We start from the raw sequence: 72,089 nt of genomic DNA, 5'->3' as shown, positions 1-72,089 counted from the left end.
GGATTTCTTCAGACCTTCCACTGGCAATCTGTTTTAAGTAGCACAAAGATCTATGTATATGACGAAAATATAAATCCCAAAACAATTCAGAATAGGGGCATTTTTAGGATATTTAGGATTTTTAGTTTATTTTAAGTCTCAAACCTATTCCAGTGATTTCTTTCCTAACTGAACCTTTTTTTTGTTGTTGTTGTTCTTGTTTAACCTCCTGCTCCAAAAAGGAAGAGAGAGAGAAGAAAATACCAAAAGGAAACTGTATCCCCAGTTTAATTTACAGTACCTATACAACTTGCAAGTTAAAATGCTAGATATAGATGACACATTAGCAAACATATACCAGCTCTGTATATTTCCCCAGTTTAAGCAAATGACACCTCCTTTTCATATGAATATATTGCAGGTTCCAGACTCCTGGTGTCTTTTCTTCTTAGGAACAATGGACAAATTTTCAGCTGGTTAAAATCTGTGTAGATCTGTTTATGGAAATGGAGCTACAGCAATTTATCCTAGCTGAGTATCTGGTCCCATATTTCCAAACACCAGTCACTCTTTAAATTAAGAGAAAAACAGACCTCACTTGGCTCCCTGTAACAAATTCTTGTATTTACCAGTCTGTTGCAGTCAGCCTGGAGTCTCTTAGGTGTTTTGTGGCTCCGATAATAGTACTGACCTCCCTGAAAGTTCAGAATAACTCCCTTAATGGTTAAACCATTTAATTCTGTTGCCTAACAAAATTAGTTAGAATCTTCCTGAAAAGTTAGATATACTTTGGGCCAGAAAGTCAATCATGCTAACTAACTCAATTTACATCACCTGGCCCATTAGCCCTTCTGATCCAGAGATTCAGTGACACTCTGTAGCCTTTAGCTTCTGTTCCATGGTGGATGTCCATTCCAAAAGTGTCCCTAAATTGCTCATAATCAATACTCAGTAATCTTGAACAAGTTTAAGTTCGACTCACCAATTATTTAATCAGGATTAAATAAAGATTAAATTTTCAGCCTTTCTGTACACTGGGCTCACATAGACAATGACACAAATTCATGCCACTTTCCAGCAAAAGTGGGGGGAAATAAATTTTTATTTTAAATAGAGTTCTCAGTGTTTAGTGCTTTTTACTTTTATGAGCTTTGAGGCAGCTGGGCAGAGCAAAATGATGTAGGGTTTAATTTTAACTCTTATAAAAACATAAGGAGTGGCCACACTGGGTCAGAACAATGGTCCATCTAGCCTAGTATCCTGTCTTCCAACATTGGCCAGTGTCAAATGCTTCAGAGGGAATGAACAGAACATTTATCAGGTGATCCATACTGTCTTCCAGTCCCAGCTGGAAGCAGAGCTAAATTTCCACACAGAAAGCTGAAATAACTTTCAGAGTCTGGTTTCAATCAACAAAAGCCAGTAAAACCAAACTGAAAATAAAACTCCGTTCTTTGAGATATCCTTTGGGTTTGTTAGTGGAATATATATATATATAATGCCTTATTTCCTGTCAGTGTACAATGGATGTTCTATTGGAACTTCTATTAGTATTTATGATATGATCTGTGCATTTCTCTTCTACATCAAAGGTAAACCGACCACATGGATTTAAATCTTGGTGATAATTGAGTGAGCCCTGATATACACATAGTGATTATACTGGAATATCAACCATAACTCAGAATTTCCTGGGATTTTTTTAAAATTTAAAGTAATGTTTAAAGTTAATATTACTTACTTATCTTTGGTTTTGATGTAATATATTTTCAAGGATTAAGGAAACATGAAATAAGGCAGCACAATCAATAGTATTAATTTAGCATAATTAAAAATAACTCAAAAATAAGCTAAGAAAACGCTTACAAATCAGCAATGAAATTATATGGTATGTATCCAACCAATTGAATTGGGGAATAGATATCACTGCTCAAAAAGTGAATTTCTATATTCGTTTTTCAAAAATCAGAATTGACTTTTTAATATGGAAGAAGTGACGATCTTAAAAGGGACAAACAATAAGGGGTCCGTATTTTTATTATTTTTAAGAAAACTTGTGTAAAGATTTTTCCCCCCTATCAAAAGGACACATTTATTTTAGTGTGTCCATTCCCTTGCCCCTTTTTGGGTATAAACCAAGGACTGGGGATCGAATTTACCGTACAGAAACGGATTCAGAACTTATGCAGGCTGAAGTGAAGTTAATTGGGGTTTTCCTTCCATCATTTTATTTTATCTTTCTCCCTGTAACTTAGTCATCCTCCTATATATGCTCCTGTGGAATTTTACACCACCACGTGGGCGCAGAATTCATATCCCTCTGCAGAATTTCTTTGCTTCCCCACAGAAAATTATGGGAAAGCAAAGAGAAGCCGTGCAGGGGTGGGGGCGGGGCTAGGGATGCCCATGAGCATAGTCTGGGGGGCATTGCGCCCCCAAACAGAGGCGAGGTGTGGGGAGGAATGCAGTGTCACATGCCACTGCCCCCCATTTTTGCGAGCACAGAGCTGCCTGGCTGAAGGCGGGTGCTGCTCCGCATCGCTGACTCTGCAGCTGGAGGCTGTCTCTGGGTGTTCTAGTGCTGGTCCTGATCCCCTTCTGTGTGCTGCGAGCCATCCTGTTTTCTGTATAACAGTGAGTGCCTGCGGTGGGACAGGGTAAGGATAAGGCAATAGGGGAAGGGGGGGTGAGCAGTGGAGAAGAGGCAGTGGGAAATGAAGGGGGTGTGATAGGGCAGGGTGAGGGGGATGTGGGAATGAGGGGAGGGGCAGGAGACAGGGAAAGAAGGGGCAGGGGATGGGGAAGAGAAGTGAATAGGGGAATTATGGGGGGAAGCGGGAGCTCAGCACATGGTGTACCCTCAGCAGCAACTGGAGCTCCCCCATTAAGCAGGCCCATCAAACTCCCACCTCCCTGCACCTGAACCATCTTGGCAAGCCCACCCGAGCCCCCACCCCACTGAGCCTCAATCAGTTGCAACCATACCGCCACCCCACCAAGCCCCACTCCCCCAGCACCCCGCTCCAGCTAAGCCCCCCATACACAGACCCCCTCCCCGCTGATCCTGCTGGGCCATGCCTGCCTTCCCACACCTGGTGGGCTTAGCACAGAGCAGCACGGCCCTGGGGTGTTTCTAGGGCAGGCCTGGCCCTTGTGCTGTGTCAGGGTCAGGTGCAGCTTCACTGCTCAGTCTCTGTCCCAGGAGAATGGGGGCTGCAGGGTGATCTCCCACCTCCATGCAGCCAGTGGCCTGTGCTCCCCACTGCCATGCTGGAGCCTCCACATTTATTTATTAACCAATATAATTTGCAGAATTTTAAAATATTGCGTGCAGAATTTTTAATTTTTTGGTGCAGAATTCCCTCAGGAGTATAAGACCTGCACTCACTTTACAGCAGGGAGGACAGGCAACTTCTTTTACACCATGTTCAAGCCACTAGGAGGTTGAGAGAATTATGGCAGCTGCAACCTTACCCAAACCCACCCCTTGTGACTGCAAGTGTACTAGTTTCCTGCCTGGAGTGTTTCACTACCAGTCAATTCATTGGCCCAGCTGCAGATTATTGTAATAGGAATCTGTTAAAGGAGCACTTATATATGTATTATTCAGATTGAAGGCTACATTTGATAAACTCATTAGCATTATCAAAAAACTAATTTCAAGATGCTTTCAAAGGTTTAGAAATTCACAGCAGCTTCCTGAGTTAAATGTATGTCCCAACAGCAAAAAGCAGCATGAAATTCTCTGGTTTATTTGGTTTAACGGAGTTTTGAAGAGCTGTAGAGATCTCATCTCATGGAACATTTTATTCACACATTTCAGTTTCTGGTGAAATATTTTTAGCTAATTTAAGTTTTAGTCCAAATTAAAAAATCTCTGTTCTTAGGTATAATTAAATTTGTCACCTCTTATCTTGGCTTACCATGCAGACTATTGCCCATCCATGTCACAGCCTTTACTTCATTGCTAGAACAGCTCTGTTATTTAGGAATAAATCTTTTTTTTTTCTCCCTATCATTTGCTATGAAATAAATGTATACCACCTGTGAGAAAATTAGCATATTTGGAAGGACTTCTTGCATTTGGCTGTCTGGCTGTATTCCAGATATTTTATGGCTATATAAAAGGAAGGAGTAATACAGGTATTTCAAATGTTTCTAGTTACTAAAGTAATCATAGACATACTGCGAGTTAGAAAAATTAAGAAACCAGCTCTTATTAATTAAACTGGGAAATAAAGGGAAAGATCTAAAATGCCAGCAAGATAGGGTATTAGCTTGAACTGTGGCTATTATATTTGGTACTGCTTGTTATGTCGTATACTAGCCTCAGCCAAAGCCCTATGTCGTCTGGGCAACTCCAGTTGCCATAGCAATGAAATTCTGTTGCAGGAGCAGGGCGAATGCTAATTGTAGCCATTTGTTGTTCCTTCTGTCGTTCCCTTAACTAGCACAGTTGTAGAGCAGCCAGAGTCTCTGGGCGAACAGCACAGAGTGCCCCCAAAAGCATTGCTGCTGAAGGCAACCGGCTGCTCTGTTTAAAAAATTGTTTGAGCAGTTGACAGTGCTGACAGTGCCACTGTGTGGGCAGAAGCACTGCTTGACTCAAACAGCAACATGTGTTGATCAGAGACTTAAGAGGTGGTGGGGAAAAGATGACTTTAAAACCTGTTGAGATATATCAACGACTTGGAGATTAATTTGACATCAACCCTTCAGAGATAGGTCTTGGGCAAATCTCAGCAACAGTTTATATAGGCCTAAGCATAGCAATGAGATGCCCAAAAGCCTAAGAATAGGCAGCAAGGGTATTGCTTTTATTTTTATTTTGAAACTGTGTTAGGTATGGCCTTAGGCAAAAGGATTCAATAGGTCAGTACCACTGTTTATTCCGTTATCAACTCTTATTTTAGCAGGTTTATAAATTGACTGTCAAAATATGCTTCAGATTGAAATTTATTTCAACCAAGGCTTCACGTTATCGATTTTGAAAAATATTGTAAATAAGAGTTAGCTATTTTAGGTTACTTGTTTGTGCTGCTTTAACTAAAGAAACAGTAGTCATGATTTAAAAATTGAAATAAGGTGTACATAGCAAAGCCTAACTAATTTCAATATTTTGGTTAAAATAAAAAGATAGTTGAAAAAATTAGGCTTAAAATTTAGCTAGTACGTAAGTAAAATAAGGAGTTTTAGTGTGCGAATGTGAAGTATGTGTAACCAATCAGACTGACATGATGATATGTAATTGCTGAGATGGACAAATTATCCTTTTTTGAAGAATAGTTAATATGGAATTGTGTGATTCTGAGTTTCTAATATCTATCAGATAAATAATGCATACCAAAACATGTTTAATACTAGTAGAAAAATCTATAATTACCTGCACAAAAATATATAATCATTTGGGTGAATACACATTTTTAAAATGGTCTTAAATATGTATTATATTTTTACTCTAGCTTAAATAAGTATTTACTAGAAAAACCTCTACATTTTAATATACTCTTTGACCTTCTATAAAAGAATAGGCTTATTTAGCAAAGGAAAATACATACATAAAATATATTTTAAAGCTCTGTGTCTGGCATAAACCATATAGAACCAAAACATTCACGTTTCATGCAGCATTGAACAATTTAATCAAGAAAGGAGGTTTTTTCCAGGAAAGTAGGATCATGTGAAATAGGGTTTTCCATAGAGAACTGTGTCTGTAGATTCTTATGTTTGTGATGTGCATGACCTTAGGGTGGAAGTTTGGAAGCATCTAAAAGTAAGTGCTGTTAGGGCTGTGTGCGCACTTTTTTTATAACTCTAAATGTCCAAACCAAGAATATGTATAGATATATAAAAAGAAACAGACAGCAGCACCAACTGCCCTAATTTATTTTCCTATAGCCATAAAAAATAGATTGGAATTTCATGCACAGTGAGTAATTTTTTTCTGTTTTAATGTATGGGTTATCTATTTAAATAAAAAATGCATCTGTTCACTCGTCTTGGTTACACCTCCATCATTTGGGGAGCAGGGTGTCCTTTTGAGGATCCAGTCATGTTGGAGCCATGGGTGCCATTTAGATTAATCTTTGTCTCACTTCATTGGTGCCACCTGGAGTCAGGCTGGATCTGGAAAGGAAATGTATGTATGCTGGATTAGTATATGCCTGTGTATGTGTACATCTATCTGCAAATCCCGTTCTATTTTGTGAATGCCATTTTGATGGTAACGTTGTACTGTACAGTACCCATCACTTTTGCACTGTAGCTTCTATCATGAGCTAGGACATACAGCAGGTGTTAGGAGAAATCTTTACCTCTAATAGAGGGTCTAAAAATGAGAAAGCTATCAGAGTCCGCAAGCTTGATGGTCCTCCATTCAGATGTGTCCACCCTAGAATAATAGTCTGGATGCAGTTCCAGGGGAGCCACTTTTCACCGTGTAGTCTCGGGGCAAAGGTTGAGGAAGGGAAAATGTGGGCAGGAGTTGGAGCTAAGCATCTGGTCACCTGACAGAGGATTTGAAATTGATCAGGGGGTTAGGAGGACCCAATTTAAGTGCTGGACCTTCCTGAGGCACCTTCTGGACTTTCTGGGCACACTCTTTCCTGGCCATCCATTTGCTGACAACAGGAAGACTGAGCAGGATGGTCCTGGGACCCTGAAAGGCACTCTGATCAAAACCCAGAATGGTGAGGATACTAGGGGGAGGGAGGTTGCATATATGTGTTACTTATTTTTCCCTAGATCTGTATCTCTTGTGCTTTGTCTACGAGTAATGTGTGTCTAGTATAGACATTCCTTGCAAAGTCTGTGTGTTCCCTTGTTTTAACTGTCTCAAAATCCCTGAAGGGTCACACAGCAAATCATAGTACTAACTAGGGCGGACTTGTGAGGAGTACATGTTTGGAGCATCAGTACTGGTCTTGAGGCCTCGGGCAGCTGGATGTCAAAGCTCCACATTCCAAGAAGGGGCTACTAAACAAGGGGTCTATAATCTAGAAGTGTGCCAGAGAGCTGGATTTAGAAATGTTGTCTGAATGCTGCTCAGACCCAGTAGGCTTAAATGCCTGTGGAGTCCAAGAGTTGGGTCCAGAACAGCAACCTGGTGTCTGACCATAATGGGGAGTGCAACCAGTGAGTTTATAACCCCCTTATTGTCATAAAATGTCTGCAAAGGATGTGCGTGATGAAGGTCTGTGATTCTTAGGTAGTATTCCGTGTGCGCATAGTTCACCTCCCAGATCTTCCATGAGTGGGAGAGGAGACTTCAGCTCCTTTTAATGGAAAAAACACTTTTGCCTCAGTCCTGAGTGTAACCGTTCCCTCCTTGTACTGGGCATCATGAAATGCAGGTCTCTGTATCAGATGGTATCTTGGATCTGAGGGCTTCTGAGAAGCCTAGTTCAGTCTGAGATCCACATATACCTTTCAGTCATCTTAGGGCAATGGGGTTCAAAGGCGGCAGGTGAGTCAGAGCCACAGCACAGCTGCTTTCTTCTGCTCTGTAGAAAAGAAGGGACAGGCCCAAACAGTACTTAATCGGATTCTGACAGCACCAGAGGCACTGAGAGTCATCAGTCTAAGGAATTTTTGATGTTAAGTTCTTTGGATCTGAATGTTCAGGAAGAGTTTCTGATGAAATCTCGTCCTTCTTTTAAAGAGCCATGTGCAACATTGTCACCTTTGCCTTAGATGGTGAGAAAGAACTCTGACTAGAACTGTAGCTGTTGGTTCTTGAAAAATTAGACCATGCTGGTGTCAGACACCATATGAATGTTCTCCCTCCTTGTGGGGGTCTGAACCCAGCCCATAGATCCAAGTTTAAAATTCAGACCCACTCTGGGTAGAGTTGTGCTAAGTCTGTGATGGGACATGGCATTCATGGAGAAGAAGCTTTCATCTGATGTAGCCCTTTGTAAATAGGAACTCCTTCAGGCTAATGAGTCTTTTGGAGAGTCCACCGTAGACATTGACTGCACTATGGAGTTGATCATCTATGTTCTCTCTGGCCTTATATCTACATGTGCTGTATTCTTCTTGGTCTTTGCGGCCTCAGACTTTGACCCTCCTCCTAGGGAACAGTCTCAAATGAGGTCTTCTCATAGGCACCAGATATCTCACTTCCCAGAGCACCTCTCTTCCGCAGAGATCACTTGTTGAGCATCTGCAGACCCTGGGACACTCTTGATGGTGCTTCTCCTGTCATTCTGAGAGTTCCCAAAAGGTGGTATTAGGAAATTTCTCATCTGTCCCAAGATTGTCAGAATCTTGCAGCATTCTATAGGGTTACATTTCGTCAACCCGCTTGTTCAATATGTACATGGACCCGCTGAGAGGTAAGTAAGGAAGTATTGTATTGGCTACAGTGTTTTCAGAGGATATGACACCACATTGCTATAGCCCATGGTGGATACACATACCTGGAGTGGCATTCACGATACAGCAATTTTCATAGGAAACAGTTTATAGTAACTTGATACTATCAACCAGAATTCATATAGACAGTTCCCCCAAATTGTCACAATTATATATGGGCCTACCCCTTGTTTTACAACCTGCTTCAGTATTTGATTAATAATTGTTAACCAGGACTTCACCTGACGTAAATCCTGACTTACACAAACTGAGGCTCTTTGATTATGTACATTTGTAATGCACCAGTAGTACAAAACATACATTGTTAATAAGTTTGAATAAATATTAATGAAGGCCTTTCAGAAGTACTAAGTGAATTGTGTGGTGGTTCTTCGAGTAGTGTATCTATGAGTAGATACACTGTAGGTGTGTTTCATCTCTGTGCTGCGGATTGGAGAACATTGGTAGCAGTGTTTGTTAAGCCCACAGCTGGGCTGTCTCTCCTCATGCCCCACCATGAGGTTAGTCAGCATCCACGGGATAACCGCCCTCAGTTCCTTCTCAACTGCCCTTGGCTACAGACAGAGCTATTTGCAGTCATTAGGATCATTATTCTCTATTTGTATTTCTATGGTTAGTTAATCTTTTAGTTAGTATAGTTGTAGTTTTTCTTTACTCCCTTTTTTCTCTTTAAAAAAAAAAAATCTTTGCTTTTGTTTTCCTGCCTTTTTCTTCCTTGTTGGTGACCTTTTCTCCCCAGGTTATGCCTGGTTCACTGGGCTTCAAGAAGTGCCTTACTTGCAAGGAGGCAATCCCGATTACAAACAAGCACTCCCAGTACATTCACTATCTTGGGGAAGGCCACATCTAGCAAAAGTGTGGTCTCTGCCAGCAATTCAGGCCATGGTCACATAAAAACAGAGAGCTCCGACAGATTATCTTTATGGAGGCAACTCGCAGATCCCCTCAGAGCCCATGCCACAAGTCATCTGGCCGATGTGAGTCTTCCCCACAGTCCTCTACATCTGAAGGCTGTAGGTCGAAGAAGCAAGCTGCTGACCATTCTCACAAGTCATTGAAGAAGGGAGCAGGAAGCCCCGATAGTGAGCACCAAGATAGCTGTAAGCAATCTCCATCACGCTCGGTATCTTCAGTACTGTCGGTACCAAGACCATCCCAGTCCGATGCTCATGGAAACCAACAGCAGCAGTTACTGTTGACATGCCCACGGACCTGATGGGCACAGGCACTGAGTCATCAGCCCCAAGGAACAGGAGAGAGCACTCCACTAAAAAGGTGCTCTTGGTATGCAAGTTTGTATTAGTACCGGCATCAATGCCTCATCTGGCATAGGAGCGACCGATACGGGCAAGATTCCTGTCCTTCCCCCAGCACCACCATTGGTTCTGAGCCACTCAGAATCGGCAGAATTCCGCCAACCCAGGGACCTCGGCATATCGAACATACCAGAATCTCCATTTCTCGGTACTGGGGCCTCCGCACCGAGCCTCGGCCTAGCACAAGAATCATCCCCGCTTTAGTGAAAGTTCAGACAGTGAACCAGAGGTGGCGGCATCACATTACTCCTCACAGGCTCCGTATGATGCCCAATATCAACAGGGCCCTAAGAGTATATCTTCAGATGGCCACATCTGAGCACCACTGCAGGGCTCTAAGCCACCACTACCCAGAGGCCATATTGGGACCCTTGGGCAGTATTTCGCCAGCATGCCGCTCGAGCTTTGAACCTCACCCAAGAACCCTCGAGGCACAACCCTTCAGCTGCCGCATCCAGAACTTCGGAGCCTCCAGAAAACATTATGGAGGAACATGAAGGTGGTGCTGAGGAAGAAGTGACCCCAAAGATCATCTCCTCCTCCTCCTCCCCAGACAAAGCCATCATGCCTTCCACCCAAAGATAGTTGCAGACACTCTCCAAATACCCTTGGAAGCCCGGCGTCGGTAAGTAGGCGGACCAAAAAAATACTATGTCCTCGCCAAGGCATCTCAATTCCTCTTTTTGCATTTGCCACCCAACTCCATTGTGGTGGACGCAGTCAATCCCCATGGCTGCCAAGATAGTGACTAGGTCCATCTCCATGGTGGTGATGATACAATGAGCATCATGGCTCCATCTGTTGGGCTTCCCAAGGGAGGTACGGTCAACTGTTGAAGACCTTCCTTTTGAGGGCATAAAGCTCTTTGCAGAAAAGACTGATGCCTCCCTTCACACCCTGAAGGACTTTAGGGTCACATCTACACACCAGGACAAAAAAGGAGGTACAGTACCCAATCTCTGCATAGGCCATGCACATCCCAATATCCGGCTCAACTCCACTATGAGCAACAGAGAAAGAAAAGTAAATTTTTTAGGCATAAACCATCTGGCCCACAATCTTCCTCATCCCAGTCATCTACATCCAAATACCAATTTTGACGGGTTGGTCGAGGTGTTAATAGTCCTCACTCTCTAACTGCTGCAGCCGACCAATGCTATACATCCATTTGGCCACCTGTTGGCAGTGGTTCAGCTCAATTTACAGCCTAAACGGGGATAGGTTAGAGAAACCCGTCACTACCTTCCAGTATCAAAAACTCTTTAGACTGCTGGAAAGACCCAGCCACCATTTGCAGAGGGATTCCCTTCTCGTAAGCTCACCCCTCACTGCTTCTCACCACTGATGCATCGCTCGTAGAATGGGGTGCACATCTAAACGACCTCACCACACAAGGCAAGTGGTCACCCACGGAGATATCTCTTCATATCAATCTTAGGAATGCCTGCACCCACTTCCTGCCGCTGATCAAAGGATCACACACAATAGTCCTTATGTACAACGTTCCCTGCATGTTCTATATAAATTGCCAAGAGGGAGCTCAGTCACCCTTCCTCTGTGTGGAAGCAATGAGACTGTGGAACTGTTGTATCTCCTCCAACATCACACTGTCAGCAGCCTACCACCCGGGCACACAGAACGCAATAGCAGACAGTCTCAGTCGCAAATTCCCACACAACCATGAGTGGGAACTAGCCCCAGTAGTACTTCACAATCTATTCAGGTGTTGGAGGACGCCAATCACAGACTTGTTTGCCTCTTACCTGAACAAGAAATGTCCATGCTACTACTGTTCCAGAGCGGGGATAGGACAACACTTCCTAGGTGATGCTCTTCTCCTCCCCTGGGACAGAGATCTTCTTTACGCTGTTCCTCCTTTTCCCCTACTCTTGAAGGTCCCGCTGAAGATAAAAAGAGATGGAGCACATGTCATTCTGATCACTCCTACTTGGCCGGAACAGACCTGTTACCCTTACTTGTCACAGCTCGTGATGCACCTGCCGATCTCTCTTCCAGTCACTCCATACCTCCTCTCTTAGAATAGAGGATGTGCCCTACATCCCAACCTGGTGATTCTCTGCCTCAAGGCATGGCTCCTTCTTGGTTCAAACACCTTGAAAGTTCCTGTTCAACGGAGGTGCCAGAGGTATTATTACACAGTGAAAGTCCTCGATATGACATACTTACCTGCAAAAATAGTCCAAGTTTCAGATTTGATGTATTCCCCAACAAAACTCCCTGACATCCGCAACTCTTCCACACATCTTAGACTATGCACTGGCTTTAAAAAGATCGGGTCTATCTTTAAATTCTTCCAGAGTCCACTTAGTAGCTATAACAGCCTTCCACCATCCTAGAGGGATGGTGCTGTCGCATCCAACCACCAAAAGATTCCTCAAGGGTATAGTTAGCCTCTAGTCTACACGCAATAAATCGATCCCGGACGTGCTCGCCGTCGATGCCGGTAATCCTGTTCCGCGAGAGGAGTAAGCGGAGTCGACAGGGGAGCCTGCCTGCCGCATGTGGACCCACGGTAAGTACCTTTAAGTTCGAACTAAGATACTTCGACTTCAGCTACGTTATTCACGTAGCTGAAGTTGCGTATCTTAGTTCGAACTGGGGGCTTAGTGTGGACCAGCCCTAAGAGTTGCCTAACTGATTCCACTGAAGGGTTATTAAAAGACTGCCAGCATGAATAACCTTAAGGGCCCTGGCCTCCTCTCCTTGGGGGAGCATCAAAACTGATTTGAATAGGGGTGAGTTCAAGGGGGAGCCAGACCAACAGAGACACACACAGGATCTGGGCTTGCTAAGGGAATGTAAGTTTGGTTCTCTTTTGTTCTTCTTGTCACAGTTTCTAGCTTAACAGCACCTCTGACCTCTGTATGGTCTGCCCAAAGGATGCTCCCATAAATCTCAGCCTTCTAGCTGTTACCTCTCTCTGGGAAGAGTCCTATTCCTCCAGACCGGAGATTTAGGCTGCAATTCATACTGCCCTTCACTGTGTTTATCTCAGCATGTGTGACCTTAGTCCAAACCCAATGGACTCTCTGTCTCTCTCTCCTCTCTAGGACTATGAATACCAGTCACCATCCAGCCTTTGCAGAGCAAGGCATATTTATGTTTAGGACAAAAGGATTACAGAGAAAACATATCATATAAAAAAGGTCTAAATGCATGGTAAGCTTAGCAGAAGTCACATATCTTCCACCTAGGTAATCTGGTAGGTTTCAAATGTCCTTCAGATCCTCCCAGTAGGGGTTTACAATTTCATATCAGTTTTTGGAACAAAATGAGGCTTCCCTGAGTCAGTTCCAGCTGAGGCTTTATACAGTTTTGGGGCCCTTGTTTTCCCCAGGTTTCCTGAAAAAGGTAAAACTAATCAATGTCCTTCCACCCCAGGGGGCAAAGCTTCAAATTATGGGTTCTGCATAATTGGTTTTTTGAACTTTATCTAAATCACTGCCCAGTGAGTCTAGATTCCACAGCATACCCACCCGGCAAGCCAGAAACACAAAAATACATATAACGTTTGTTGCTACCAAAGGCCATGAATATTTGAGATGCCTTAGGTGTCTGGTATATCTCAAGTTAATAGTGTTTTTAAATTTCCATGCTTCCAAGGCCTGGCATCTGTCACACCTGTAACTTAAGAACAAAGCTTATGTAACTTGTCTTGTAGTACCCTAAATATCTGTGAAGGCTGTGTTTTAAAATCCCCCTCCCGCCCCCCCCCCCCCCCCCGTACACACATTTTTAATACTTTGTTCCAACTGCTAATCAAAATAGTTTGTTTCAAGAAAGCTGTTGGTCGATATGCCTAGTCACAGGTTTCCAAAGGGAGGAAAGGCAGGTGCCTAAAATGCAATCAAACCTACAGAGTGATAAATAATTGTTATACATGTGGTAGTGTATATGGTATGTGATCTGAGTTATATACCATTACTCTACCCAGTGTCATCTTCTAGGCCAAGTAGGACCATGCGCACCTCATACTAATAGCACCAGCATGGCCTCAGCAACATAGGTTTTTGACCCTATTAGCATTGTGAGACCTCCTCTGCCTATCCCATTGGATCCTCATGTGATTTCTCTGAACCATAGCCATCTGCCCCATCTCAGTTCCACTCAACAGTATGGATGCTTCATGGCAAACACCACTGGAAATGGCTTGCTCAAAAAAATGTTCAGGAAATTCTTGAGAGTATCAAAAAGCCTTCATCTTGGCCAGGGTTGGGCAAACTACAGCCCGCGGGATTGCCTCCTGTGGCGCCACAGGCCCCACACCGCTCTCGGAAGCGGCCGGCACCGATTCCCTGCAGCCCCCGAAAGGGGGGGGGGGGGCGAGGGCTCCGTGCGTTGCCCTTGCCTCCAGGCGCCATCCCCCCCCAGCTCCCATTGGCTGGGAACCACAGCCAATGGGAGCTTCGGGGGAGGTGCCTGGAGGCGCAGCAAGGGCAGCACGCGCGGAGCCCTCTGCCCCCTTCCCCCAGGGGCCGCAGCGCTTCCTGGAGCGGCGCGGCGTGGGGCCAGGACAGGCATGCAGGAAGCCTGCTCTGGCCCCAGTGCATGCTGCTGCCACCCCGGAGCCACTTTATGTAAGCAGCGCTGGGCCGGTGCCCGAACCCCTCCTGCACCCCGCCCCCCAACTCCCTGCTCTAAGCCCCTTGCCTGCACCTCACACCCCAACCCCCTGCCCTGAGCCCCCTTGTACAGCCCACACCCCTCCTGCACCCAACCCCCTGCCTTGAGCCCCCTGTTGCACCCCTGTGCACCCCAACCCCCTGCCCTGAGCCCCCTGCCACACCCCACACCCCAACCCCCTTTCCTGAGCCCCCTCATACACCCTGCACCCCTCCTTTGCCCTGAGCACCTTCCTGCACACCGCACCCCCTCCCACACCCCACACTCCCTCCCGCACCCCAACCCCCTGCCCCGGCCCTGCATACAATTTCCCCACCCAGATGTGGCCCTCGGCCCAAAAAGTTTGCCCACCTCAATCTAGGCATATTTACCTGGCCAAATGTCTGGTCTTAACAAACATATCTTTCCAGTGCTTCTGTTAACCATGTTCTGGATGATCTGTTGCACCTAAAACATCAGGGTCTGGCAGTTATTTCTCTTACATTACATTTAACAGCTATTTCACCTTTCCACCCTGTAGCGGGTGACTGATTGCCTTTTTCCAACCCCATAACTATCAAATTTCTAAAAGGGTTAGACAGGTTATACCCATAGGTGCAAGATCCTGTTCCCCCATGACATCTCAACATAGTGCTAACAAAATTAATGGGGCCAGCTATTGAACCTCTCGCAACTTGGGCCCTACTCTACCTCTCTATGAACGCAGTGTTTCTGATAAACTCAGCAAGGAGAGTGGATGAATCAACACCCTTGGTTTCAGAGTCTCCTTCTATAGTTTTCCGTAAGGATAAAGTTTACCCTGCCCTCACCTAAAATCCCTAACAAAAGTGGATTCCAATTTCCATATTAACGAGGCAGTTTGTTTGCCAACTTTTTTCCCGAAGCCTCATATCCATACGGATTAACAGAATTTCATTCATTTGCTATGAGGAGATCATTAGTCTTCTACTTGGACCACACCAGGTCCTTTAGATCAGTGGTTCTCAACCTTTTTTGGACAGGGACCCATTTGTAAACATTGATGGCCAGTCACAACCTAGTAAATAGCTTAAGTAGAAAACACATAAGTATTTTGCCCCCAAAATACTTATTAGCCATTATATGTAATAATAATAATAATGTTAAAGCAGGTCAACAGTCAGAAAGCTAAAGGCAGAAATCAACATTAACAAGAACACATTAATAACAGTATAATAAATCTTAATGAGAAACAAGAGCTTGCTTATCTTTGACAAATATATCAAAGTTTGGTGTAATTGTAGTCAGTGCAATCTGAAGGTCATGTTCAACATCCAGTCTGTTCTGGCTTTTATTCTTCTGTTGAGTCAAGGCAGCAAATCCAATTTTGCACGAGTATGTTGTATTGAAAGGCAAAATTACTCTAATAGCATGGCAAGCAAGAGCAGGATATTCTCCACCAGCAGCACTGTACCAAAACTGGGGAAGGCTCATTTCAGTGTATTTTCTCAGTAGATTGTGATCGCAAGATAACTTGACCAGCTGAGATTTTTCCTCCAGCGGTAGACTCCCATTTTCCAACACATTTCCAAATGGATCCCATATCCATTTTTCACCCTGGAGTTGCTCATCTGGAAAGAATCATATGTGCAATTTAGTTAAATAATTACTGATTGTTTTCTTCAGTGCTTCCTGGTTAGTGGAATATTTCCAATTGTTGTTTCTAGAAACACATTATGAAACATGTCCATCCTATCATTTGAAACATGTTTGTTCCACAGAGAGGATTGTTTTTTATTAATGCAGCAATTTTTTCATTTTTTTTCAAAGTGATTGTGCCTTCTGCCTTGGAAAGACAGATTCAAATCATTCAGATGATTGAATATATCTGCCAGATATTTTTTTTTTTTAAATGGAGATATCCTATCGCTGCCCCGGGGGCTGTCTATCTCCTAGAACTGAAAGGTCATAGAGTCCAGCCCCCTACCTTCACTAGCAGAACCAAGTACTGATTTTGCCCCAGATCCCTAAGTGGCCCCCTCAAGGATTGAACTCACAACCCTGGGTTTAGCAGGCCAATGCTCAAACCACTGAGCTATTCCCCCCTCTACCCCACACACACAAACAAGCCATGTGTCATTACTGAAGTGTTCTGCCAGGTGAGACTTTTTTCTTCAAGAAAAGCTGCCATCTCACTTATAAGTTCATATATACAAGACAACAAATTGTCATGGGACAGCCAGAAACCTCAGCATGATAAAGCAGATTTACATGCGCATAGCCCATTTCCTGAAAGAAAACTTGAAAGCATCATGAATTCTTAGCATTTTGTTTGATATAATTCACAGTTTTGACAGCATCTTTAAGAATTTCATGAAGCTCAGGTACCATGTCTTCAGCTGTTAATGCCTCCCTCTTCAGTAAACAGTGATTCCACATTGCATTGGGTGCTTTTGAAAGGATTCTTTGAACATCTCCTGAATGTTTCCCTGTCATTGAAGCGGCTCCATCAGTTGTAACACCAATGCATTCAATCAGCTCAATCCCACCAACTCCAAGTAATTATCCAGTGCAACAAATATATCAGCAGCAGAAGTAGAAATAGGCAAATCTACCCTAAACAAGTACTATTCTTGAAAATCATTTTCCAATACATGCCTCGCATAAACCAACACAATAGAACGGTAGATACACTAGAGGGTAGGGATCGGATACAGAGGGACCTAGACAAATTAGAGGATTGGGCAGAAAAAAACCTGATGAGGTTCAACAAGGACAAGTGCAGAGTCCTGCACTTAGGACGGAAGAATCCCATGCACTGCTACAGACTAGGGACCGAATGGCTAGGTAGCAGTTCTGCTGAAAAGGACCTAGGGGTCACAGTGGACGAGAAGCTGGATATGAGTCAACAGTGTGCTCTTGTTGCCAAGAAGGCTAACGGCATTTTGGGCTGTATAAGTAGGGGCATTGCCAGCAGATCGAGGAACGTGATCGTTCCCCTTTGTTCGACATTGGTGAGGCCTCATCTGGAATACTGTGTCCAGTTTTGGGCCCCACACTACAAGAAGGATGTGGAAAAATTGGAAAGAGTCCAGCGGAGGGCAACAAAAATGATTAGGGGTCTGGAGCACATGACTTATGAGGAGAGGCTGAGAGAACTGGGATTGTTTAGTCTCCAGAAGAGAAGAATGAGGGGGGATTTGATAGCAGCCTTCAACTACCTGAAGGGGGGTTCCAAAGAGGATGGAGCTCGGCTGTTCTCAGTGGTGGCAGATGACAGAACAAGGAGCAATGGTCTCAAGTTGCAGTGGGGGGAGGTCCAGGTTGGATATCAGGAAAAACTATTTCACTAGGAGGGTGGTGAAACACTGGAATGCGTTACCTAGGGAGGTGGTGGAGTCTCCTTCCTTGGAGGTTTTTAAGGCCCGGCTTGACAAAGCCCTGGCTGGGATGATTTAGCTGGGAATTGGTCCTGCTTTGAGCAGGGGGTTGGACTAGATGACCTCTTGAGGTCCCTTCCAACTCTGATATTCTATGATTCTATGATTCTATGAGAAACTACATGCACAACTGGGTGAATCAGATTAGTCACTCTTTACACAGTGAAAAATTACATTTTTATTATTTGGATAAATGAATTATGGATAACTACCCCTACTAATACCAATTCTATATTTGATGGTGCCCCATGCATCAATAATTCCTACACATCATCTTATAGCAAACCTTAATAGGCAGGAAACATGAGTGTGAATATTGGTCATCTCTCATTGTTTGTTAATGCAATGAAACCCATTCAGCCAGTTACTCAAAAGCAGTATAGAACTCAGTTGAAAGGGGAAAATTTCAAGGAATACAAATACGAAGTTAAAAAAATTGATAAAGGATGTTAAAGACAGGAGGGAAAAGTCCATGCTTGGAAAGGCTAAGGCTCAAAAAAGGAAGTTATTAAGTAAAAAAAATCCTAGAAAAGGTTAAGGTGAATTCCTACCCCAGAAATGAAAGTTGTTATTGTTGCATAAACGGTAGATGTGTTCAAGAAATAGTTTTGTTCTGCATTTGGAAAGAAGGACTATGAGATAATCATATCAAAGTGATGCTACATTAGCAGTCAAGGAGGATGTTAAACAGCAACCACCGTAGAACCTTAGCGTTGTGAACATCAGAGTAATGAACTGACTGATCCACCACACATCTCATTTATAACCAGAAGTACAGAATCAGGCAGCAGCAGAGCCAGTATGGGATTAGTTAAAAAAAGTCTAGGAATATAATTGCCGGTCAACCATATGATTTACAAAAAAAAAAAAAAAAAAAAAAAAAAGGGCTTTTCAAATACATCCAATTTCATTGCAGATTTAGATGAAATCTCAGGAAAAACTTCCTAACTGTAAAGATAGGAAGATAATGGAAAAGACACCTTGGGAAGTAGTGGAAGTTCCTTCGCTAGAGGTTTTCCAAAGAAGGCTTAATCTGTCTTGGGTGGTTTAGATGCAACATATCCTAAATCTTGACCCTTGCAATCCCTTCTCATGCTGTGGTTCTATGATTCAATGATGTATATTCCTACTGTAGACAAGATCTTAGTCAAACACAAGTCACTGGGCTCAATATCACAGTAACTGCTTGAAATTTAATGCCCTGTGTTATACAGGAGTCAGACTGGATGATTTAATGATCCCTGCTGACCTTGAACCCTATTTATTCAATTTCACAACACAGAAACAAAGGACCATTCAATTACATTGAAAGTCTGAACATATAACATCAAGAAAAGCAAACACCTTGTATAATCAAGCTGGCCTGTGGAACTCTTGCTACAGACATTATTGTAGCAAAGATCTTAGTTGAATGGGATTCTGAAATGGACTGGCCATTGTAAATGGCACTGGTGGCATCTCCTTCTGTTTGGGCTGACAACTTCATAAGAAGACCTCATTTTTAAAAGTTTGCCAAACTTTATAAGAAAATAAGAACATAAGAACGGCCATCTTGAGTCAGACCAAAGGTCCATCTAGCCCAGTATCCTCTCTTCCAACAGTGGCCAATGCCAGGTGCCCCAGAGAGAATGAAAAGAACAGGTAATCATCAAGTCATCCATCCCCTGTCGCTCATTCCCAGCTTCTGGCAAACGGAGGCTAGGGACACCATCCCTGCCCATTCTGGCTAATAGTCATTGATACACCTATCCTCCATGAATGTATCTAGTTCTCTTTGGAACCCTGCTATTATCTTAGCCTTCACAACATCCTCTGGCAAGGACTTCCCCAGGTTGACTGTATGTTGTGTGAAGAAATACTTGCTTTTATTTGTTTTAAACCTGCTGCCTATTAATTTCATTTGGTGACCCCTAGTTCTTGTGTTATGAGAAATAGTAAACAACACTTTGTTATCTACTTTCTCTACACCAGTCATGATTTTATAAACCTCAATCATATCTCACCTTAACTGTCTCTTTTCCAAGCTGACAAGTCCCAGTCTTATTAATGTCTCCTCATACAGAAGCCATTCCATACCTCTTATCATCTTTGTTGCCCTTTTCTGAACGTTTTCCAATTACAATATATCTTTTTTGAGATGGCACAACCACATCTGCATGCACTCTTCAAGATGTGGGCTTACCGTGGATTTATATAGAGGAAATATGATATTTTCTGTCCTATTATCTAGCCCTTTCTTAATTATTCCCAACATTCTGTTTGCTTTTTTGACTGCCGCTGCGCATTGAGTGAATGTTTTCCGAGAACTATCCACAATGACTCTGAGATCTCTTTCTTGAGTGGTGACAGCTAATTTAGACCCCATCATTTTATATGTAGACTTGGTATTATGTTTTCCAATGTGCATTACTTTGCATTCATCAACATTAAATTTCATCTGCCACTTTGTTCCCCAGCCAGCCAGTTTTGTGAGATCCTTTTGTAGCTCTTCACAGTCTGCCTGGATCTTAACTATCTTTAGTAATTTTGTATCATCTTCACATTTTGCCATCTCACTGTTTACCCCTTTTTCCAGATTATTTATGAATATGTTGAATAGGACTGATCCCAGAACAAACTCTGGGAGACACAACAATTTACATATCTCCATTCTGAAAACTGACCATCTATACCTAACCTTGGTTTCCTATCTTTTAACCAGTAAACAATCCATGAGAGAACCTTCCCTCTTTTCCATGGCAGCTTACTTTGCTTAAGAGCCTTTGGTGAGGGACCTTGTCAAAGGCTTTCTGAAAATCTAAGTACACTATATCCACTGGATCCCCTTGAGCCACATGCTTGTTGACCCCCTCAAAGAACTGTAGTAGATTGGTGAGGCATGGTTTCCCTTTACTAAAATCATGTTGACTCTTCCCCAACAAATTATGTTCATCTATATGCCTGACAATATTATTCTTAATTATAGTTTCAAACAGTTTGCCCAGTACTGAAGTCAGGCTTACAGGCCTGTAATTGCCGCGGTCACCTCTGAAGCCCTTTTTAAAAATTGGCATCACATTAGCTATCCCGCAGTTATCTGGTCCAGAAGCTGATATAAATGATAGGTTACCGACTACAGTTAATAGTTCTGCAATTTCATATTTGAGTTCCTTCAGAACAATTGTGTGGATACCATGTGGTCCTGGTGACTTATTGCTGTTTAATTTATCAATTTGTTCTAAAACCTTCTCTAACGATACCACAATCAAGGACAGTTCCGCATATCTGTCGCCTAAAAAGAATGGCTCAGGTTTGGGAAGCTGTGAAGACCAATGCAAAGAATTCATTTAGTTTCTCCAGAATGGCCTGATTGTCCTTCAGTGCTCCTTTAGCACCTCGATCGCCCAGTGGCCCCACTGGTTGTTTAGCAGGCTTCCTGCTTCTGATGTACTTAAAATTTATTTTGCTATTACTATTTGAGTCTTCGGCTAACTGTTCCTCAAATTCTTTTTGGCCTTCCTAATTGTGTTTTTCCACTTCATTTGCCAGTGTTTATTCTCCTTTCTATTTTCCTCACTAGGATTTAACTTCCACTGTTTAAAGGATGCCTTTTGCCTCTCACTGCTTCTTTTACTTTGTTGTTCAGCCACGGTGGCTCTTTTTTGGGTCTCATATTTTTTTTAATTTGGGGTATACATTCAAGTTGAACCTCTATTATGGTGTCTTTAAAAAGTTTCCATGCAGCTTGCAGAGATTTCACATTTGGCGCTGTACCCTTTAATTTCTGTTAACTAACCTCCTCATTTATGTGTAGTTCCCCTTTCTGAAATTAAATGCTACAGTGTTGGGCTGCTGTGGTGTTTTTCCTGCCACGGGGATATTAAATTTAATTATATTATGGTCACTATTACCAGTTGTCCAACTAAATTCATATCTTGGACCAGATCCTGTGCTCCACTTAGGACTAAATCAAGAATTCCCTCTCCTCTGGTGGGTTCCAGGGCCAGCAGCTCTGAGAAGCAGTCGTTTAAAGTGTCAAGAAACTTTATCTCTGCATCCCGTGCTGAGGTGACATGTACCCAGTCAATATGGGGATAGTTGAAATCCCCCATTATTATTGAATTTTTCTTTAATTTTAATAGCCTCTCTCATCTTCCTGAGCATTTCACAGTCACCATCACCATCCTGGTCAGGTGGTCGGTAATATGTCCCTACTGCTATATTCTTATTATTAGAACATGGAATTACTACTGATAGAGATTCTATGGTACAGTTTGATTAATTTACAATTTTTACTTCATTTGTTTCTACTCTTTCTTTCACATATAGCGCCACTCCCGCACCAGCACGACCTGTTCTGTCCTTCCGATATATTTTTCACCCTGGTATCACTGTGTCCCATTGATTATCCTCATTCCACCAAGTTTCCATGATTACTATGATATCAATATTGTCATTTAATATGAGGCACTCTAGGTCACTCAGTTTATTATTTAGACTTCTAGCATTGGTATATAAGCACTTTAAAAACTTGTCTCCTTTTAGCTGTCTGCCATAGAATCATAGAATCATAGAATATCAGAGTTGGAAGGGACCTCAAGCGGTCATCTAGTCCAACCCCCTGCTCAAAGCAGGACCAAACCCAGCTAAATCATCCCAGCCAGGGCTTTGTCAAGCCGGGCCTTAAAAACCTCCAAGGAAGGAGACTCCACCACCTCCCTAGGTAACGCATTCCAGTGTTTCACCACCCTCTTAGTGAAATAGTTTTTCCTGATATCCAACCTGGACCTCCCCCACTGCAACTTGAGAATTACACAATGTAATTAAATGGGACTCTTTTTTTATTTTACTGTTTCTCATCAGATCCTGCCTGTATTTTATTATTTTCCATTCTCTCATTCTAACTAGAAGATAAAGATTCTCTATTAATAGTTCCTCCCCTAAGGGATATCTGAACCACGTGCTTCTCTGCACCGGTCGGCTTTCCCCCAGCCCTTAGTTTAGAAACTGTAGGCTCCCCCTTTCCCAAAAGTTTCCCCAGTTCCTAATAAATCTAAACCCCTCCTCCCTACACCATCATCTCATCCACACATTGAGACCCTGAAGCTCTGCCTGTCTGACTGGCCCTGCGCGTGGAACTGGGAGCATCTCAGAGAATGCTACCATGGAGGTCCTGAACTTCAGTCTCTTACCTAGAAGCCTAAATTTGGCCTCCAGTACCTCTCTCCTATCCTTCCCTGTGTCATTGGTACTGACTTGTACCATACCCACTGGCTCCTCCCCAGCACTACACGTAAGTCTATCTAGATCAGTGGTTCCCAAACTTTAACAACCCACGAACCCTTTTCACTAAAATGTCAAGTCTTGCGAACCCTCTCCTAAAAACGAATATTTCTAGGGATTTTCTCCCTTACCTGAGTATAAATTATAAAAGCAGTGATCTTGGAAATATAAAATTTGTTTTTATGACATGCTTATTACACTTTATTTATTATTAATTATTGTTTATCATTATAGTAATTTTATGAGATTAGGAAAACGGCAAGAGTATTGCAAGATCTCACTTTCGTAGCTTGTATCACTTGGATTAAGCCTGTTATAAGACAAGGCTCCTATGTTTCATCAAGGAGTAGCAGATGTGAAACAGCATGAAGTTATTTAAGAAGCCAACTCAAAGAGTTCCTCCTACACAAACATTCAGGTCTTGAGCAATCCAGGCAAAGAACGGATGTTACATCAAAGCTTAAACTTGTTCTTCATAATAATTTTAAAAACAATCCTAGCTGCCTATTTAATTTTAAAAACAGCAAAAAATATCCACCTCCCTTTCCTATAAGGAGTCTTGAAGTTTAAATCTCCTCAGTGTGATAGATATGCTTGCTTTGATCTGCTTAGTTCTTGGAAGTCCCCAGGGCTCCAGGCTGCTGGCCCCGTGCTGCCCAGGATCCCTAGGGACAGTTCTGTCTGCCATTAGGGAATTTTTGCCTGAGAACCCCCTGTAAGATTTTGCGAACCCCCAAGGGTTCACTAGCCCCAGTTTGGGAACCACTGATCTAGATGTCTCGAGAAATCTGCAACCTTCGCACCAGGCAGACTAGTCACCGTGTGGTTCTCCTGGTCATTGTAAACCCAGCTATCTATGTCTCTAATGATCAAATCACCCATTAGTAATACCTGTCTCTTCCTAATAGTTGGAATTCCCTCCCCTGGAGAGGTATCCTCCGTGCAAGAGAATACCACAACATCACCTGGAAGGAGGGTCCCAACTATGGGGTAATTTCCCTCTGCTCCAGTTGGATGTTCTCCTTCCCTGGGACTTTCATCCTCCTCAACAGCACAGAGGCTGTCAGACCGGGGGTGGGACGTTCTACTGTGTCCTGGAAAGTCTTATCTATGTACCTCTCTGTCTCCCTCAGCTCCGCCAGCTCAGCACCTCTGGTCCCCAAAGCCCGTACATTGAGGGCCAGGAGCAAATTGCACTGAATGCACCCATATACCACCCACCCATAGGGCAGGTAATCATACATGGTGCGTTGGGTGCAATAAACTGGGTGGCTCCTACTCTGTTGCTGGACTTCTGTGTTTTAAATCTTTTTATTACTCTGTAAAGTTACCTTCCATCCTGATTTTGCAGGTGTAATTCTTTACTTTTTTCTTTATAATAAAGTCTTTCTTTTAAGAACCTGATTGATTTCAGTGTCCTGAAGACAAAGGGTCTGGCCTGTGCTCACATTGCTAAAGCAATTGGTTGGTATATTATTCTCAAGCCTCCCCAGGAAAGGGAGTGAAGAGGCTTGTTGGGGATAGTTTGGAGAGGATAGAGATTCAAAGTGACCCTTCCCTGAATTTTTGTGTAAATCACTTGGTGGTGGCAGCAATACCGTCCAAGGGCAAGGAAAGAAATTTGTGCCTTGGGGAAGTTTTAGCCTAAGCTGGTAGAATATAAGCTTAGGGCGTCTTTCATTGTCAATGTCCCCCCCCCCCGACTCTGAACTTTGGGGTACAGATGTGGGGACCTGCATGAAAGATTTAAAACACAGAGGATTCCCCTCTGGGCTCAGCTTCACACTTACAAAAACAGAAATAAAACTACCTCTGTAGCACAGGAAAATTGACAAGCCAAAACAAAAGATAACCTAATGCATTTCCTTGCCCTTCTTACAATGTCTGTGGTTTTAGATGGATTATTCCAGGTATATTTTCAGGAGATGTTGTACCTGCTTGGCTTCTCCCTCCGTCCGGAGAGGGAACAACAAAAGAGAACAACAAACAAATCCTCCCCCACAGATTTGAAAGTATCTTCTTTTCTCATTGGTCCTTCTGGTCATGTTCCAGCTAGGTTATTTGAACTACTTAACCCTTTAGAGGGAAGGCAATCCAGTACAGCTGCCAAGGATACATAATGGTTGCTATTCTCCCCCCTATTCATGACACATGGTCTATTTCATTCAAGCAGCAAACACACCACGAACACAGATACCCACACTACGGACAACAAACTTACCCGAAGGGTCACGTAATCGCTCCCACTTCACCTGGAGAACTCCCTTGCAAAACTCCCCTGTTAGCCACTCCTGTTCGCTAGCTCCCAAACTTTAATAGTTTGGACTGAAATGTCCCATACTGGGTGTCTTCTTCCAGCTGAATTGTTTTTTTTTTTTTTTTTTTGGAAATTTCAGACATAACAGTTTAGCCAACTTCTTGAGTGAAGCTAGGAGAGAAGATGTCTTCCCCATAGGAGGAGGTGACAGTGTTTGTGCATTAACTCATAGTTGGCTGCTGTGGTCTCTTACTCCAAGGGGAGTTTTGCCTGAGCAAACGATGGGCCACAGACTCACAATTTTGCCTTGTATGTCTACTAAAACCTTTCATGCTGAAGGATCCCCTGTGACACTTAAATGCAGCCACCTCAGGACTGGAGGCCAACAGCTGGGGAGGGCAGGAATGCACAAAAGAGTGACATTTTGGCCAGTGACACTGAGGCAAACTCATGACCTCTGGCAAGGCCCTGGGATATTTAATGGCTGTGAAGAGCAGAAAGGAAGCAGAGACTCTAACCCATCACCTGCACATTGCACTGAGTTTGTCGAGCAGGTTAGCTCCTCCGCAAGAGATGGGTACCTGTTAATTCTGAGACTGAAGTGTCTTCCCTGGGAATCCCTCTCAGCTCCCTATGTCCCACACTTGTCACACTCCAGCATCTGCAGCAACATCCCACGCCGAGAGCCAACACAGGAGATGTGCACCATTTATAATATAGTTCTGTGCAGTCCCAGTGGGGTTTGCTCAGCCTCTATTGGACAATCGGACATCTGAATGTAAACAGGCTGGAGACAAACCTGTCTGTGCTTCTGTGCTAATTATCCATTAGGAGTAAACAGTAATTAAGGGACCTTCCCAAAGGGAGATAAGAACACTCGGCCTCTGTGCTCAGTCATAGAGGAATTGGATGCTCTACGTATATTTAAAAATTATAGTTGATTAATAAGAAAACTAGGGATAATGCCAAGGTCTCTGTAGGGTCTGATACCCTTTAAATGCCCAGGAGTAGACAGACCAATCTGTAGAAAGAAGCCTGAGAGGAGAAACAAACACTATTTGCAGATACATAGGGTTGTTTCTAAGAGATCAGTTATCTAATCAATAGCTATGAATATACAGTGTAGCACCTTTAATTGAAGGATCTTCAAAAAAACCTAGCAAAGGAAAGTCATTATGGATATGTCCCCATCATATTGATAGGTAAATAGAGGCACAGGGAGAGATGACTTGGCTGAGGACTCAAAGAGAATGACAGACAGAACTGAGAAGTCCTCTCTTTCCTGCTATAACCACAGTCTCTCCATTAGTAGCTGAGAGCATGATGAGAGGGAAATGGACACACCGTATAGCAGGACCTGTTCATTGCATGATTTTGACGGACTTCACTGGGATGCAACATGAAACTGGGGTTCTACTAAGCATACCAGTCTGGGACCCTGTCACACTGTGAGACTGTGACAAGCTGGAATCCTCTTCAGGTCTTGCAGTTACAGAGCCATACACAGACAGGGACACACCCAGCTGCAGTTACATGAATGCTCTGTTTCAGAGTAGCAGCCGTGTTAGTCTGTATCCGCAAAAAGAACAGGAGTACTTGTGGCACCTTAGAGACTAACAAATTTATTAGAGCATAAGCTTTCGTGGACTGGACTACAGTCCACGAAAGCTTATGCTCTAATAAATTTGTTAGTCTCTAAGGTGCCACAAGTACTCCTGTTCTTTTTATGAATGCTCTGGGCTCAGCTTCACAGTTACAAAAACAGGAATAAAACTACCTTTGTAGCATAGGAAAATTCACAAGCCAAAAACATTTCCTTGCCCTATTTACAATTTCTGTTGTTTTAGATGGATTTTCCAGGTATATTTTCAGGAGATGTTGTTGTACCTGGTTGGTTTCTCCCTCCGTCCGGAGAGGCAACAACAAAAGAGAACAACAAACAAATCCTTCCTCCCTCCAGATTTAAAAGTATCTTCTTTTCTCATTGGTCCTTCTGGTCAGGTGCCAACTAGGCTATTTGAACTACATAACCCGTTACAGATAAGGCAGTGACTACCCTTCCCTCTATATTCATGACAAGGAAGGACTAGACCCAAACTGGAAAGGCTGTTCTAGATGGTGCTGGTTCCACCATGAGTGCAGGGGACTGGACTTAATGACCTCTCAAGGTCCCTTCCAGTTTTATGATTCTATGATTCTGTGCAGAGATTATTAGAACAGTGGTTCCCAAACTGGGGCTAGTGAACTCCTGGGGGTTCGCAAAATCTTACAGGGGGTTCTCGGGCAAAAATTCCCTAATGGCAGACAGAACTGTCCCTAGGGACCCCGGCACGGGGCCAGCAGCCTGGAGCCCTGGGGACTTCCAAGAACTAAGCAGATCAAAGCAAGCATATCTATCACACTGAGGAGATTTAAACTTCAAGACTCCTTATAAGAAATGGAAAGGGAGGCGGATATTTTTTGCTGTTTTTAAAATTAAATAGGCAGCTAGGATTGTTTTTTAAAATTATTATGAAGAACAAGTTTAAGCTTTGGTGTAACGTGCGTTCTTTGCCTGGACTGCTCAAGACCTGAATGCTTGTGTAGGAGGAACTCTTTGAGTTGGCTTCTTAAATACCTTCATGCTGTTTCACATCTGATACTCCTTGATGAAACATAGGAGCCTTGTCTTATAACAGGCTTAATCCAAGTGATACAAGCTACGAAAGTGAGATCTTGGAAGAGTATTGCCGTTTTCTTAATCTCATAAAATTACTGTAATGATAAATAATAATTAATAATAAATAATGTGTAATAAGCATGTCATAAAAACAAATTTTATATTTCCAAGATCATTGCTTTTATAATTTATACTCAGGTAAAGGAGAAAATCCCTGGAAATATTCGTTTTTAGGAGGGGGTTCGCGAGACTTGACATTTTAGTGAAAGAGGTTCACGGGTTGTTAAAGTTTGGAACCACTGACCTAGACTCTTTGTTCCAGAATGTCTGTGACAAGGAGTTCCACTGGCCAAATACGGATTATCTGTAAACAATTTTCTTTTCTCGGTGTTTTGTATACAGACTGCCAATGTAATTGAATTTTCCCTTTTTGTGTGTGTTGTGAGACACAGTAAATATAAATGCCTGATCTACTTTCATAGCGTTTAAGGTCAGAAGGGTCAATTAGATCATCAATTCCATCCTCCCGTATAACACAGGCCATTAAATTTTACCCAGTTATCACTGCATTGAGCTCCATGGCTTGTGTGTGACTAAGGCCGGGTCTACACTAGGATTTTATATCATGGAATCGTAGAGCAACAGGGTTAGAAGTGACTGCAAGGGTCATCTAGTCTGACCACCTGCCAGGATGCAGGATTTGTTGTGTCTAAACCATCCATGAAACTTTGTTCCAAAGGCTAATCACCCTCAGTGCTAAAAATTTGGCCTTATTTCCACCTGTAATTTGTCTGGCTTCACCCTCCAGACATTGAGTCTTGCTCTGTCTTTCTCTGCTAGATTAGAGAGCCCATTATTACCCACAGTTTTCTCCCCTGAAAGTCTCACTTGATCATCTTTTTGACAAGATAAATAGATGAAGCTCTTTAAATCTCTGACTGTCAAGCATTTTCTCCAGCCTCAAATCAGTTGTGTGGCTCTTTTCAACACCCTCTCCAAGTTTTAAACTTCCTTTTTGAAATGTGGACCCTGGGACTGGAGAGAGTTGGTTTCTCCAATGCCATGTGCAGAGATAAAATCCTTCCCCTGCTCCAACTCACCACTCCCCTGTTTATGCATCCAAGGATCACATTAGCCCTTTTGGCCCCATCATCGCACTGGGAGCTCACAATGAGTTGGTTGCCCACAGTGACCCCTAAATCCTTTTCAGGGTCCCTGCATTCCATAATACAGGCTCTAGTCTGTGGGTCGGGCCTGGATTTCCTGTTCCAAGAGAATAACTTTGCATTTTGTTTTCATGGGCCCAGCTCACCAAACGCTCAAGACCAATTGGTATGCCTGCCCTCGCCTCCTCATTGTAACCACTCTGCCAATCTTTGGGCCATCCACATATTTTATCTGAAGTGATTTTCTATTTCCTTCCAGATAATTGATGAAAATATTGAAAAGCATCAGACCTAGAACTGATCCCTGCAGAATCCAACTAGGAACAGCCCCGTTTACTGACAATGGCCCATTGACAATGGCTTTCTTAGATATGTCAGTCAGTTTTTAGTCCATTTTATGTGTGCTCTACTGATATTTTATAGTGTTCCTTTTTTATCTGAATGTTTTCCCCTACTAAATCAAATGCCTCCGAGAAATCAAAATCTATTACATCTCCATCGTTCCCTTGTTCAGCCAAACGTGTACTCTCATTAAAGGCTGTAATCAATTTTATTTGACAAGACCTGTTTTCCATAAACCATGTTGTTGATTGGCATTAATTATGTTCCTAGACTTTTTTTTAAACTAATCCCATTCCAGCTTTTCCATTGTTTCCTAATTTGTACAATCTATTTTTAAATTTTCCCTTTTAAAAAAATACTTTATGTTTAACACAGAACTGTTCTGTATTCACTTTTTTTTTTTGGTTCGGCTGCTGCTGCTGCCTGATTGTGTAGTTCTGGTTCCAATGAGATGTGGTCAGTTCGTAACTCTGGTGTTCGTAACTCTAAGGTTCTCCTGTTGATGCTGTTTAATATCCTCCTTGACTGCTAATGGGCTAGAAAGTATTTCATCATCACATGTGACATGAGTACCTGATATTGCTTCTTTTGGAATGCAGAACAAAACTATTTCTTGAATGTTTTCTTTCCAAATGCAGTACAAAAATGTTTCTAGAACACGTCTACCTTTTCTGTGACATTAGCAAGTTCCCTTTCTCCCTCTAGGCGGGGCCGGCTCCAGGCACCAGCTTGCCAAGCAAGTGCTTGGGGCAGCCACTCAGGAGAGGGGCGGCACGTCCAGCTATTCGGCAGCAATTCGGTGGACGGTCCCTCACTCCCGCTCGGAGCGAAGGATCTCCCGCCGAATTGCCACCGCAGATCGCGATCGCGGCTTTTTTTTTTTTTTGCGTCACTTGGGGCGGCAAAAACCCTGGAGCCGGCCCTGCCTCTAGGAATTGGCCTACACTTTTTCAAGGATTTTCTTCTTAATGTATGTCTGAGTGTGTGTGTGGTATGATTGAATGCATATGCTAATTGTTGTATCTTCAGTAAACGTGGCATATTGCCTTTTACTCTGAAAACAATCCCATTTGCTTCTTATAAGCATAACAACTCCTCCTGGCAACATTTTCGCTGTTACTTTTTGAGTCTTTGGCTAGCTGTTCTTCAAATTCTATTTTTTGGCCTGTGTAATTATATTTTTACACTTCACTTGCTAGAGTTTATGCTCCTTTCTATTTTCCTCACTAGGATTTAACTTCCACTGTTTAAAGGATGCCTTTTGCCTCTCACTGCTTCTCTTACTTTGTTGTTTAGCCACGGTGGCACTTTTTTGGTTCTCTTACTGTGTTTTTTTAATTTGGGGGATACATTTAGTTTGAGTCTCTATTATGGTGTCTTTAAAAACTTCCCATGCAGCTTGCAGGGATTTCACTTTTGGCGCTGTACCTTTTAATTTCTGTTTAACTAACCTCCTCATTTGTAGTCCCCCTTTTTGGAAATTAAATGCTACTGCGTTGAGCTGCTGTGGTGTTTTACCAGCCACAGGGATGTTAAATTTCATTATATTATGGTCACTATTACCACGTGCTCCAGCTATATTCAACTCTTGGACCAGATCCTGTGCTTCACTTAGGACTAAATCAAAAACTGCCTCTCCTCTGGTGGGCTCCAGGACTAGCTGCTCCAAGATGCCATCATTTAAAGTGTCAAGAAACTTTATCTCTGCATTCTGTGCTGAGGTGACATGTACCCAGTCAATATGGGCATAGTTCCCTGGTCAGGTGGTCAGTAGTATATCCCTACTGCAATATTATTATTAGAGCATGGAATTACTATCCATAGAGATGCTATGGTACAGTTTGGTTCATTTAAGATTTTTACTTCATTTGAATCTACACTTCCTTTCACATATAGTGCCATTTCCGCTCCAGCACAACTTGTTCTGCCCTTCCGATATATTTTATATGCTGGTATTACTGTGTCCCATTGATTATCCACATTCCACCAAGTTTCTGTGATGCCTTTTATATCAATATCCTCATTTCATATGAGGCACTCTAGTTCACTCATCTTATGATTTAGACTTCTGGCATTTAGCTATAATCACTTTAAAATATTACTTTTTAACTGTCTGCCATTTCATAATGTAACTGAATGGGACTCTTTTTCATTTGACTGTTTCTCATCAGCTCCTACCCATATTTTATCACCTTCCATCCTCTCCTCCTTACCAGGACATAGAAAATCTCCATTAATAGATCCTCTCCTAGGGATGTCTCAGTCTGAACCACATGCTCCTCCGCACCCGTCAGTTTTCCCCCAGCCCTTCATTTATCAACTACCCTATGACCTTGTTTATATTAAACAGGAATCTGGTTCCATTTTGGTTTAGGTGGAGCCCATTCTTCCCACAGAGGTATCCTCAGTGCAAGAGGAGAACACAACTTCATCTTGAAGAAGAGTCTGAACTATGGGATCGTTTCCCTCTGCTCCAGTTGGATGTTCTCATTCCCTTAGACTTTCATCCTCCTCAACAGCACAGAGGCTGTCAGACTGGACGTGGGACCATTCTACTGTGTCCTGGGAAGTCTCATCAATGTATCTCTCTGTCTCCCTTAGCTCCTCCAGTGAAGCCATTTTGGTCTCCAAACCCCATACTGGCTCCTTAAGCAGCTAAGTCCCACTGATTTAGGTCCCTAGGAGCTTGGCTGAGGGGCTGGAGAGAGGTGGCTATTTCCATGTGGGATTGTCAGCTGTGCACCCTCTCCTGGAGTGAGGTGCCTAGGACAGGTCAGAGCTTTCAGGTGAGAGACCCGAGAGACACGTGGGAGACCCAGATCCAAAATCTCTGCTCTACCTGATTTGGAGCAGGGTGTTATACACAGGTCTCCCACGTCCCACATGAGTGCCCTGAGTACCCAGCAAATGGCTATTCTGGGTGGGGCGCTCAGACTGTCAAGCTGGAGCTGTTCCACTTTGTACAAATAAATCTTCAGTGGAGCAGGGATTTGAATCTGGGTCTCCCACATTCCAGGTGAGGATGCTAAACCACTGGGCTATAGGATATTCTGGAGGTGCACACACATGGCTGCATGTGCAAACACACAGAGTCCCATGGGCACGCAGACAAACACGCATTCAGCTGCACATACCCCTATGTGCACATAGGATGACCAGATAGCAAGTGTGAAAAATCGGGATGGGGGTGGGGGGTAATAGGTACCTATATAAGAAAAAGCCCCCAAATCAGGACTGTCCCTATAAAATCGGGACATATGGTCACCCTATGTACACACCACACACAGATCCATGTGCACAAAAAGACACATGGATGCACATGCACACATTCACGTGCACACACACATTCCCGACCTGCAAGGCTCCATCCAGGAGGCAGGGTCTGAGGCCGATCAGGCCTGCTGGGGAGATGGGGTGGGGGACACCTCGTTGGAGAATCCCACCAGAATTGAAGGCTAAGTAAAGGCTCTGAGCAGCTCATTAGTTGAGTTCCTCTCTATCCGGGGGGTGCTTGATCCCAACTCCATGCCAAGCCCTGCCCCCACTCCAACTTTAACTCCAAGCCCCCAACCTTGCCCCGCCTCTTCCCACCCCTGCTCCACCCCAGGCCCTGCCCCCACTCCACCCCTTCTCTTGCCCTGGATTTGAGGGGTGTGTATACCTCAGAATGTGCTCAAGCTAATTGTAAGCATATTATGTGCATTCAGCCACCCTGAATTAATGAAACAGAACACCACATAGTTAAGGGTTAATTTGGAGACAGGCTTTCAGAAGCAAGGTCATCTCTAGCTGGCAGTTTCAGCTAATCAGAATGGGAGGAAGAGACAAACAATTAAACAACTGAGATTGAAAACCTTGGTGCTTGGAAAACCTTGAGTCTAAACCCCTCTGATATTAAAAGTTTACTGAAAGTTAGAAAAGTGACCCAACAGGGTCATTATGACCTATGTGTTTTGTAGAAGTTAGTTATAAAAGATTGGCTAATAGAGTGCACTTCGGAGCAGTTCTATGAAGCCATCTTGAGAGACCTTTTTCCTGACATCCTTTCTCCTCGGTGAATGAGCAACTGGCCACTGCAAACCTGCTTTTAGTTACTCAATATGGTTCCAGGTGTTAGGGCAATATCTGGGATGCTCTATACCTGTTGCTTATGCTTGTGTGTGCTTAAATCTAATAAACTGCAGTGTGAGACAAGAGCACGCTTACTTGCACTACTCCTTGATCAGACAGAATCGCTGAGTTCCTGTTGATTTATTCCTTACACCTCCTGGAGTGAAATAATTAAGTTGCCCCTGTTGGGGGTTCTGACAACACCAGGTAACATTTCTCCCAGACCGCACCCCTGCCCCATCTCTTGCCTGCATCTTTCTGCCCCCTCCATCAAGCATGCCCCGTCTCTGCTCCTCCCAGCACCTCCTGCGTGCTGCAGAATAGCTGATCTGTGGTGAGTGGAAGGCACAGGGAGAGAGTGGGAGGATTTGATCCCCAGGGCCACCGGTGAGAGAGAGGTGCTGAAGGGAGGGAGGGGAGCTTGGCTGCCAATAGGGGCTAAGCAACGGCTCATTTTTTCCATGGGTGCTCCTCTATGTAGTGATCAAAAGTGTTATGCAGAGCGTATGTCAGACTCAGCGGTGAAAGGCAGGGGGAATGCCTTTTTAATTGTTATATTCACCTGGCATGTCCGGGTCTTCGGCGGCATTTTGGCGGTGGGTCCTTCAGTCACTGACAGTCTTCTGTGGCGTTTTGGTGGCGGGTACTTCTTTGTTTGGCGGGAAGATTTATTACCCACTGCCAAAATGCTGCTGAAGACCATCAGTGACTGAAGGACCTGCGGCCAGAATGCCGCCAAAGACCCGGATGTGGTGAGTGTAACAATTGAAAAGGCGTCTCCCCCTCACCCCCACCCCCCACGGCGGTCCCGATATTTTGAACTTATCATCTGGTCACCTAGGATACGGTGCCTTGTATGTGTGTAAATAGCCGGCTAATGGAAGTGGTGCCATTTATATCCCTCCCTGTGAGCTACCGAAGCCATCCTACCCTCTGCCCAGCATCCCGCCTTTCCAGCTAACACAGGGGCTTATCCTTCTGTCTCTATCAGCTATCCTCCTAGCTCCAAAGCTGATCCCTTGCCCTGTCCCCAAGGCCTGGTGCAAGACAAAGGGCTCCCAGCCCATCCCCATTCCAGGGACCCTGCCTGCTACAGACTCCCAGCCCAGAGGAGAAAAAGGGAGCTGAAAGCTAAAGAAATAAACCACGCAATGGTCTCTGCCCTCAGGACTTTGTAGATGAGCTTTAGAGACCACAAGTTGTATGATGCACAATCTCACCCGCCTGCCACAGAACCTGATCCCAAGCTTCAGCTGCTTTTATACGGCTTCCGTGTGCACTCCTGGTTTGCCTGTCTGCCCCAGTGCTGTGTCCTCACGGCACTCACTGCAGGCTGCTTGTCAGGCCACAGGAGCTGCGGTCTCAGCCCTGGAGCAGAGGGAATCCAGTTGGTGGGGGTGGAAGATGGAGATGATCCAGCGAGTGATGGTGGGAGGGGATGAGTGATCAACAGGGGTGGGGTGTTGGGGGAAATGGCACAGAAGGGGGAAAGGCCTTGAGGGAAGAGGCAGGGCAAGGGGGTGTCAGGTGTCCAGTTATCAGTAATTAGAACTGTGGCAACTCTATGAGTTAATGAGTTGTGCATAGTCCGATTCCCCAGTTTATCACTATTACACAGCACAGTAAGGCTAAGAAAGGGTTGAATGTCTCTTTGACTGTTCAGTCCGTGATTCAGGGAAGAGGGCCCTGCACCATGTCACCAGCCAGCTCTGGAGCAGCCTGTCCCGGATCTGTTTGGTCCTCACCCCGTAGATGATGGGGTTTAGCATGGGGGGCACCAGGAGGTACATGTTGGCAATGAGAACGTGGAAATACAGGGGCACGTTGTGGCCAAACCGGTGCGAGATGAAGGAGAAGAGACCTGGGATGTAAAAGGTTAAGATGACACAGAGATGGGAGCTGCAGGTCCCAAAAGTTTTGAGCCGGGCGTTCTTTGTGGGGAGGCAGAAGATGGCACTGAGGATCTGGGTATAGGACATGGCAATAAAAAACACATCTACACCAGTCACCAAGAATGCCACAGAGAGGCTGTAGTAACTACTGATACGGATGTCTGCGCAGGCCAGTTTCACCACAGCTATGTGCTCACAGTATGTGTGTGGGATGATGTTGGTTCTGCAATATGGCCATTGCCTCGCCAGGAAGGGATGGGGAAGTACAAGCATGCCGCCACGCAGCACCACAGCTAGGCCGATCTTGGCTACCACAGGGTTTGTCAGGATGGTGGAATGTCTCAGGGGATCACAGATGGCCACATAACGATCAAAAGCCATGGCCAGAAAGATTCCAGACTCCATCGTTGAGAAGCAGTGAATGAAGTACATCTGGATGAGGCAGGCACTAAAATCAATCTCCCTGGAATTGAACCAGAAGATGCTCAAAGTCTTGGGCATGATGGACGTACACAGGACCAGGTCGGTGATGGCCAGCATACAGAGGAAATAGTACATGGGCCCATGGAGGCTCGGGTCCATTTTCACAATGAAAAGGATGGTGAAGTTCCCCAAAATGGCTATGGTGTACATGGTGAAGAAGGGGATGGAGATCCAGACATGAGCTCCCTCCAGGCCAGGAATGCCCAGCAGGATGAAGGTGGAGGGGTTGGTGAAGTCGGTTGTGTTGGAATCTGACATGGAGTAGGGGAGATGGTGTCCAAAGCTGAGGCACAATGTTGTCTCCTGCATATACCGTACTTTCCCCTGACTTCCTGTATGTGCCTAGGGTGATGGTCACAGTACAAATGCCTGGTGGAGAGACAAAGTTAATATGAGACACTACATGCACTACTGGAGGCTGTTTTCATGGGTGAAGCAGAGTGTTTGCTCTTCACACACTGAAAATGACATTTTCACTACTCAGATAAATGAATTATGAAGAACCCACCCTACTAATGTCAATTCCATATTTTATGGTGCTCCTTTCCTCAATAATTCCTACACATTGTGCTGTGGAAAACCTTAATAGGAACCAGCAAGAAATTGATCCATCATTGTTCCTTATGCCTTGTCTACACTGCAAAGTTTTTTAGCCAAAAGACAGCTTTTAAAGACAGTTAAACAGTGGAGGTGTATACTCTGCAAAGCAACTTCCGATGACGGAACTCCTCAGTTTCAGTGAGATTATAAAACCACCTTGACAAAAGTTGTAAGGCTTTTTAATCAAAAATTTTGTCGCCCAAGTGCCAATATAGACATTTGTACTTGATTTTATCACAGTAATAGGCCTCCGGAAGGCATCCCACAATTCCCAACCTGACCATTCTGGTTAGTAGTTTCAATTCTGCTACCCTGTATCCAGGCAAACACCTTCCACCCATGCCCCCTTGTAAAGTCCCGTGAATATTGAAATTCCTCTTCTTGTTTGCTTGGCGTAGAGAGCTCACATCACATGTTCCCAGATAACCACGGTGAATCCATGCAGCAATTGCCCTCCCACTTGGACCACTTCAGAGCTGCTGGATCTACTCATTATTTGGGAAGAGGAGGTGGTGCAGTCCCAGCTGTGCTCCAGTTGTTGGAATTTCGATACGCACAGGCAGATTTCATGCAGCTTGTGGGAAAAGGGCTATGATAGGAACACACTGCATTGCAGAGCAAAGGTGAAGGAGCTGAGGCATGTGTACCGGAAGGCAAGGGAGGCAAATGGTTCCTCTGTTGCCCCAGACCTGCTGTTTTTATAAGGAGTCGGATGCTATCCTTGATGCAATGAAAACCAGGCTAGAGAATCCATGCTGTAGGGAGTTTCCTATTCACCTAGTTACTGAAAATCTGAGAGTGGAAAATACCCAAACCTTTGCCAAGACGTGCCCTTTTAAAGTCCCGGGAATTTTGAAATTCCTCTTCCTTTTTGCTTGGCGTCGAGAGTTCACATCATAGAATCATAGAATGATAGAATATCAGGGTTAGAAGGGACCTCAGGAGGTCATCTAGTCCAACTCCCTGCTCAAAGCAGGACCAATTCCCAACTAAATCATCCCAGCCAGGGCTTTGTCAAGCCGGGCCTTAAAAACCTCTAAGGAAGGAGATTCCACCACCTCTCTAGGTAACCCATTCCAGTGCTTCACCACCGTTCTAGTGAAAACGTTTTTCCTAATATCCAACCTAAACCTCCCCTACTGCAACTTGAGATCACTACTCCTTGTTCTGTCATCTGGTACTACTGAGAACAGTTTAGGGCCATCCTTTTTGGAACCCCCTTTCAGGCAGCTATCAAATCCCCCCTCATTCTTCTCTTCTGCATACTAAACAATCCCAGTTCCCTCAACCTCTCCTCATAAGTCATGTGCTCCAGCCCCCTAATCATTTTTGTTGCCCTCTGTTGGACTCTTTCCAGTGAGGAGGTGTTCTCCATTCCAGAGGTGTCCAGCCAGTCTCAGCAGTCACAAAATCAGGTGAACAAGAAGCAGGAGAGGAGACCCCTGGTAAGTGATTTTGCTTTGTGAAGTATGGAGATGGGTTGAGGGCAGAGAAATTACAAGTCTGGCTGTATTTCTGTGCACTTGGTATATTCCCGTGCAGCTAGGCAGTATGGTGGAAGAGGGTGTTGATGCTCACCGAGATGTCACAGGAATCCTTCAGAGAGATCTCCAGGAAACTTTCCTGCAGGTACTCCACAATCCTGTGCCGGAGGTTTCTTGGCAGAGCTGCTTTGTTCCTTCCCCCATTGAGGGACACTTTCCTGTGCCATTCTGCAATTACTTGGGCAAGGACCAAAGTGGCACACAGGCGAGCAGCATAGGGATGGGGGAGGAAGCCACAAGTGTGTAGTAGATGCACACTTGCTTCCTTGCTTACCCTCGTGAGAGAAATATCTGCTACAATGACCCCCATCTGAGGAACAAGGTAGGGAACTTTAGAATATTGCCCCCTGAGAAGTGCCCCATGACCCCTTAAACATTGCTTTTCTCCCATGCACAATGTCCCCTACTCCTGGGTACACTCACGATGCTTGTGGTGTTCGCTGGCATGTGTGCTTGACAAGGGTCAGCCAGAAAGTGATTGGTGTGTTACCAGCAGTGTATTTTAATGTAGCGTTTCAATGCTGTACGTGTACTTAACAATGATGCTTCTGTTTATTCTTACTTGTGCTTCACCAGATATTTCTTTGAAAGGAGGCACCCCGTTCACCCCAGCTGAGTGTCTCCACCAGATAAGAAAGAGCCCAAGACAGAGCAAGGAAGATATGTTCTGGGAGGTACTTCAGCACTCAGATGCAGAAAAGATGGAATGCAGAAAGTGGAATATGACAAGCAGGAAAGAAAAGGAAATGAGGCATGCACTAGGGGCATAACAGAGAGGCTGATAAAAGTTTTGGAGCAGCAAACCAACATGCTGCAGTCCTTCGTAACCCTCCAGACTGAGCAGGTGCATGTCTGCCTGCCCCTTCAGCACATTCAGAGTTCTTTCCCATGCCCTCCCCAGACTCCACCCATACACTTCCTTCCAATTTCTGGTACTTCGTGCTTTACCATTCACTCCATCCCTGCAGACACCTTTTCAAATGACAGCTAGATTGACGCCCAGCAATAAAAGTCAGCCCTCCCCTGGTACCTTCCCCTCTCAAGAATGTGAGCTTGTCTGTGTGTGTATGCAAGGTGTTGTGGTTTTTTGGCAATAAATGCAAAGTTATTTGAATAATAAGCACTCAATATTTGTTTCCATGTAAGTTATGAAGCAGATGGCAGCAGTAAACAAGCAAGCAGTTTTATTATTTCCTTACATTGAATCCTGGGCTTGAACAAAACTGGACTTCATTATGCATTACAGTCCCAAGCATAGCAACAAACATTACTGGTTATCATCTTCAATGTGTTGCTTCAAAGCCTCCCTGATTCGAATTGACCTCTGTTGTGCCCCTCTAATAGCCTTGGTATGTGGCTGCCCAAAATCAGCAGCCAAGTGTTCTGTCTCAGCCGTCCACCTCTGAGCAAACTTTTTGCCCTTTCCTGCACAAATATCATGCAATGTGCGACACAAGGCTACGACCATGGGACTATTTTCCTCATTGAGGTCTAACCTGTCATAAGGGCCTCACCAACATGCCTTTAATCTGCCAAATGCACATTCTACAGTCCTCCTGCACCTACTCAGTGAATTGTTGAAACACTCCTTACTGCTATCCAGGTTTCCCATGTATGGCTTCATAAGCCCTGGCATTAAGGTGTATGCCGGGTCTCCCAGGATCACCAGGCATTTCGACATCCCTACGGGGATCTTCTGGTCTGAAAAGAAAGTCCTCATTTGCAACTTTATGTAAAGGCTGGTGTTCCTAAAGATTCGTGCATCATGCAATTCTCTGGACCACCCTGCACTGATTTCAATTAAATGCCCACAGTGATCCACAAGCACCTGTAACACCATGGAGAAGTACCCCTTCCGATTGATATACATGCCAACTATCATCCCTCCACAGTTAGGAAAACCAATTTCTGCAAAGCCATCCACAATATCACATATCCCCAAAGGTTGATTTCCTGACTGCAAACTGATTTGTGACCGACTGGTAGCAGCCTGGAGTCGCCAGCTTCCACACTGCGATCGCCAAGTACTTCTCCACCAAGAGGGCAGTTCTCATTTGGGTGTCCTTGTGCTGCAGGGTTGGGCGAGCTCAGCACACAATTCCAGGAAGGTGGTTTTCCTCATCCAAAAGATCTGCAGCCACTGCTCATCATCCCAGACCTGCACAACGATGCGATCCCACCACTCAGTGCTGCTTTCCACTGTGTTCAGCTGTTCCATACATTTCAAAAGCAACCTAATACTGCTGCTATCCTTGTTGGACAGCATGTCAGGGAACTGTGACTCCCGTTGCTTTCACAACTTCAAGATTGATTTCACTGCCATTTGTGATGTGTTACTGACAGCTAGCAGAGAAGTGCCGCGAACTGGAGATGGGAAAACATGGAATGCTGGGATAGAAAACAACGCATCATGGAACATTGAGCCTGAACCCATGATGAGCTGTGATCCACTCCACCTTCCCACAACACCTTTTGGCACAAGATGGTGAGCTGAACTGTCGAATAGCTACCCACAGTGCATTGCTCTCAGTGTCTCTGCAACTGCCCCATATGAGGATGTGCTATGCCAAAAGAGAAAGACAGTGTTAATGTGCAACAATGATTTTCTTTAAAGGCTTTTTGGTCATTGACCAAACTTTTGGCAAAAATATCTCCCAGTGTACACATAGCCTTAATGCAATGAAAACCAGGCTAGAGAATCCATGCTATAGGGAGTTTCCCATTCACCTAGTTACTGAAAATCTGAGAGTGGAAAAAAACCCAAACCTTTGCTAAGACATGTGCCAGGGAAAAACATCCCAACTAGAACACAGCTCAGGGAAAATTTTGTGCAGTCATTGATAGCAGCTCCACAGAAACACCCGCTTATTTGCAGTAGTGGCCAAAACAAAGACAATGTTCAGATGCCTAAGGAAAGGGATGGAGAATAACCTGCTCTGGATATGTGCTCAGTTTTTGTCACCCAGTCTCTAACAGATAAAGCAGATAGAAAGGGGATTTCCGAGACAGGCTCTGAGAATGGGGAAGACTACCATATGCAGATTGAAAAGTCTGGGACTGTTTCATTTAGAGAAGAGACAAAGAACGGGACATATGACAGAGGAGAACAAAATAAAAGAATGGAACTGATTACATTCAAATGGACAAGCATAGAATAGTTCCCAAACATTAATAGCTATCTACAGATGTCAGTCAAAAAGGCTAATCCCCCAAAGCTGAGGAAATTTATCAGCAAAACTGATTGGGGGGAAAATATTAGACAGGAAAATGGGAATGAAAATCGCGAGTTTGTTGGATAGCTAAAAAGTCATGATTCCACAGTCAAGGAAGTGGAGAACTTTGCTAAAAACCTGGTTCAGTGGCAAAGTGAAGGCAGCAATTATGTGGGAAAAAAGTAATATATACATATGGAAAAAAAATTCCTAGAGGGAGAAAGGAATTTTGTTAATGTTGCAGAAAACGTAGATGTGTTGCAAAAATAGTTTTTTTTCTGTATTTGGAAAGAAGCAGTATCAGGTACTCATGTCACATGAAGTGATGAAATAGTCTCCAGTCCATTAGCTGCCAAGGAGAATGTTAAGCAGCATCTACAATAGAACTGCAGAGTTACGAACACCAGAGTTACAAACTGACCTATCCACCACACATCTCATTTGTCAGGAGTAGAGCCAAAAAAAAAAAATAAAATAAAATAAAGGACCGTTCTGGGTTAAACGTAAACTCTTAAAAAATGAAGGGAAAGTTTAAGAAAAAAGATGTGACAAGTTTAGGGAACAATGGAAAAACTGGTATGGGATTAGTTCAGAAAAAGTCTAGGAATATTATTAATGCCAGTCAACAACGTTGTTTATGGAAAACAGGTCTTGTCAAATAAAACTGATTTTATCCTTTAATGAGAGGATACTTTTGGTTGATCAAGGGTACTGCACAGATGCAATAATCTTCAATTTCTCTGAGGCATTTGATTTAAAAAGGAAAAAACATCTCCACATGGCATTGGTGAAACGGACCGCATCCAGTGCCGGGCTCTACATTTCTAAAAGGCTGTTGAGAAATTGGAGAGGGTGCAGAGAAAAGCTTCAGAAATGATTGGAGGATGGAGAAAATGCCAGACAGTGAGAGACTTAAAGGGCATCAGATATTTAACTTATCAAAAAGACTATTAAGCGGAGACTTTCTTGGGGTGAGAAGCCATGGTGAAGCGGAGAAAGGCAAAGCAAGACCCAATGGCTGGAAGCTGAAGCCAGACAAATTCCAGTTGGGAATAAGGGCCAAATGTTTATCACTGAGGGTGATTAACCTTTAGAACAAACTGCGAAGGGAAGTGGTGGATTCTCCAACTCCCTGTGTCTGCAGACCCAGACTGGATGCTTTCCTGGAAGATCTGCTTGAGGGCTTCTCTACACTTAAAATGCTACAGCAGTGCTTCCTTAGCATTTCAGTGTAGACACGACTTACACCGATGGTGGTAACTAGGTTGATGCTGTCTACACTGGGGTTAGGTTGATATAGCGACATCCTCCAGGGGTGTGTACTATTTTGCTGTTGCAAACAAAGCAAATGCAATTTTGGGGTTGCATTAACAGAGACATAGCATGAAAGTCATGGTAGGTGATACCACCGCTCTACTCAGTGCTGGTTAGGCCTCAGTTGAAGTACTGTGTCCAGTTTAGGTCACTAAGGTTTAGGAAGGATGTAGAGATACTGGAAAGGATCTAAAGGCAAGTGACAAAGGTGATCCAAGGGATGGAATTCAAGCCATATGAGCAAGCTGAAGGAACCAGGTATGTTTAGTTTGGAAAAGAGGAGATTGAGGGGACATGCCAGCGAACGAATGGATATAAACTGGCCGTCGGGAAGTTTAGGCTTGAAATTAGACGAAGGTTTCTAACCATCAGAGGGGTGAAGTTTTGGAACAGCCTTCCGAGGGAAACAGTGGGGGCGAAAGACCTCTCTGGCTTTAAGATTAAGCTTGATAAGTTTATGGAGGGGATGGTTTGATGGGATAAAGTGATTTTAGTCAATAGGTCAATAACATGCCATCGCTGGTAATTAGTAACAATGGTCAATGATGGGATATTAAAAGTTACTACAGAGAACTTTTCCAGAGAGTCTGGCTAGAGAATCTTGCCCGCATGCTCGGCGTTCAGCTGATGGCCATATTTGGGGTCGGGAAGGAATTTTCCTCCAGGGTAGATTGGCTGAGCCTCTGGAGGTTTTTCGCCTTCCTCCGCAGCATGGGGCACGAGTCGCTTGCTGGAGGATTCTCAGCGATTTGAAGTCTTTAAATCATGATTTGGGGACTTCAACAGCTGAGTCAAGGGAGAGAATTCTTCCAGGAGTGGGTGGGTCAACTTTTGTGGCCTGCATCTTGCGAGAGGTCAGACTAGATGATCATAATGGTCCCTTCTGACCTTACAGTCTATGAGTCTATGCCAGCGGTCTTCAGATCCTTGCAAGGCTGCCATAGAAAAGATGGGGAAAAGTTGTTCTCTCTTGCTACAGAGCCAGGACAAGAGTCAATGGGTTCAAACTGCAGCATAGTAGATTCAGATGAAATCTCAGGAAAAACTCCCTAACTGTAAGATCAGGCGAACAATGGAACAGTCGCCTGGACAGGCTGGGGAGACTCCTTCACTGGAGGTTTTCCAAAGGATGCTGGATAGTCATGTGCCTGGGATGGTTTAGATATAACAAATCCTGCATCTCAGCAGGGGTTAGATTAGCTACACCCTGGCGGTTCCTTCTCACCCTGTGGCTCTAGGATTCTGTGATGTAAAATCCTAGTGTAGACCAGGCCTTAGTCACACACAAGTCTTTGGGCTCAATACAGGGGTAACTGGGTGAAATTTAGTGGCAACTGTTATACAGAAGGTCAGACTGGATGATCTAATGGTCCCTTCTGACCACAAACCCTATGGATCTATGAATAAAGAAAGTATCAGGGCGTGTTAGTCTGTATCCACAAAAACAACAAGGAGTCTGGTGGCACCTTAAAGACTAACAGATTTATTTGGGCATAAGCTGTCGTGGGTAAAAAACCTCACTTCTTCAGATGCAATTTTGTGAATAAAGAAAGTAGATCAGGCATTTATATTTACTCTGTCTCACAACACACACACAAGGGAACATTCATTTACATTGAAAGTCTGAAGGTATAACACTGATGAAAGAAAGTTTTTACATAATCCATAGTTGGCCTGTGGAACTACTTGCCACAGACATTATTGGAGCAAAGAGTTTAACTGAATGGGATTCACAAATGGATTGGCCATTGTAGGTGGTGCTGGTGGCATCACAGTTAGTTAAGTCTGTCTGACACCTTCAGGAGACCTGATTTTCAGTTGCTTATAAGTTTGCCAATCTTTAAGGCTTTGGACTGAAATTTCCCACAGTGGGTGTCTGCTTCCAGTTGAGTTGTTTTTTGAAAGTTTCAGACATAACACTTCAGCGGACTTCTCGAATGAAGCTACGAGAGAAGATGTCTTGCCCATGTTGAAAAATTCTTATAGCTGTTCCAGTGAGGAGCCCTAGCACCTCCATGCTTTCCAGAAGTTAAAAGTCAGGTAACAGCCCCACCCATTAACAGCCAGAACCCTGAGATGCAAGAGGAGGAGGTGACAGTGTCTGTGCATTAACACACAGCTGGCTCCTGAGATCTTTACTCAGTTCTTACTCCAAAGGGGTTTTGCCTCAGTGGGGCCTGAGCAATGTACAGGCCTTGTACTGTACATGTACTGACACCTTTCATCCTGAAGGATCCACTGTGCCACTGAAATGCAGCCACCTTGGGGCTGGAGGCCATCAACTGGGGAGGCACAGCAAAGAGGGACATTTTGGCCCACGATACTGGAGCGAACTCATCCCTTGTGGCAAGGCCCCTGGGATGTTTAATGGCTGCACAGAATGAAAAGGACCCCAGACCTATTCTCTGTCCCATCATGTCCACGTTACACTGGGTTTGTCGAGCAGGTGAGCTCCTCAGCAAGAGATGGGTACCTGTGAATCCTGAGATGGAAGTGTCTTCCCTGGGAATCCTCCTCAGGTAGCCGTGTTCCACACCTCTCTCACCCCAGCATCTGCAGCAGCATCCCACGCCGAGAGCTGATACAGGGGTTTGTGCTGTTTATAATATAGCTGTGTGCAATCCCAGTGGGGTTCACTCAGTTTCTAGGGAAGAAGGAACATCTGGATATAAACAGGCTGGAGACCGGAGACACTCTAGCCAATGTCTCTCTTTCCATGTCTGTGCTTTTGTGCTCTTTATCCAGCTTTAGGAGTAAACAGCAATTAAAGGACCTTCCCAAAGGGACATGAGAAATCTTGTGCTCTCCGCAGAGTCAGAGAGGAATTGGCTGCTCTGTGCATTTGTGTTTTTTAAAAATTATAGTTGATTAGTAAGAAAACCAGGGATAATGCCTAGAACTCCCCGGGTCTGATACCCTGCAAATACCCAGGATAGCTGGCTAGATTGTAGACAGACAGATCTGGAGATTGACGACTGATGGGAGACACAAGCACTCTCTGCAGGCACATGGGGCTGTTGCTAAGGGGTCAGAGATCAGTAATTCTCATCAGTAACTATGACCATACTGGGCAGCACCTTTCACTGAAGGATGTTCAAACACCTAGCAAAGGAAAGTCACTATGAACATATCCCCATTACGCAGATTGGTAAACTGAGGCATGGGGAGAGGTGAAGTGGCCAACGTCTCACAGAGATTGAGTGGCAGGATGACAGACAGAACCCAGGAGTCCTGACTTCCCTGCCGTAACCACAGTATCTCCATCACACCAACAGGGAAATGGACTCCAGCTCTTTCAGGGACTGTTCGTTGGGTGGGATGCAGAGGAAAGAGTGGAAGAGGGAGCCTGAGCCTTGGTCATCCTCTGAAGATGAATCTGAGATTTTCAGAAATAGCTGGAAGTTGTGAGCTCCCTGCTCCTGTGAGGTGTGAACTCCAGGACTCCACTTCCGCTCCCACTAAGAAACCTGCCAACGCATCACAGTCACTGGGGTCGCTTCAGGGGAACAGACTCAGTAAAACCGATACCAACAGAACATTCCTATGGACAGAGGGCAGCCGGGGGCCTTTCCTGGGGACAGAAGTCTCCCCTGCCCCCCAAAGCTACTGTGGAATAAGGGGAGGCCTGTATGCAGGATAGAGGCTGGATTAGTGTTTGCATTGGGTTTGTTCTCTCCCTCTCGGTTCATTTCCTCCCAGTCTCTCCCCGGTGGAGTTGAAATCGAATGTTCCAGGCTGAGTCAGACTTGCCAGGTCTGACCCATCTAGAGGGTGCTTGGATTCCCACAGCTGAACTCTCTGTGTGTTCATCTGGCTCATCGGGGTATTTCTCCAGTTTGGAGCACCTGGGTTTTTGGGCCCAGGAATGAGACTAGACGAATTGTCTGTCTGAGCTCAACAGGGGTGCCGTGTCCACGTGTATTCAAGTTACTAACACACTGTAGCTGGCAAGCCTGGTTTGACCTTCATCTGTAGCTAAAGGCAAAGGGGGTCTAGGCCCTGATTTGTCTGGATTGTTGTGTGTATAATTTATTATTATTATCTGAATTGTGGAAGCCTCCAGAGGCCCCGCTCCAGTTCAGGGCCCTTTGCGCTGGGCCCTTTGCAAACACAGAAGGAGAAACAGCCCCTACCCCAAGGAGCTTAGAAATCAAATTCAGACAAGACACAGCTACTGTGTGTAACAAACCAGAAAGGGGGCAGGTGGGGAGATGGGGAAGTAGCAGTACTAAGAATGGGTGGTTACACAGGCTGCTGGGTGGGTGTGAGACAGCAGAAATGCACAGCCCTGCCCTGGCTGTCAGAAGTGTGTCCTGGGCCGTTAAGACCAGAGCACAGGTTGGGAACTAGATTGGAGCTAGCAAGAATGGGCCATTGAGTGGCGGCTGCACCAGACACACAGCTGGGAGCGTGTGCCTCTCCGTTAGCTTTTGTAACTCTGCTTTAGTTCTAATCACGCCTCCCTTCTTCGAGTGCAGACTGTGCCTCCTTCTCATGAATTCCCAGGAGAACCCCTGGGACCAGAGGGGAGACCAGATGATAGGACAGAGGTAACAGCACGGCCGGTGCAAGCACTAGGCAAACTAGGCCACTGCCTAGGGCACCGAGATTTGGGGGGCGCCAAAAAGCAGTGCCTAAAATAGGACCAGATAGCAATCAAGACGCAGGATGCAGATCGCAGACTGTAGGGAGGACGTAGATAAGAACAACGCTCCCAATGAATTGCTTCTCTTCCCCTCCCCAGCCCAACCCGATCCTCCCAGTGACCGACCCCGGTCTGCTTCCCTTCTCTTCTCCTCCCCAGCCCAACCCGATCCTCCCAGTGACCGACCCCGGTCTCCTTCCCTTCTCTTCCCCTCCCCAGCCCAACCCGATCCTCCCAGTGACCGACCCCGGTCTGCTTCCCTTCCCTTCCCCTCCCCAGCCCAACCCGATCCTCCCAGTGACCAAACCCGGTCTGCTCCCCTTCCCCTCCCCAGCCCAACCCGATCCTCCCAGTGACCGAACCCGGTCTGCTCCCCTTCCCCTCCCCAGCCCAACCGGATCCTCCCAGTGACCAAACCCGGTCTGCTCCCCTTCCCTTCCCCTCCCCAGCCCAACCGGATCCTCCCAGTGACCAAACCCAGTCTGCTCCCCTTTCGCTCCCCAACCAAACCCGAATCCCCACTGACCAAACCCGGGCTGCTTCCCTTCCCCACCTAACCCGATACCCCACTGACTCAACCCGGTCTGCTTCTCTTCCGCTCCCCAGACCAACCCAGTCCCCCACTGACTGAACCCAGTCTGCTTCCTTCTCCTCCCAGCCAAACTCGAACTGTCACTGACTGAATCCAGTCTGCTTCCCTTCCCCTACCAAGCCAAACCCCGAACCCCCACTGGCCGAACCCAGTCTGCTTCCCTTCCTCACCAAACCCGAACCCCCACTGACCAAACCCAGTCTGCTTCCCTTCCTCACCAAACCCAAACCCCGAACTCCCACTGACTGAACCCAGTCTGCAGACTGCTCCCCTTGCACTCCCCAGCCAAACCCAAACCCCCACTGACCGAACCCAGTCTGCTCCCTTTCCCCACCAAACCCAGTCCCCCACTGACTGAACCCGGTCTGCTTCCCTTCCCCATGGAAAAATAAATTCTAAATTATAATGTGTTACTCTGTGACAGTGTATTGTGTATAATGTTTGTGATTTATTTTAAGATCCCTGCTATGTTGTGCAAAGGGAAAACAATAACAAGGTCAGCACTGTCAGGTTATTCATTTATTTTCATTAAATATGTAGACTAAATAATTAGATTAATAAATTTTCAAGCCGAACGTGTATTAATTCTAATGAACAATGCCACATTATGCAGTATTCATTTTTGAAAGTTTTTAATAAGCGATGCTGGGGGGATGTGGGGGGACACAAGGTGGAAGTTTCGCCTAGGGCGCAAAATATCCTTGCACCAGCCCTGGGTAACAGGGCTGTGGTGAACAGTGAAGGAGCCATCCTGGAGATGGAACAACTGAAAGCCCCCAAGGAGGTGAAACTCTCAGGTAATGAGAGTTAGGAATTGGTCCTGCTTTGAGCCGGGGGTTGGACTAGATACCTCCTCAGGTCCCTTCCAACCCTGATATTCTATGATTCTATGATTCTGTAATGCAGCAAAAAGAAGAACAGGAGTACTTGTGGCACCTTAGAGACTAACAAATTTATTAGAGCATAAGCTTTCGTGGACTACAGCCCACTTCTTCTTCTTTTTGCGGATACAGACTAACACGGCTGTTACTCTGAAACTTGTAATGCAGCAGACTCCAGGAAGAGATTTAGACAGAATTTTGAGATATATCTGTGCAAGCTGCTGGGATTGGTGAGAAAGACCAGCAGAAAACTGCAATCTTCTTAACCAGTGCAGGACTTGAGGCAGTGGACGTCTTTACTATAATGCAACTCAGGCTTTGTCTGCACTGACACTTTTGTCAGGAAAACTTTTGTCGGTTACGGGTGTGACAAAAACACCCCCTCCTAACCGGTGTTGACCGCGTTCTGTCAGCGGGAGACCAATTAAAAATAATAAAAATAAGGAGAAACTGGGAAAGGTGGAAGGAAAAGCTGTCACCCCGCTCTGTGGCACGGGGGACCCCAAACAGCCGTGGCTGGAATGTCAGGGCAGTTCACAGTCTGTCCCTCACACGTCCCAGGCCCTGCCCAGGGTCTGACTGTGCTGCAGGCTCTGCGTGGCTGGGCCCTTCTTCCCAGCATTGCCCCCCCCCCGATCCCCGTTGGGTTTATGATCCATCTCCAAGTTTGGCCTGCCAGGGCTCTTGGCCTGGGTGCGTCTCCCTTTCCCAGTTGCTGATTGCACCCAACTCCGGACTGCTCCAGCCCCAGCTCCAGCTCCATCTCCCTGTGCTGCTTCTCTGCCTTTGGCAGTGGCTCTGCTCTCTGCTCAGCTCGGGACCCTGCTCTCCCTTACAGCCCTGCTCCGGCCCAGGCAGCCCCAGCCTTCTGACTCCCTCATTGGCCTGCCTGCCCTGTCAATCAGGCTGCCCTGTACTGTTGGCCTCTCCCCATTCCTGCTGGGGGCTGTCAGTCTCACGGTTCTGGATTCTCGTCAACCCTCCCCCTTCCTTTTGGTACTCGGAGCGGGCCAACCAAAAATCCTCACTAAGTTTTAGTTAGCGGCCGACAGTCCCCTCACACAGCTAATGAGCCCAACCTGCAAACTGTGGACAGTTACAGAAGCCTTCAGTGCCTCAGGCCGGCGGGGTCGGAGCAGGAGATGGCCCATCCCAGTCTCCAGTCACACACTGGAGTTCAGCGCATAATCAGTGCACCAGGAATTATAGATACAAAGCACCACAAACACAACGGTTTGGTTCATGCACTGAAGGACACTGGGAGTGTTATATAGAGAGACGTAGGGGTGCACAATGAATCACAGGCAGTCAAGTTCATTTCCTATCCGTGGCAAGCATCATTGAGCTTTGGATTTCCTGTGTTCATTTCAACTTGCCCACAATCAAAATGTGGCACCCAGGGTGTGACAAGGACACAGAATGAGTCCCACACAAATATTATCCTTGCAGGGGACTCTAGAGAGATTTGTAGATTATATGACCAGGAGGGACCATTGTGATCATCTGCTCTGACCTCCTGCATTGCACAGGTCGTAGTACAGTCCTGGATCAATTCCTGTTTGAACTAGAGCAGATCTTTGAGAAAAACATCCCATGTTGACTGAAATGTGGCCAGTGACGGAGACACACCATGATCCTTGCTTGTCTCTAGTCTCAATTTGTCTACCTTCAACGTCCAGCCACCGACTCTTGTTTGATGTTTGCCTGCTAGCTTTACGAGCCCCCTATTATCAAGTTTCTGTTTCCCATTATAAATGTTGATAGAATGCAATCATGGTACTCCATAACCTTCTCCTCGTTAAGAGATTGAGCTCATTGAGTTCCTGGGGCAGCCTTGCACTGGCCCCCTGAGGAAGTTCTGGCTTCTGCACAGGTGAGCTTTACCCCCGCTGTCGAGAGCCCCATTGTGCCAAAGAAGTGCAGTTGCTGGAACTGTAGGGTCTGTGAGTCCCAAGGCCTTTGGGTACCTTGAAGATAAGGACAAAGACCTTGAACTTGACGTGATGTTCTCTGGGAAGCCACTGTAGAGCACAGAGGACAGGGCTGATGTGCTTACAGTAACCTGTGTTGCTGAAGAGACTCTCTGCAGCCTTCAGTACTAGTTGGAGTTTCATAAGCAGTGAAGGCATCATGCCCAGCTATACTGCATTGCTACAGTCCAGACAGGAGTGACTAAAGTCTATATAACTGAGGCCAGGACATCGTCCCCCAGGGTGGGACAGAGTCTCCTAGTTAACCGGAGATGGTAGAAAGCACTACTCACAGATGCTACCATGAGAGGGCTCAGCATCAGCAAGGCATCCAAGAGCCCTCCTAGACTACAGAGTGAATTGCCCTATTGTGGGTGTGACCCTTCAGTCAAAGGACACTGCACCGTAGCTTCCAACTATTCAAAATGCTTTGCTCTGCCCACCAGGATCAATTCTCTCTTCCTTGGTGTAACACGGCGGTTACTCACTGCCGCAGCGCCTCCTGCTGGTCAGTCCGGGAATTAGCTCAGTCCAGCCTCGGAGCACTTCCTGCTGTCTCTCCCAGGCAGCGAGGGCCTTCTCATTCCAGGGCTGGAGTGAGACTCACACGGCTCCTTACTCACAGCTGTGGCCAGTTATCCAGCCAGCCTCCCTCAGCTGCTCTCACTCCTTTTATCCCAGGAGCGGGGTAACCAAGCTACACTTGGGTTCAGCCAGCTATTCCTTCCATTTTTTTTTGCCTGGTAGCTTGACATCAGTCTTGGGCATAACAATGGAAAAGCAGATAGGGGACTTAGTCAATAAAGAATTAAAGGGTGGGACTACAATTCATGCCTTTTTGGGGCAATAACAAGTTTGGCTGATAAAGGGAATTGGGAAGATGGAACAGACTTAGAGCATTGCAGATTTTTTGACCTAGTACTACATGACATTCAGATTAACAAACTAACACTAGACAGTATCTGGATTCCAGTACCAGGTGACATGATTACATGTCACTGTAAGATCTCATTTTCCATTATTTTAGAGCTGGCCTGCTCGTAACCAGGAAGGTTTGCCAGTAAAGAGAGCCATTCACAACCAATTGTCCTAGTTAATGGGAACCATCAAGATTCGAAACCACCATTAATGGCCCACACTTCGCGTAGTTACAATAGGACTTCAGAGCAATACTTCATATTTCTAGCTTCAGATACGAGAATGATACATTCATACAAATAGGATGAACACATTCAGTAGATTATAAGCTTTGTAATGATATATTACAAGAGAACTTTTGCATAAAGCATATTCCAGTTACATTATATTTACACTCACAAACATATTTCCATAAACATATGGAGTGCAACATCACATGGAGTTCTTCTCTTCAAGAATTCACTGTGGCTCTGCAGGGGTTCTGAATCTTTTTTGACTGCTGCTGCACACTGAGTGGATGTTTTCAGAGAACTAGCCACCATGACTCCAAGATCTCTTTCTTCAGTTGTCAAAGCTAATTTAGACCCCATTACTTCATATGTATAGTTGGGATTGGTTTTCCAATGTGCATTAATTTGTCCTCACCATCCTGGAACATACTTTGGGATTTGGTCAGAGCCCTCCAGCGTGTCTAGGGACCATCTCCTGCAATTCATGGCTTCTCTTCCAGCTTGAGTCTGTCTCTCTGCTGCAGCCACAGCCCTGCAACCACAGAGCCCCCTCTGCCGCCCTTGTGCCTCTCTCCTGGCAGAGCTTCTTCTGACTCATCCAGTCTCTGTGTTTTTAAGGGGATGGACCAACTCCTGCTCTCTCTGTTCTCTCTTCTGGCAGGTTACATTCCTTCCATGCCCTCCAGTCCACAGAGAAGCTGGAGAAAACTGAGGGGTTTATCTAGAATGCATTTACTCCCTTCTTCTGTCCAGACAAGATCTCGTTAGGGCTGATAGTCATTAATGAACAACCTATTTATAGACAGATGCCTCTGCCCCAGACTCCTGCCCCTTAGTACAAGGAGCATGAGCGAAGAGCTCAGGAAAAGCCCAAAGATATAAGGCTACAGACAGTTCATACAATCTAATGTGAGTTAATAGGCTTAAAACATCTGCTCGATGTGCAGTGACAATCAGACAAATGAACAGACTGTTGGGAATAATAATGAAAGAGATAGATAATAAGACAGAAAATATCATATTACCTCTATATAAATCCACGGTACACCCACATTGTGAATACTGCGTGCAGATTTGGTCACCCGATCTCAAAAAAGATATACTAGAATTGGAAGGTACAGAGAAGGGCAGAGAAGGGCAACAGAAAGGATGAGGGGTATGGAACAGCTTTATATGAGCAGAGATTAATAAGACTGGGACTTTTCAGCTTGGAAAACAGACACCTAAGGGTGTGTGTGATGATGATGCTGCCTGTGGGAGCCAGCTGAGGTCACTCAATCAGGGTAAATCATAGAATCTCAGGGTTGGAAGGGACCTCAGGAGGTCATCTAGTCCAACCCCCTGCTCAAAGCAGGACCAATCCCCAACTATTTCCCCCCCCCCCGATCCCTAAATGGCCCTCTCTAGGATTGAGCTCACAATACTAAGTTTAGCAGGCCAATGCTCAAACCACTGAGCTATCCCTCCCCCCTGCAAACACAATGGGGCAAACAAACCCCAAATGCTGGTGGATATTCCAGTACTTAGATTTACCAAACCAGCACAAAACAGCTTCTATAGTACCTCACCGGTTGCTTAGAAGTCCAAACAACGCAGTTCCCTTAAAGTGCCCAGCCTCAGGCCTCCATCCAGACACACCTGTCAGACATATGATGATAAATTCTGAAAATCTTATCTCATCATATAAAAGAAAAGGTTCTCCTGATGCCAAAGGACCAAGCCCCAGACCCAGGTCCAATGATAACGTAGATCTTACTCAAAATACATGCTTATAGCCAATTCTTGTTAACTAAACTAAAATTTATTAAAAAAGAAAAGAGAGAGAGTGTTGGTTAAAAGATCAATATACAGACAGACTTGAATTCAATTCTTGAGGTTCAGATATATAGCAGAGATGAGCTTGTAGTTGCCAAAAGTCCTTTTAGAAATAGTCCAGAGGTTATAGATCAATGTCCATATTCAGGGTGACTCCAGTCAGTGACTGGGATCTGAATCCTTGTGGCTTAAGGTTTCCCCCTCTTGAAACCCAAAGCAGATCTGAGATGAAGAAGGATCATGTCCCAGGGTTTTTATACATTTCCTGCAGCCTTTTGGCCTGAGAAAACAATAGGCTTAACTCTCCTTCTCCCAAACATCCTGGCAATTAGCACCGGGTAATTTACCCATTAAACAAGTTACCACAACCTTCAAAGAGACATAGAGACAATAATACTATTTCACTCAAGTATCTTTCTAAATGTTAATACTCCTTTTTTTGATCTTTGAATCAAAGCTATTTGGAAGGGGACGGTTGCCCCCTTACTAACACTCAGTGGGGGTGTTTTGGTGGCTGCTCCCAGCACTAAAAGGGGAAATCAGGAGCCTGAGACTGACAGTCCCCAGGAACAATGGGGAGAGGCCAATGCTCCAGATCAGCCTGATTGACAGGGCGGGCAGCTAATCAGGGAGTCAGGAGGCCGGGGGGGTCCCGTCCTCCGTGTGAACTGGAATGGCCTGGGTCAGACAGAGTGGGGCCGAGCTAAGGAGAGAGCAGGGGCCTGAGCTGAGCTGGGGAGCAGAGCTGCAGCCCCAAAGCCAGAGCACGGCCCAGAGAGAGCAGAGCTGCCCTGGGAGCAGAGCTGCAGCAACCAGAGCCAGAGGGGCCAGACAAGCAGCCCAGGGAGCTGGAGGCAGAGCAGCAGCAGCAGCAGCCGGGTTGAGGCCGAGTGGAGCTGGGGCTGGAGCTGGAGCTGGAGCTGGGGCTGGGGCTGGAGCTGGAGCCGGGGCTGGAGCTGGGGCTGGAGCCGTCCGGAGCCGGGTGCGGGGAGCAGCTGGGGAGAGTGAGGGGGACCCTGGGCAGTGGGGCCAGCGCAGGGAGACGCCTCAGCCAAGAGGCCTTGCAGGCCAGACTTGGAGGGGGATCGTAACCCCGACCGGGCGGGGGCGACGCTGGGAAAAAGGGTCCTGCCACCTAGAGCCTGAGAGCGTGTGGCCACCGCCAGAGCAAGTGTCCAACCCGCAGCGTCTCTGCAGCACAGCCAGGGCCTGAGAAGGAGCCTGGGACCTACAAGGAACAGACTGTGACCTGCCCTGACGTTCCAGACACTGGTTGTGATGTTCCCGGCCACAGAGCAGGGTGATGTGTTTTCCTTTAACCTTTCCCGTTTTTCCTTATTCTTTTTTAAAATTAATTGTTAATTAAACAACTTTTATTTGCTTTAAATTGTATGAAATGATCAGTGGGTCAAGGAGGTGCCCAGTGCAAACAGAGTACCCCGGAGTGGGGACACTCTAGTCCCTGTCCTGGGTGACCACAGCAGGGTTGGGGGTCGAGCCCCCCAGGAATCCTGGGCCCAGCCTTGTCGGGGTTTACGAGGACTCTGCCAGACAGGAGAATGGAAGAGGAGACCTCAAGGGCAGGGAGGCCTCTGGGTAAAGGAAGTGGGAGCGGGGACTCAGATCCTTTCGCTAGTCCACTTCACCGGGGTAGTGCAGAAACCAGGAAAGCTCCCCACAATAGCGGGACCATTCCCCCGCTTACATATAGCAATAGACAAGACTTGTTTGCTTACATCACAAGAACTGAGCAAACACCTCCCTTTCTACCTCTAACAATGCCGGCTGAATCTCAAAGCTCTGTTCATTTACAGATCTTCCTAACCAGTCTCTGAAGTTCAGCCATGGGTCAGGTCAGCCTGTGAAGTAATTTATTCTTTCTAGCCCAGTCACCTTTTAATGAGATATTATATTACACTCATAACATCACAGGGGGATATGACAGAGGTCTATAAAATCATGACTGGTGTGGAGAAAGAAAAGAAGGAAATGTTATTTACTCTTTCTCATAACAAAAACTAAGGGTCACCCAATAGAATTAGTCAGCAGCAGATTTAAAACAAACAAAAGGAAATATTTCTTCATAGTCAACCTGTGGAACTCTTTGCCAGGGGAAGTTGTGAGGGCCATAACTATAACATGGTTCCAATAAGAACTAGATACATTCATGCAGAATAGGTCAATCAATAGCTATTATCCAGGATGGGCAGGGATGGTGTCTCTAACCTCTGTTTTCCAGATGCTGGTAATGGGTGTCAGGGGATGAATCCCTTGATGATTACCTGTTCTGTTCATTCAGTCTGGGGCACCTGGCATTGGCCACGGTCGGAAGACCGGATAGTGGGCTAGATGCACCATTGGTCTGACCCAGTATGGCCATTCTGATGTTTTTATAGAGACCCTAGATGTATCTCCACTCTCTGCGCTGTAACGCACTAGATTGCACTCCCCTCCCAGAGCTGAGCTAGAACCCAGGAGTCTTCATGGGGTCTCTCTCTCCGCAGAATTAGTAACAAAGTAAGAATATACATTAATATGTTAATCCTAACCGGTGTCCCTTAAGTGACTTGGCACAAGATGTCAGAACATGTTAGTATTAGAGCTGAGTGGATCTAATATTTATTTTATTTTCTTTCTTTTATATCAGAATTAGATACAGTGCTCCTGTCAGCTAATTGCTAAGTTATCTGCCAAAAAACTAGAGTTTTCAAGACCCTAGGTAACCCTTGGAATCACAGTTGAAGTTGCCACCCCCACCAAAATCTGAAATGGCTTCCTTGTAACCGGGGTGAGGGAGGGAGCTGGAAATGATCCAGCAAGTGACTGGGGGAGGGGAATAAAGGAGCAAGCGACAGGGCGGGGCCTTGGGGGCGAAGATGTAAAGCAGGGGCAGAGCCTTGGCAGAAGAGGTGGGGCAAGAGGTGGGGTTTTGGGGGTCCAGATACAAACAATTAGAGATGTGGCAACCCACTAAATTGTCCATAGACCTATTCCCAGTTTGTCATGCTGACACAGCACACTAAGGTCAGGAAAGGATTTAATGTCTTTTTGACTATCCGGTAAGTGATTCAGGGATGACGGCCCAGCACCATGTCACCAGCCAGCTCTGCACGGAGCTTGGTCTGAGAGCCAGAGCACCAGGAGAAAATGTTAGGTCCCTTTATAAGTAAGTAGGTGGAGCAGCCTGTCCCAGATCTGTTTGGTTCTCACCCCATAGATGATGGGGTGCAGCATGGGGGGCACGAGCAAGTACACGTTGGCCATGATAATGTGGAAATGTATGGCCACATTGTGGCCAAACCGGTGCGTGACGAAGGAGAAGAGAGCTGGGATGTAAGAGGCTAAAATGACAAAGAGGTGGGAGCCGCAGGTCCCAAAAGTCTTGAGCTGGGCATCCTTTGTGGGGAGGCTGAAGATGGCTCTGAGGATCTGGATATAGGACACGGCAATAAAAAACACATCCAAACCCGTCACCATGAATGCCACAAAGAGGCCGTAGTAACTACTGACGCGGATGTCAGCACAGGCCAGCTTCACCACGGCCATGTGCTCACAGTATGAGTGGGGGATAATTATGGTTCTACAATATGGCCACCAACTTGCCAGGAAGGGATAGGGCAGTACAAGCATGCCACCACGCAGCACCACGGACAGGCCAATTTTGGCCACTACGGGGTTTGTCAGGATGGTGGAATGTCTCAGGGGATCGCAGATGGCCACATAGCGATCAAAAGCCATGGCCACAAAGATCCCAGACTCTATCACTGAGAAGCAGGGAATGAAATACATCTGGGTGAGGCAGGCATTGAAATTGATCTCCCTGGAATTGAACCAGAAGATGCTCAGAGTTTTGGGCAGGGTGGATGTAGACAGGACCAGGTCACTGAAGGCCAGCATGCAGAGGAAATAGTACATGGGCCCATGGAGGCTCGGCTCCCTCTTCACGATGAACAGGATGGTGAAGTTCCCCAAGATGGCTATGGCATACATAGTGCAGAAGGGAATGGAGATCCAGACATGGGCCGCCTCCAGGCCAGGAATACCCAGCAGGATGAAGGTGGAGGGGTTGGTGAAGTTGGTTGTGTTGGAATCAGACATGGAGTAGGGGAGAAGGTGTCCAACTCTAAGGCAGAACAGTGTCTCCTGCATGTACCGTACGTTCCCCTGACTTCCTGTATGTGCCCAGGCTCTAGGGTGATGGTCGCAGTACAAATGCCTGGATGGAGAGACAATGTTAATATGAGACACTACATGCACTACTGGAAGCTGTTCTCATGGGTGAAGCAGATTGGTCGCTCTTCACACACTGAACAATGACATTTTCATTATTCAGAGAAATTACTTATTAACAACTGGCCCTACTAATGCCAATTCCATATTTGATGGTGCTCCATGCATCAATAATTCTACATGTTGTGATGTGGGACACCTTAAGAGGCACCAGCAGGAAACACGAGTGTGGATACTGGTTATCCATCATTATTCCTTAATGCAATGAAAGCCAGGCTAGGGAGTCCATGCAGTAGAGAGTTCCCCATTCACCCGGTTGCTCAAAATCTGAGATTGTAAAAACCCAAACCTTTGGCAAGACATGTGCCAGGGAGAAACGTCCCAACTAGAACACACCTCAGGGAAAAGACCTCGGTGTCAATGATAGCAAGTCAACAAAACACATACTCATTTGCAGTAGTGGCCAAATCAAAGACAATGTTTGGATACCTAGGAAATGGGATGGAGAATAACCTGCTCTGGATATGTGCTCAGTTTTGGTCATCCAGTCTCTATAAAGGATACAGCATTATAAAGGGGATTTCTGAGACAAGCTCTGAGAATGGGGAGGGCTGCCATATATGGACAAACTGATAAGTCTGGGACTGTTTAGTTTAGAGAAGACACAAAGAAGGAGGCACATAATAGAGGAGAGGAATATAAAGAATAGAACTGATTACATTCAATTGGACAAACAGAGAACAGTTCACAACCCATAATATCTATAGATACTTAGTGCTTCAAAAGGGCTAATTCCCCAAAGCAGAAGAAAATTACCAAGAAAACTGATTGGGAGGAAAATATTAGACATAAATATGGGACTGATACTTGGGAGTTCTTTAAGAAGAGTTTATTGGATAGCTTAAAAGTCACGATTCCACACTCAAGGAAGTGGAGAACTTTGGCTAAAAACCTGATTCAGTGGCAAAGTTAAGGCAGGAATTATGTGGGTAAAAGCAATCTATACAAATTGGAAGTTATAAAAATTGATAAGGGATGTTAAAGGGATGTTAAAATGGAAAACTCCATGCTTGGAGGGGCTAAGGATAACAAAAAGGAGGTTATTAAGTATATTAAGAAGGAAAGAAATCCTAGAAAAGGTTTAGGGCAATTACTAGAGGGAGAAAGGAAACTTCTTTGGCTCTCAAATCAGAAAACATGGATGTGTTGAAGAAATAGTTTTGTTCTGCATTTGGAAAGAAGCAGTATGAGGTACTCATATCACATGAAGTGATGAAATACTGCCCAGTCCATTAGCTGCCAAGGAGGATGTTAAACAGCATCTACAGTAGAACCTTAGTGTTACAAACACCAGAGTAACGAACTGACCAATCAACCACACATCCTCGTCGGAAGTGGAAGTACACAATCTGTCAGCAGCAGAGCCAAAAAAAAAAAAAAAAAAAGGCAAATACAGGAGAGTTCTGTGTTAAATGGGAAATTTAAAAATAAAAGATTTCTCAAGTTTAGGAAACAATGGAAAAGCTGGTATGGGATTAGTTTAAAAAAAGTCTAAGAATATACTTAATGCCAGTAAAAACATGGTTTATGGAAAACAGGTCTTGTCAAATCAAACTGATTTCATCCTTTAAAGAAAGTGCACGTTTGATTGGTCAACGGTACTTTGCAGATGCAAGAAACTTCAATTTCTCAGAGACATTGTATTCAGTAGGGGAAAACATTCAGATAAAAAATGAACAGTCTACAATATCAGTAGAGCACATGTAAAGTGGATTAAAAACTGGCTAACTGACAGATCTCAGATATCAGTTGTCAAGGGGGTGAATGGGGGTGTTTCTAGTGGGATTCTGAAGGCATCAGTTCTTGTCCCGATGCTATTCAATATTTTCATCAATGATCTGGAAGGAAATAGAAAATCACCGGTTACAATGATGAATCCATGGCAGGCACATTGATTGATCGGGAGCATAGGCCCCTACAAACAAAACATTTTAATAAAGTCACATGAAAAGTTATTGTCTCAGAAGAGGGAATGCAGGCTGGATCCACATACTAGGGCACTGTATTATGGAACACAGGTACCCTGAAAAGGCTTTAGGGGTCATTGTGGACAACCAACTCATAGTGAGCTCCCAGTGAGATGCTGTGGCCAAAAGGGCTGATGTGATCCTTGGATACATAAACAGGGGAGTGGTGAGTTGGAGCAGGGGAAGGATTTTGCCTCTGCACATGGCATTGGTGAAACCGACTGCGACCAGTTCTGTAGTCCATATTTCAAAAAGGCTGTTGAAAAATTGAAGAGGGTGCAGAAAAAAGCCACAAAAATTATTTGAGGCTGGAGAAAATGCCAGACAGTGAGAAACTTAAGGGCATCAGATATTTAACTTATTTAAAAAATGATCAAGCGGAGACTTTCATAGGGTGAGAAGCACTGGTAAAGCGGAGAAAGGCAGAGCAAGACGCAATGGCTGGAAGCTGAAGCCAGACAAATGCCACCTGGAAATAAGGGCCAAATGTTTAGTCCTGAGGGCGATTAACCTTTAGAACAAACTGCGAAGGGAAGTGGTGGATTCTCCAACTCCCCCTGTCGGCAGATGCAGACTGGATGCTTTCCTGGAAGATCTGCTTGAGGGCTTTTCTACACTCAAAACTCTACAGCAGCACTGCCATAGCGCTTCAGCGTAGACACTATTTACACCGATAAAAGGGTTCTCCCATCCGCGTAGGTAGCTCACCTCCTCAAGAGGTGGTAACTAGGTCAATGGAAGAATTCTTCCATCGACCTCATGCTGTCTACACGGGGGTTAGGTTGATACACCGACAACTTTCAGGAATGTGGATTTTTTTGCTATTGCACAGGAAGAAAACGCAGTTGTGGGTTGCATTAACAAAGGCAGAGCATGCAAGTCTCCGGAGGTGATAGTATTCCTCTACTCAGTGCGGGTTAGGCCTCAGCTGGAGCATTGTGTCCAGTTTGGGTCACCCGTGTATAGGAAGGATGTAGAGGAACTGGAAAGGATCCAGAGTTGAGAGACAAGGAGGATCCAAGGGATGGAATACAAACCATCCGAGTAAAGGCTGAAGGAACTGGATATGTCTGGAAAAGACAAGATTGAATGGGGACATGATCGCGGTCTTCAGCTATTTGAAAGGCTGCCATAAAAAGATGGAGAAAAGTTGTTCTGTCTCACCACAGTGGGTGAGACAAGAGTCAATGGGTTCAAATGACAGCACAGCAAATTTTCGTTTGGGGGACTGTGTGCTGACCATGTGTATGCTGAGCCTAGCGGCCTGCTAGGCAAAGCTGAGAGCTGAGAGCTTCTTAACAAGGCTGTGATCCCTAAGCCTTTTAGCACCATCAACCCTTAACCAGGGGGCGGGGCTACTGAGGGAGACCAGGGCTTTAAAACCAGTTCCCAAGCGAACAGAAGAGCTACAAACAGCAGTGGCTAATGGGGAGTTTGGTGAGGGAGTTTAGAGGGGGAGTGTGAGCAGGGGCTAGAACTCAACATCCTTTAAACTTAAAAGCCAAAACCACCCCCTTGATATAAACCAAACAACAACAAAGGAACCAGCTGCAACAGTAAAAAGAGAATTCAGGCAGAAGTCCAGCAACAGAGTGGGGGCTACCCAGTTTATTGCACCCAATGCAGCATGTATGATCACCTGCCCTATGGGTGGGTGGCATATGTATGCATTCGGTGCAAGGAGCTCCTGGCCCTCAGAGACTGCGTACGGGCTTTGGAGACCAGAGTGGCTGAACTGGAGGAGCTAAGAGAGACAGAGAGGTACGTAGATGAGAACTCCAGGGTCTCAATGAGTGGATGACACGATGGTGTAGGGAGGAGGGGTTTAGATTTATTACAACCTGGGGAAACTTTTGGGAAAGGAGGATCCTATACAGGAAGGATGGGCTCCACCTAAACCAAAACAGAACCAGATGGCTGGCACTTAACATTAACAAGGTTGTAGAGTAGTTTTTAAACTAAGGGCTGGGGGAAAGCCGACAGGTGCGAAGGAGCAAGTGATTCAGACAGTGACATCGTTTAGGGGAGGATCTATTAATGGAGATTCTCTCTGTCCTAGTGAGGACCAGAGGATGGAAGATGATAAAATACAGGCAGGGTCTGATCAGAAACAGTCAATAAAAAAGAATCCCATTCAATTACATGGTGTAATGGTAGACAGCTAAAAGGAGACATGTTTTTAAAGTGCTTATATACCAATGCTAGAAGTCTAAATAATAAAATGGGTGAACTAGAGTGCCTCTTATTAAATGAGGATATTGATATAATAGGCATCACAGAAACTTGGTGTAATGAGGATAATAATAATAATACCAGGGTACAAAATATAGATAGAAGAGGTTGTGCTGGTGGGGGAGTGGTGCTGTAAGTGAAAGAAAGCCTAGAGTCAAATGAAGTAAAAATCTTAAATGAATCAAACTGTACCATAGAATCTCTATGGGTAGTAATTCCATGCTCTAATAATAAGAATATAGCGGAAGGGATATATTACCAACCTCCTGACCAGGATGGTGATAGTGACTGTGAAATGCTCAGGGAGATTAGAGAGGCTATTAAAATAAAAAAATCAATAATAATGGGGGATTTCAACTATCCCCATATTGACTGGGTACATGTCACCTCAGGATGGGATGCAGAGATAAAGTTTCTTGACACCTTAAATGACTGCTTCTTGGAGCAGCTGGTCCTGGAACCCACCAGAGGAGAGGCAATTCTTGATTTCGTCCTTAGTGGAACACAGGATGTGGTACAAGAGGTGAATATAGCTGGACCGCTTGGTAATTGTGACCATAATGTCAAGTCTCAGGGGGTAGCCGTGTTAGTCTGTATCTACAAAAACAACAAGCAGTCTGGTGGCACCTTAAAGACTAACAGATTTATTTGGGCATAAGCTTTTGTGAGTAAAAACCTCACTTCTTCGGATGCATAGAGTGAAAGTTACAGATGCAGGCATTATATACTGACACATGGAGAGCAGGGAGTTACTTCGCAAGTGGAGAACCAGTGTTGGCAGGGCCAATTCAATCAGGGTGGATGTAGTCCACTCCCAATAATAGATGAGGAGGTGTCAATTCCAGGAGAGGAAAAGCTGCTTCTGTATTGAGCCAGCCACTCCCAGTCCCTATTCAAGCCCAGATTAATGGTGTTGAATTTGCAAATGAATTTTAGTTCTGCTGTTTCTCTTTGAAGTCTGTTTCTGAAGTTTTTTTGTTCAAAGATAGTGACTTTTAAATCTGTAATAGAATGACCAGGGAGATTGAAATATTCACTTACTGGCTTATGTATGTTACCATTCCTGATGTCCGATTTGTGTCCATTTATTCTTTTGCGGAGGGACTGTCCGGTTTGGCCAATGTACATGGCAGAGGGGCATTGCTGGCACATGATGGCATATATAACATTAGTGGATGTGCAGGTGAATGAGCCCTTGATGGTGTGGCTGATGTGGTTGGGTCCTCTGATGCTGTTGCCAGAGTAGATATGGGGACAGAGTAGGCAACGAGGTTTGCTACAGGGATAGGTTCCTGGGTTGGTGTTTCTGTGGTGTGGTATGTAGTTGCTGGTGAGTATTTACTTCAGGTTGGGGGGTTGTCTGTAAGCGAGGACTGGCCTGCCTCCCAAGGTCTGTGAGAGTGAGGGATCATTTTCCAGGATAGGTTGTAGATCGTGGATGATACGCTGGAGAGGTTTTAGCTGGGGGCTGTATGTGATGGCCAGTGGTGTTCTGTTATTGTCCTTGTTGGGCCTGTCCTGTAGTAGGTGATTTCTGGGTACCCGTCTTGCTCTGTCAATCTGTTCCCTCACTTCCCCAGGTGGGTATTGTAGTTTTAAGAATGCTTGATAAAGATCTTGTAGGTGTTTGTCTCTGTCTGAGGGGTTGGAGCAAATTCGGTTGTATCTTAGGGCTTGGCTGTAGACAATGGATCATGTGATGTGTCTTGGATGGAAGCTGGAGGCATGTAGGTACGTATAGCGGTCAGTAGGTTTCCAGTATAGGGTGGTGTTTATGTGACCATCACTTATTTGTACTGTAGTGTCCAGGAAGTGGATCTTTTGTGTGGACTGGTCCAGGCTGAGGTTGATGGTGGGGTGGAAATTGTTGAAGTCCAGGTGGAATTCTTCAAGGGCCTCCTTTCCGTGGGTCCATATGATGAAGATGTCATCAATGTAGCGCAAGTAGAGGAGGGGCACTAGGGGATGAGAGCTGAGGAAGCGTTGTTCTAAATCAGCCATAAAAATGTTGGCATACTGTGGGGCCATGCGGGTACCCAAAGCAGTGCCACTGACTTGAAGGTATAAGTTGTCCCCAAATCTGAAGTGGTTGTGGGTGAGGACAAAGTCACAAAGCTCAGCCACCAGGCTTGCTGTGGCCTCATCAGGGATACTGTTCCTGACAGCTTGTAGTCCATCCTCATCTGGAATATTGGTATAAAGTGCTTCTACATCCATGGTAGCCAGTATCTGAGGCTGTGGATGGCATTGCGTTCTGTACGGCTGAGGTTATGGAACAAGTGATGTTGTTTGTCCACAATTTCAGCCTGTGCACGTCTGCGGAAACACTCTATGTAGAGGTCCAGTCTGTCATTTCGACCATCAGGAGGAGTCCATGCAGAGTTCTTCTTCTTGTAGTGTTGGTAGGAGGGTTCCTGTGGGTCAGTGCACTGTTCAGTGGTGCGCTGAAAATATTCCTTGAGTCGGAGACGACGAAAGTAGGCTTCCAGATCACCGCAGAACTGTATCATGTTCATGGGGATGGTGGGACAGAAAGAGAGTCCCCGAGATAGGACAGACTCTTCTGCTGGGCTAAGTGTGTGGTTGGAAAGATTGACAATGTTGTTAGATGAGTTGAGGGTACCATTGTTATAGCCCCCAGTGGCAGGTATTAGTTTAGATAACTTACAGTCCTTTTTCCTCTGTAGAGAAGTGAAGTGTGCATTGTAAATGGCTTATCTCATTTTTGTACAGTCCAGCCACGTGGAAGTGCTCTGCTCTCCATGTGTCAGTATATAATGCCTGCATCTGTAACTTTCACTCTATGCATCTGAAGAAGTGAGGTTTTTACTCACGAAAGCTTATGCCCAAATAAATCTGTGACCATAATATAATTAAATTTAAAAATCCTGTGGCAGGTAAAACACCACAGTAGCCCAACACTGTAGCATTTAATTTCAGAAAGGGGAACTATGCAAAAATGAGGAGGTTAGTTAAACAGAAATTGAAAGGCACAGTGCCAAAAGTGAAATCCCTGCAAGCTATGTGGAAACTTTTTAAAGACACCATAATAGAGGCTCAACTTAAATGTATCCCCAGATTAATAAACATAGTAAGAGAACCAAAAAAGAGCCACAGTGGCTAAAGAACAAAGTAAAAGAGGCAGTGAGAGGCAAAAGGCATCCTTTAAACAGTGGAAGTTAAATCCTAGTGAGGAAAATAGAAAGTAGAATAAACACTTGCAAATGAAGTGTAAAAACACAATTAGGAAGGCCAAAAAGAATTTGAGGAACAGTTAGCCAAAGACTCAAAAGTAATACCAAAAACAAATTTAAGTACATCAGAAGCAGGAAGCCTGCTAAACAACCAATGGGGCCACTGGACAATCGAGGTGCTAAAAGAGCAATCAAGGACAGAGAAGCTAAATGAATTCTTCGCATCGGTCTTTACGACTGAGGATGTGAGAGAGATTCCCAAACCCGAGCCTTTCCTTTTATGTCACAAATCTGCGGAACTATCCCAGATAGAGATATCAGTAGAGGAGGTTTTGGAACAGATTGATATATTAAACAGCAATAAGTCACCAGGACCAGATGGTATTCACCCAAGATTTCTGAAGGAACTCAAATGTGAAATTGCAGAACTGGTAACTGTGGTTTGTAACCTATCATTTCAATCAGGTTCTGTACCAAATGACTGGAAGATAGCTAATGTGATGCCAATTTTTAAAAATGGCTCCAGAAGTGATCCCGGCAATTACAGGCCAGTAAACCTGACTTCAGTACCGGGCAAACTGCTTGAAACTATAATAAAGAACAATATTGTCAGACATATAGACGAACATAATTTGTTGAGGAAGAGTCAACATGGTTTTAGTAAAGGGAAATCATGCCTCACCAATCTACTAGAATACTTTGAGGGGGTCAACAAGGATATGGACAGAGGGGATCCTTATGACATTTTGTCCAGTGATACTGGAGCAAATTCATCACCTGTAGTAAGGGCCCTAGGATGTTTAATGGCTGTGCAGAAGAGAAAGGAACCCAGACTAACTCTCTATCCCATCACGCCCATGTTGCACTGGGTTTGTTGAGCTGGTGAGCTCCTCAGCTAGAGATGGGTACCTGTGAATCCTGAGATGGAAGTGTCTTCCCTGGGAATCTCCCCCTCAGGTAGCTGTGTCCCACACCTCTCTCACCCCAGCATCTGCAGCAACATCTGATGCAGAGAGCAAAACAGGTGTGTGCACCATTTATAGTATAGCTCTGTGCAATCCCAATGGGGTTTGCTCAGTCTCTAGTGGAGAAGCTGCATCTGGATGTAAACAGCCTGGAGACAGGCCTGTCTGCACTTCTGTGCTATTTATCCACCTTTAAAAGTAAACAGTAATTATGGGATGTTCCCAAAGAGATGAGAACTCTTGGACTCTGTGCTGAGTCAGAGAGGAATTGGCTGCTCTGTGCATTTGTGTATATTGAAAAATTATAGTCAATTAGGAAGAAAACTAGTGATGGTCCCTAGGTCTTCACAGGGCCTGATAGCCTATAAATGCCCAGGAGGGATGAGTAGGTAGTAGATAGACAGATCTGGGGATAGATGACTTAGGGGAGACACGAACACTTTCTGCAGCCACACTGGACTGTTGCTAAGGGATCAGAGATCAGTAATTCTCATCAGTAACGATCATCATACTGTACAGCACCTTTCATTGAAGGATCCTCAAAATACTTAGAAAATCTGAGGTTTTCAGAACTAGCTGGATTTTGTGAGCTACCCGCTTCTATGAGGTGTGAACTCCGGAACTCCACTTTCGCTCCCACTCAGAAACCTGCCAACGCATCACAGTCACTGGGGTCGCTTCGGGGGAACAGAGTTTGTAAAACCAACACCAACAGGATGTTCCTGTGGATAGAGGGCAGCCGGGGGCCTTGCCTGGGGACAGAGGCCTTGCCCTGCCTCCCCCCAAAAGCTGCCTTGGAAGAAGGGGGTCCCTATATGCAGGACAGAGACTGGTTCAATGTTTGCATTGGATTTGGTCTCTCCCCCTTGGTTCATTTCCTCCCATTCACTCCCAGTTGGAATTGAAATCAAATGTTCCAGGCTGAATCAGACTTTCCAGGACTGACCCGGCTGAAGGGCGGTTGGATTCCCACAGCTGAACTCGCTGCCTGCTCATCTTGCTAATTGGGGGGTATTTCTCTGGTGAGGAGGACCTGGGTTTTTAAGCACTGGAATGAGACTGAACGAATTCTCCTGTCCAAACTGAACAGGGGTCCCGTGTCCACCTGTATTCAAGTTACTAACACTCTGTAGCTGGCAAGCATGGTTTGATCTTTGATCTTTGTTTGTAGCTAAGACAAAGGGGGTTTTGACGGGTGCCATGTGGAGGGTGTGATGGGTTGGATCACAGAAACCCCCTTGGGGCTGCCAACTGATGTGCCAACACTGCTTCTGCCCCTGCTTTCCCTGCCAGCTTGGGACTCCAGATCCTGCCTAGTTGTGCCAGAACGCCAGGCTGCTCCAACACAGACGCAGGGTCTGAACCACGTCCCACAAAGTGCAAGCTTAACTGAAAGCAGCTTAAGAAGTGTTCCTGTCTTTAATACTCTGATGCCCAAAACCCAAAGGGTCCAAACTCCAAATAAATCAGTTTTAACTCGTATAAAGCTTATACAGGGTAAACACATAAATTGTTCACCCTCTATAACACTATAACACTGATAGAGAGATATGCACAGCTGTTTGCCCCCCCCACCCCATGTATTAATACATACTCTGGGTTAAATAATAAGTAAAAAGTGATTTTATTAAATACAGAAAGTAGGATTTAAGTGGTATCATGTAGTAACAGACAGAACAATGTGAATTATGAAGCAAAATAGATGCTCCAAGAAGCTGTCATTTAAGGTGTCAAGAAACTTTATCTCTGCATCCCATCCTGAGGTGACATGTACCCAGTTAATATGGGGATAGCCGAAATCCTCTATTATTATTGAGGTTTTTAAAAATTTTTCTAGCCTCTCTAATCTCCGTGAGTTTCACAATGACTATAACCATCCTGGTCAGGTGGTCTGTAATATATCCCTACTGCGCTATTCTTCTTATTCGAGCATGGAATTACTCTCCATAGAGATTCTATGGTACAGTTTGGTTCATTGAAGATTTTTACTTCATTTGATTCTATGCTTTCTTTCACATATAGTGCCACTCCCTCCCCCCCTCCCCCCGGCATGACCTCATGACCTGCTCTGTCCTTCTGATAGATTTTGTACCCTGATATTACTGTGTCCCATTGATTATCCTCATTCCACCAAGTTTCTGTGATGCCTTTTATATAAATATCCTCATTTAATATGAGACACTCTAGTTCACCCATCTTAATATTTAGACTTCCAGGCCAGAGAGAGACATGGGAGACTAGATCCAAAATTTCTGCGCTACCTAATTTGGAGCAGGGACTTAAACACAGGTCTCCCATGTCTCACATGAGTGCCCTGAGCATCAGGCAAATGGCTATTCTGGGTGGGGCGCTCAGGCTCTCTGTCTGGAGCTCTTCCACTTTGTGGAAATATAATTTATTTACAATTGTTTATTTTAATTTGATTTTTGTTTCTTCTGTAACCAACTCTAAGTTCTGAGGTCTGACCTCTGTGCCTGCTGCTTATAATCACTTCAAATCTATCTTCTGTAGTGAATAAACATGTTTTATATTTTACCTTAAGCAGTGTGTTGAAGTGCTTAGGAAATCACAGCTCAGGTTGCAAAGGCTGGTGCATATCCTCTCCACATCGAGGGAGGGATGGACTGGTAATGAACTTACCCTGGCCAGGCTTCGCACCAGGCCAGGACGGTGCAGCTCTGGGGTGCAAGACTGGGGAGCTGGGGGGAATTGGCTGGAGCCTCACTAGTGTTAGGTCATGAGTGGAGGGGAGATTATTCATATAACTCAGCTGGGTGTGTCCCTGCCTGTGGATGGCTGGGTAAGTGCTGGAACTGCCAGAGGTTTGTGGCTTGACTCAGCATCACAGTGAGAGACGGATACCCCAGGTTGGTGGGACAGAGGGCTCAGTGGTCCCATAGTCCAGGTTGCACCCTGGGGACCCCATCCCAGGAGATCTGTTTTGCGGTTAGTCCCAGGAAACACAGGGACTCTCCAAACAACCCCTGGCTGGGCAGGTTGTTCAAAGCCAGGAGGGCTGGCTGGCGACGCTTCGAGGAAACAGCCAAGTTCATGGACATCTGTCCACCTCTCACTTTTAAAGAACTCTTTCCTCCTTTCTTTGTACAAGGAGCAGGCTCTCTACAGCAAAACAGAGCAGAGGATATAGAATGACCCCCAAGACATCTCCTTGTCTTCATTTCCTGCTTGTTTACAAGGGACCACACACTTCCTGGAACTCTACACAGTGCATAGAGGCCAACGATGTTCTGCAAGCAATCAAATCAGTGCAACATGTGACTCGAAGACCCTGATTAGGACCTTGTGATAGCAATACACTAGAAATAATAAATAATCATCTCTGTTTAATGCATGGAGAGGCTGTGCCTAAGGTCACCCAGTGAATCCGTGGCAGAGATGGGTCTCTTCACTCCGAGCTCCCTGATGTCTGATGACACTTTATTTCTAGTTAAATGACTTGGGCCAAATCCTCATATAGTGTAAGTGGGTGCCACCTCACTGAAATCAAGGGAGATCATCTGCACTATATAAACCAATGGAGAGAGAGAACCAGGTGTCTGTGCTGTTGCATGGACCGTACCAGCCAGGTCTGAGAGAGACTAAGCTCTTCCTGTTGCCTCAGTTTCCCCATCTGTAAAAGGGGGATACTTCCTGGGAGTAGTGAGCAATAGTCTGTGAAGCACCAATCAACAGTCAACTCTGTGTCCATGTGTCACCATGCCTCAGTAGGACACAGCTGAGGATGCCAAATTCAGGACCAACTGCTGAGAAATAGGGCAGACTCAGCCCAAACTGTGGTTATTCTATCATTAAATTATACCAAGCCAGTAACAAAAGTAACCTTCTGTCTCACCACACTGGTTAACAGAAACCAAAAAATCAGTCTCCTTAGGCATCCCAGCTCTTGGCTCACCACTGGGACACTGGAGTGTATGATGAGTGGTTACTGAAAACTGGTTTAACCGGATCTAGGGTCCTTCCAATCCCAAGAGATCAGCCACATAGCCAGGCCAATATAGAACTCAGATCTTACCCTATGATCACACTGCTCCTAATCCTTTAGCAATTAAAAACGAAAGGGTTAATAATAAAAGAAAATAAGAGCTATAAACGGTTAACAGATCAGATACATTCAAGTGATTTTTCAGTGTTCAGAGATCAGGAACCCAATAGTGATGGAATAAACTGTTGGCTTGCAAAAGTCTCTCTGGAATCACCCAGTCAGGTTGGGGGTCATCAGTCCTTGTTCAGAACTTCCTTGTTAGAAATCCAGTCCAGAGAAATCAAGCAGGAAATGAAGACAAGATGGAGATGTCTTGGGGGTCCTTCTATATCCTCTGCTCTGTGCATGGAATTTTACTGTCCCGAACAAAGCCCACAGACCCTGTTTGTGAAAAGTTACTGGCCCAAATTGGAGTCCAGGGTCACGTGAGCATGTCACATGTCCTTACAACATGGTCTCAAATGCTAGCAATATGCAGGTGACATCGAGCTCCTCCTATCCTTCCCATACGACCACACCACTATCACCAAGTTGACCCAGTTCTTGGAAGGACCAGCTGGCTGAAGATGAACCCAAGCAAGACAGAGGTGATGCTGGTAGCCAGAGCAAAGCATTTTGAAGAGTTAGCAGCCACGGTGCAGCGTCCTTTGGCTGAAGGTTCACACCCACAATAGGGCAATTCACTCCGTAGTTTAGGAGGGCTCTTGGATGCCTTGCTGATGCTGAGCTCTCTCATAGCAGCGTCTGTGAGTGGTGCTTTCTACATCTCTGGTTGTGTAGGGTTGTCCCATTGGAACAATTTAGCAAGGATCGTGGTGTGTCTCCATCACTGGCCACGTTTCAGTTGAGATGGGATGTTTTTTTCTCAAAGATCTGCTCTAGTTCAAACAGGAATTAATCAGGGCAGTTCTGCCACCTGTGGAATGCAGGGGGTCAGAGCAGATGATCACAATGGTTCCTCCTGGCCATATAATTTACAAATCTATCTAGAGTCCCCTGCAAGGATAATATTTGTGTGGGCCTCAGTCTGTGTCCTTGTCAAACCCTGGGTGTCACATTCTGGGTCTGGGCAGGTTGAAAGGAACACAGGAAATTCAAAGCTCAATGATGCTTGCTACTCAATGCCACTGATAGGAAATGAACCAGACTGCCTGTGATTCTTTGTGCACCCCTACCTCTCTCTCTATAACACTCCCAGCATCCTTCAGTGCACGAACCAAACCGTTGTGTGTCCGGTGGTTTGTATCTATCATTCCAGGTGCACTGAATTTGGGCTGAACTCCAGTGTGTGATGGGAGAATGGGATGGGCCATCTCCTGCGCCGACCCCACCGGCCTGAGCTCTGAAGGCTTCTGTTAACTGTGAACAGCTGCAGGCTGGGCTCATTAGCTCAGCTCTGTGTGAGGGGAGTGTTGTCCTCTCAGTAAAACTTAGTGGGGTGGTGGTTGACTGGCCAGCTCCCATACCAAAAGGAAGGGGAAGGGTGAATGAGTTAAGCGCCCGGTGCACAGAGAGCACCCCAGAGTAGGAAAACCCTTGTCCCTGTCCTAAGTGACCTTGACAAGGTTGGGGGTCGAGCCCCCGAGGAATCCTGGGCCCAGCCTTGCCGGGGTTACGAGGACTCTGCCACACACGGGAATGGAAGGGGAGCCCTCAAGTCAGGCAGGCCTCTGGGTAAAGGGAGCGGGAGCGAGGACTCAGATCCATTCACTAGCCCATTGCATTGGGGTGGTGCATAAGCCAGGAAAGTTCCCCAGAAGAGTGGGACCATTCCCCTGCTTACATCTGTTAGGAATTCTTCACAGACTTGCCTCACTTTTGTCTTCTAAGCGG

The 72,089-nt window shown here is 45.3% G+C and overlaps 2 protein-coding genes across 2 annotated transcripts; both read right to left on the bottom strand.

Annotated features, from left to right (window-relative positions):
- Window positions 1-32,660: 32,660 nt before the first annotated feature.
- Window positions 32,661-36,193, bottom strand: LOC128848854 (olfactory receptor 52R1-like). Its single transcript, XM_054049122.1, has 2 exons — window positions 35,220-36,193; window positions 32,661-32,796 (listed from the first exon to the last, which is right to left on the bottom strand). Exons 1-2 carry the CDS (start codon window positions 36,191-36,193, stop codon window positions 32,661-32,663), a joined length of 1,110 nt encoding a protein of 369 aa, XP_053905097.1.
- Window positions 36,194-56,755: 20,562 nt separating this feature from the next.
- LOC128834135 (olfactory receptor 52R1-like) lies at window positions 56,756-57,754 on the bottom strand. The gene has a single exon (XM_054022670.1). It carries the CDS (start codon window positions 57,752-57,754, stop codon window positions 56,756-56,758), a length of 999 nt encoding a protein of 332 aa, XP_053878645.1.
- Between the last annotated feature and the right edge of the window lie 14,335 nt (window positions 57,755-72,089).

Source organism: Malaclemys terrapin, chromosome 1 (assembly GCF_027887155.1).
Source record: "Malaclemys terrapin pileata isolate rMalTer1 chromosome 1, rMalTer1.hap1, whole genome shotgun sequence".
Lineage (NCBI taxonomy): Eukaryota > Metazoa > Chordata > Testudines > Emydidae > Malaclemys > Malaclemys terrapin.
This window is presented reverse-complemented; position numbering and strand designations above follow the sequence as displayed.

Bases quoted from the DNA above. Each gene is read 5' to 3' on its own strand.
- LOC128848854 (XM_054049122.1), bottom strand. From the start codon at position 36,193: ATGCAGGAGACAACATTGTGCCTCAGCTTTGGACACCATCTCCCCTAC. The intron at 32,797-35,219 runs GAGCTGGCTGGT...CTCCCCAGCAGG, and splicing joins ATCCGGGACAGGCTGCTCCA to CCTGATCGGCCTCAGACCCT.
- LOC128834135 (XM_054022670.1), bottom strand. From the start codon at position 57,754: ATGCAGGAGACACTGTTCTGCCTTAGAGTTGGACACCTTCTCCCCTAC.